Consider the following 72089-nt stretch of genomic DNA (forward strand, 5'->3'; position numbering starts at 1 on the left):
GTAGTGTGCAGAACTTATGGCATAAGGCATGCATACTGAAATTATAAATGCTAAAGAATTGAGAAAATATCCCTGATTTCTTGTGCTAGAATTAAAATTCATCAAATATAAGGTGGAAATAACTATGCTGATCTGATTTTATCAGATAATTTTAAAATTCTTTCTTAATGGAGAAATAGTCAAGATAGTTTAAGATAGTTCAAAATCTTATAGATGACTCATATTTTTTCAGACTATTGAATTACATTGTTAATAATTTTATTCAATACTCAGTGTTCATAATATCTGTCACGGAAATAAAATTGATATCAACATAAGATATTATAAAGACATGGGAGTGAAGACTTCTCTTCAAATCTAAGAAATCAGTTTTTTATTATTGGTCAATTGATACTTCATGTAACCACGGATGGGATTTATACATGAACATTTTATCCTCAAGATGAGAGATGACCTATGTGATTGAGATGATCAAGAATTGGAAGACTGCCTGCTCAATCATATATGTCCCAAGGACAAATCACTTTACCCTATTAGCCTCAGTCCCTCATCTGTAAAATGAGCCTGGAAAAGGAAATGGCAAACCACACCAGTATCTTTGCCAAGAAAACTCCAAATGGAGTCACAAAGAAATGAGTGAAATGTATTTATTTACCTGATTGTTGAGGGGAGAAGAGGGTAAATATATTCATTATTATCCATCCATGTAATTTTTACCACTGTAATTACTGTAACATCACATACTGTGTAGGATCCACCCCTAAGAGGAGAGGCCTCTTACTGAGAGGTGGGAAAATGATTAGATACCAGTCCGGGGGGGGGGGGGGGGGGTGTATGTTCTCATTGACTCTTCAGTGTGTTTGCCAGAATAATTTGGCTAATAGGAGCAAGAAAAGAGACGCAGCTAGGAGTACCAGTTTTCTTTTTTAAACCCTTACCTCCCCTATTAGAATCCATACTGTGTATGCTATGAAATGTGTAGGTCTCCAGGCCCTTGTGGCATTTGTAGATATAAAAACAGCCCAACAAAAGCACAATTAGCCAAACAGATGCAACTAGAGGATTTTGTCTGAAGCTGCTAGCCCAACTTAAGAACTTCCCACAGGGAAGTTCTTTATAACAAAAACCTCTGACAAGGGTCTAATTACTCAAATATATAAGGAGCTAAATCAATTGTACAAAAAAACCAAGCCATTCCCCAATCGATAAATGGGCAAGGGAAATGAATAAGTAGTTTTCAGTTAAAGAAATCAAAACTATTAATAAGCACATGAAGAAGTATTCTAAATCTCTTATCAGAGAAATGCAAATCAAAACAACTCTGAAGTATCACCTCACACCTAGCAGAGTGGCTAACATGACAGCAAAGGAAAATAATGAATGCTGGAGAGGGCGTGGCAAAGTTGTAACATTAATTTATTGCTGGTGGAGCTGTGAACTGATCCAACCATTCTGGAGGGCAATTTGGAACTATGCCCAAAGGGCGATAAAAGAATGTCTACCCTTTGATCCAGCCATAGCACTGCTGGGGTTGTACCTCAAAGAGGTAATAAGGGAAAAGACGTGTACAAGAATATTCATAGCTGCGCTCTTTGTGGTGGCCAAAAATTGGAAAATGAGGGGATGCCCATCAATTGGGGAATGGCTGAACAAACTGTGGTATATGTTGGTGATGGAATACTATTGTGCTCAAAGGAATAATAAAGTGGAGGAATTCCATGGAGATTGGAACAACCTCCAAGAAGTGATGCAGAGCAAAAGGAGCAGAACCAGGAAAACATTGTACACAGAGACTAATACACTGTGGTATAATCAATGTAATGGACTTCTCCATTGGTGGCAATGCAGTGATCCAGGACTATTCTGAGGGATTTATGAGAAAGATGTTATCCACATCCAGAGAAAGAACTGTGGAAGCAGAAACACAGAAGAAAAACAACTGCTTGATCACATAGGTCAATGGGGATATGATTGGGGTTATCAACCCTAGTGCAAATATCAATAATATGGAAATGGGTCTTGATCAATGACACATGTAAAACCCAGTGGCACTGCGTGTCAGCTTCAGGAGTGGGTAGGGGAAAGGAGGGAAAGAACATGAATCTTGTAACCATACAAAAATATTCTAAATTAAGTAAAATTATTCAAAAAAACTTCCCAAAGGGTGCAGGGAATAAAGGTTTCTGGGTAAGACTAAAGATAGCTTCAGTGGGAATAAAAGTTCTAAGGACTCTTTAAGGATAGCTTCAGTGGGAATAAAAGTTCTGAGGACTAAAAAAGGAAGAGTCCTTAGTTGCTGGCACTTTGGGAAAAAGGATAGTCTTTCCCAAGCCATAAAGTGGCTTAGAGTTGAAGTATCCTAAGCTGAGTGATTATAGGAGGAAAGTTCTTGCCTAAACTCTGCCACACCCCATAATTGAGAGGTAGAGAAACAAATTATAGAGGGCTTAGAGCAGTGTTGGCCAGCCAAGAAGGTTGTGACGGAGAAAGAGCCAAGTTAATAGCAAAGCCAAGACCAGGAAAGATAAAGTAGATAAGAGTAAATCAAGTAGAATTCAGGAGTTAACTAAGATAACATCTTGGCACTCAGGCTGAAGAAAAGGATTAACTGTAAGAATCTTTGTAATCTGTGAAACAGTAGCTGTTCCTTTTAACAACCATTGTACTGCTACTGCCTCCAAACATGTAGTACCTGTCTCACATAGTTGTGATAAGAATCAAGTGATACTATAAGTTGCTTTTCTGAGTGTAATGCTGTATATAAATGTCAGATAGTATGTTCTTCCTTACAGCACTTTCAGTAAATCCTCTTTTTAATCATATTCTGTTCTTGGAAAGGGAGAAATCAGCACAGAGAATGCTTATAGCCTGTCCTAAAGAGGCTGTCCAGGGTTCAAGAAATCCCAGAAAGCTAGTGGAAATGGCGGTAGCTATAATCATCAAATGAGAAACACCGAAGAGCTTAAGACCTGGACAAAAATAAGGGTCTTGGGATAGAGTATGCCTTTGCCCTAGTGACAACACAACTAGTTATCTTAAACAGTTGAAAATTAGTGAGAAAGGTGACTTCCTCTATCCAAGGGTCAGTATTTCTTTTAATCATTCTCCAAATGAATGTCTTACTTAAATACTTATGTTAATATTAGTTAATATTTATGTTTAGCTATTTTTACATTTTAAAAATATATAATTAAATGGAAAAGCAAGCTAAATTTTCTCCCTCAGCTTATGCCATAAGGAAAGCATCATCTACTTCCTCATATTTTATCTGCTGGCAAAATATAAAAAAATAACTAACCTGGCATCTACAAACTTGTTTTTAATAACTTGATAATTATATTCCAATATAATTTATTTCTTTTAAATCCTTATTTTATACATTAAAAAACATTATTTGAAATATACTATGGAATGAATAAACTAGGGAAATTTGGAAGAGGTATACAAAATGCACCAGGTCATAAACTCTCATTTCTGCAGCATCAGTGAGGAAAAATACTACTATGATCACAAGGAAAGAGAGATTGAGGTAATGATGCTGGGAAGTTATGAGGAATAAAGGGAGGAAAACTCACAAATATTGATGGCCTCAATCCTCTTGGTGAAATTGGAGGCTAAATTATTGTGAGTCTGGAAATGAGGAATAGTACAATTGTGGAAAAGCCACATTTTTGCTGACGTTCAGGAATCTAAAGTATTAAAAGCAAGAGTTTTAATAGTACTGAGAATACTCCAACAAATTTTACTACTTGTGAAAGTTTTCACAAATAGCCAGATTTCCAAATTACAGCCATCCCTTTTTCCATGCCTCCATGTTGTCTTTCAATTAATCCAACTGTAAAACATTTGGGTAAATAAACCGGTATCTCAGACCCTTTTCTTTGACTACTAAACTGTAATCCCTTTCCTTCTCTTTTCTCCCACAGGCACTTAGAAAAAAAGCTGCCCAAAAACAAAAACTGATTCATTATGATGACTTGCTCCATGTATGTGTGTATGTTGCCTTAAATGGAGTTGTTTTTCCCCTTTGCTCTCTTTGGGAAAGGCCACTGTAAGCTCCATTCAGGGGAGATCATCTTTCCCTGAGAAGACAAACATGTATACTGTACACGTAAAGAACTGTGGTTACTCTCTCTTTTGGGACATCCTTGAAGGAAACTCTTCTATGCTTTCTCCAAACTGGGTTGGAGCATCACATGCCTATGATTGCTTTAATGTTTTAACATAGATTACTCAAATAAGCAAAGGGGTTCCTTGAAGAGATTTGCATTAATGAAATTTCGATTTCTATACTGTCGAAATGAAAAGTAGTTAAGAAATACATTGTAATGGAAGATATTGCATTTAGGTGTAAGTGCATGTGTACCTTAACCAATCAGCAGCCACAGCATGGTAGCCAACAAAAGCCCAAGATCTGCCCGAGTCAACAATACAACTTATTTGCTAAGCAGAGAAATATGATATCCAAAAACAATGGAGAAAGACAGTGACAAATTTTAAGTAGTATCACTACATGAAATAATTGAGATACAAAGGAAGGAAAAATCAGAAAGTCTGATTTAAGAACCACCTAATAAGCAAAGCCATTCTAAGGGTATTTAAGGATGAAACTGTAAAGACAACAGATTAAATACGGAGTTCCAAAAAAAGATTGTTTGGGGTTTGTTTTATTGTGTTTTGTTTTTATTTAAACCCTTACCTTCTGTCTTGGAGTCAATACTGGGTATTGGACTAGGCAATGGGAGTTAAGTGACTTGTCCAGGGTCACACAGCTGGGAAGTGTCTGAGGTCATATTTGAACCCAGGACCTCCCATCTCTAGGCCTGACTCTCAATCCACTGAGTCACCCAGCTGCCCCCTTGGGGCTTTTTTTAAATAAGAAACTTTTTAGCAGTAAGGACAATAGAGCTACTATAAAACCAATCCTTGACATGACTATAGAGATAGAAATGGCACTAAAAAGAACAAAAATGGAAAAAGAAGCTAGACTAGACCAAGTGTACACAGAAGTCCTCATCCTTGCTAGAGGCAGCACAATTGTGAGTGTTAATTCATTTCCAAAAGATAAAACATGAGGGTGAGGTAAAAATTACATCACATGAATATAAAAATAAAACTCTACCACATTTTAAATTGTGGACATATATGGATATGAGATGTTTTGGTGTAAAGATAATTTGTTAGCAACAAACACAGTATACCTACAAGGTACTAAAAGCTAATAGCCAATCACCAGCAAAGGATTTAAAATTTAATCATTTTGATGAAGGATACATGGATCAAGAATATAAGTTCAAACATAATTTTAAAAAACCATACTTGGGTCTCAAACACAAATCAAAACAAGTTATAAATACTAATAAAATAAATCTTTTATTAAAATGAATGTCTAGAAATTTTTACATTAAAACTAAAATAAACAACTTCAAACAAATTTCCATAACATGATTTAATTTTTAAACTGTATATAAAGTTATAATACAAATGGGCTGGTACTCAAACATTTTAATAACTTAACATTTTGTCATCTAATAAAACTTAAGGATTATATAAAATAATGAAATTTCATTACAATAAAGTGTTTATTTTGGTCCTTTTGGAAAAACTAACTTGGCATTGGTTTTTTTGCATGGCTCCAGGTATGAAAGAGAATACAAGGTGATAACTGCAACATATATATAGAGTCATTGATCTTGTTTTTAAGCTCATTTTTTCTTGTAATTCTTTAAATGTCTCCAGTCATAATAGCAATGAACTCTTCCTGATTTACTGTGAAAGAGAGATAATACAATAGTCAGAAAAAAATGATGTTTTAAAAATTACTTTTTAACAGACTAACATTAGACAGGTAAGTAAAAAAGCTATATAATATGTAAATTTAAAATAGACAAAACCTTTTATTTTCATTACTGTTAGCAAATAAAACATGCCTATTACAAAAAATATCTTATGTAAAATTCAAACAAAAATTTTGAGAGAACACACTATAAAACCTCATAGATATGCTCTGCATAATATCAAGTATATTATGTTTATTCAATTCAACTGGGGATCATTTATAAAAAAAGACTGAATTATAAGCTATTATAAAAATAAATGAAGTTGAAAGTCATTTCATACACATAGAATTAAACAAATGTCCAGTAACTTACCTTCATATAATACTTAACAGATAGAGCACTAGGCCTGGAGCAAAGAATCATCATCTTCCTTAGTTCAATCTAGCCTCAGACATCTACTAGCTGAATGAACCTGGGACATGTCCACTTAACCTTGTCTGCTTCAGTTTCCTCATTTGTAAAATGAGGATATGGATAAGGAAATGGCAAACCATTCTAGTATCTTTGCCATGAAAACCCCAAATAGTCAACAAAGAATTGGACATGTCTAAAGGAAGTGAACAACAATTCATATATATATATATTATCTCAGATTATATCCTAATCATTTGGATTCGATCTTAGCATTCATCTATCTGAAACAGGAATTCTCTTTATGCAGTAGAGGATTGGGCTTAGATTCAGGAAGACCCAAGTTCAAATAGCCAGTGCGACCCTGGGCACATCACCACCTCTTTCAGCCTCAATGGGGATAATAACAGTACCTTCCTCTCAGGGTTCTTTTGAGGATCAAATGAGATATTTGTAAAATGTTCCAAACAGTGCCTAGCACCCAGCAGGCACTTAATAAATCCTTGCACCCTTCCCTTTCTCTTTACAATATCCCCAAGTTCCCAACAATCCAGCCTCTATCTGGATACCTCCAATGGAAATAGGAAAACTCTTGAGCTCATGATACAGTTCATTCCATTTTTGGCAGCCATACTTGTTAGGAATTTTCTCCTTATAATAGAAAGATTAGATTATAAACTATTATATTGTAAAACTCCTTAAAATCAGAAATGGGGTGATTTTTCACCTTTGTAGCTCTATTTCTTGGCATATAGTATTTTTGCACACAGTAGCTGCTTAATGAGTGTGCCTACCTGTAACTTTTCAAAAATAAAATCATTTTGATCTCTTTTTACCTAGATTTCCCAATGTTTCCCCCAGATGTCCTCTGTAAGAAAGGGAAAAATGTGGGAAAAAACATCCAAAATCAGCTAATACATAGCAAAAGTCTGACCATTTATTAAATGCAGTATTCCATACCAATAGTCCCCAATACTTGCAACAAAGAGAGTGGTGGTAGAAGAGGAAAAGATACTTCTATCTCTTCTTTGGGATTGTTTTGTCATTATAATTTCACAGTGTTCAGTTTTGATAAATTTGTTAGTAGTAGTTCTTCCTCTTTATATGGTTTTAAATCATTGTGTATATTTTCCTGGTACTACTTATCTCACCCTTGCATCAGTTCTTCTGATGACTTTTTGCATTCATAATAGCAATCTTTTTTATATCACAGTAATATCCCATTATATTCATGCACCACAATTTTTTTTAGTCCCTGCCCAATTAATGGGCATTCACTATTTCCAGTTCTGATACTATAAAAAGTAGAATAAGTAAAACAACTGCTTCAATACATGGGTTGAGGGGATATGGTTGGGGATGTAGACTCTAAATGAACATCCTAATGCAAAAACCAACAATATGGAAATGGCTTCTGATCAAGGACATGTGTAATACCCAATGAAACTGCGCATTGGCTATGGGAGGGGAGGGAGGGAAAGAGTATGATTTTTGTAACCAAGGAATAATGTTTAAAATTGACCAAATAAAAAAGTAGAATACTACCACCAAACATATTGGCAGGTACGGTGCTTTTCTTTTTAATCACCAACCACCTTTAGGGTATATTTCTAGTAACAGGATCTCCAAGTCAAAGGGTAGGAATATTTGCTTTTTTTCCCCCCACAAAATTCCAGATTGCTTCCTAGAACTGGTCCAATTCACAAGTCAGTGAACAGTGCATAATTGTGACCCTCTAACACTATCCCCCCCCATCTTTTATCTTTTCCAATTTGTTGGGTGTGAGGTTAGACCTCAGATATTTTTTTTTTAAATCAATTCTATGACAGAAGGCAGCAAGAGTTAGGCAATTGAGGCTAAATGACTTGTTCAGGATCACACAACTATGAAGTGTCTGAGGCCAGATTTGCCAGGCCCTATCAACTCCAGGTCTGGCACTCTGTCCACTGCTACCTCGCTGCCCCCTCAGATTTATTTTGATTTTCATTCCTCTTATTATTAATGAGGTAAACAAATAGAGAATTTCTTCATATGACTACTAGTTTGCAATTTTCTTCAGATCCTTTGACCACTCATCTATTAGGAAATTGTTTTTATTCTTATTTCTGTTGATCGCTTATATATTTAGTTTTCAGACTTCCGTCAGAGATATCCAATGCCAAAGTTTTCCTCCATCCACTTCCCATTTTATCTTTATTTTGTTCATCTTCTTTATCTTATCAATTATGTTCAACTTTTCACAATTTCATCTGATCAAAATTATCTAATTTTTATTTTGTAATCACCTATCCCTGTTTGGTTAGGAACTCACCTACAGCAAAGATAAGGCACCTGGATCTGGTTCTCTTCAAGGGCTGTTGTTGTCCTTGTTATTGTTTTTAATGGTACGTCTTACGAATCAGAGGTCAGATATCCATTTTGAATTTTGTGGGTATATGGCATGATATGTTGACCTACACCTAAGAATTAGATTATTTTGCAGTGTTCCCAGAAATTCTTGTTAAATATTGAGTTCTTCCCCTCAAGGGATTTCTGTTTTGGGGTATATTAAACACTATGTAATTAAGTTAGATTAAGGAAGAATAAAAAAATAATCGATTTTCCATCTTATTTATACTCAGGAATACCTAGCACACATAACAGATGTTTAACAATTATTATGCTTTGCTAAAATGAAAACTATAACTTTCAGCCATTTTCTTGATCTCTCATTCTTACTGTCATTCTATGAAGCAAGATATGCAGAGATTTTAAAATGAGGATCCAGTTGCATAGCCAAAGAAACTAAAATTAAGAGAAGTGATTTGATCCAAAGTTAGTAAGTGACAGCACTAGAACATGAAGCCAAAGCTAGTACTGTTTCCACTAAACTAAGTTCTACCAGTAGGGAAAAAATATACTAGATTTAATAACTAGATAAGAATTCATCTGTAATCAGCATATTATGTATATATGAATGTGCTGCTAAAAGTGCTACAAAAGTCTGATTTCTTAAGGAAGCTTAAGCATCAACTTATAATTTATGAATTATAAAATATGTTCAACATGGTCTTGGAATCTATCATGTATTTAGATTTGTGAAATCCTAATTAATGAGATTTTATTATATTTTATAATATCAGAGTATTATCATTTGACAGTGATAAAAACCAGTGTTTTAGTTAAACAACCCAAGCCTAACTAAAAACAGTTATAATATAACCTCGAGTTGAATGGAGAAAATAATTACAAAGTTTCTAGAATTAACATTCTACTTTTTTATCACAAAGATGCTAAAGAAAACAACATGGAAAAACTTCAGAACTCTGATCAATGCAGTGAGCAATCATAACATCAGAGAAGAGATAGTCTCCTGAGGCTCCCAACTCTTGCAAAGAGGAAGAAAAATAAAAGTGAGGAATGAAATACATGTTTTCAGACATCGCCAATGCATTACTGGTTTTGTCTGGTCAAATTCATTTGTTATATGGAAGGGTTCTCCTGAGAGAGGGTAAATGGGCAGTAACAGTGATTTTTTAAAAAAGGTACATCATAAACTTAAATAACTAATGAGAATCGCAAAGACAATATTATAATCATTAGTACATATAAGCGAACCTATTTGTAACTAAAAACAAGATGACAATCTAGGAAGAAGGTGAAAAGTTGCTTAATTGAAATATCTGTTATTAAAAGAAAAATTCTGAGACAACCAATTTTACAGGATTTCAGAGCTGAAAGAGACCTTAGAAAGTATCTTCATCCACTGAGCCTGACCAATAAAGTAACTTGCTCCAGATAACATAGAACAGTGGCAGAGCCAGAAATAGAACCTGAATCTTCTTTAAGATCAGTATTACTTCTAATATTCCACTATTAAAAAAAAAATTTTATGAAATGGAAACCTGTGAGAGTTGATGAACCCTTATTATTAGAATACCTGGTGTTTAACAGTCTCTAAAAAACAAGATTTCATCTTTAAGACATAGCTTGCCACATCACAAATTATACACAGCAATTTTGGTATACAGTAGAAAGAATACACGACAAGAGGTAAAAGAGTTCAGTCCTAATCCCAGGATGAAAGAGAGAAGTAAAAACATCTATAAGACATCATCCCTGACTTAAGGAGCTTACAACCTACTGGATGCCAGACTGAGTCATATCAATCTAAATAGGGCAAAACAGCAGACATTTAAGATGGTGAAGAACATGATGAAAGTATTGTTTTACTCAAATAGATGTATAATTTGTTTAGCAAATGAAAAGCAAAGTACAAATGCCTTCTTACTCAAAAAACAATCGCTTTAAATTTTCCATATTTGAGAAATCTTTAAATATTTGAATTTTAAATCAGGTTTGATATGAGAAGTTCTAAAATGATAAACATTTTTATAATGTGTTTTTAAATTTTTTAAAAATGAATTTAAACCATTTTACCATATTATGTGCACATAGGCAGCAAAGTGGTTTCATGGTTAGAGTTTCTGATTCAGGAAGATCTGAAATTGTGTCCTCCCTCAAACACTAGGTATATGACTGTGGGAAAGTTTCTAAACCTCTATCAACTTGAATTTCCTCATCTATAAAACCAAACAGTAGTTACCTCAAAGAGTTATTATAAAGAGCATTATAAAGATAATAAATGTAAAGAACTTTGCAAACTTTTAAAAAACTATATATATTTAGAGATTTTCAACCTTAGAGAAAACATAGTTATTTCAAAAAAAGGAAAGATTAAGGAAAAGTAACCAAAAAAGTAAAGAATTTGATTTCTACCAGAATCATGAATATTGTCTTTGGATACTTAATTTTAAAGGACTTTTATGTGAAAATCACTGGTGTGTTTTCAAATCTTCCTACTTTTGCTAATAATGTAAATATTTTCCTTTTATTCTTCCTTCACAAAATGTTATAAATTATATCACTGGTTAACTTAATAATGACTTATCAAAATACCATTTTTCAGTTACACAATGCTATACACACATTCTCATTTGATCCTTATGACAATAAGTAGAAAACTTATTTTCTCTATTTTGTAAATGATGAAGAAAGCCATAAAGTTTCAATGGCCTAGAGTTATCACAGAATTTTTGAACTGGACATACCCCTGAGATTCATTTAACCCAACTTTTTCATTTTACAGATAAGAAAATTTTATTATGCCACAATATAAGGCTGAAATAAATCATGCCTAACAAATATTTAATCATTTTACATCACAAGATAGGCAATTCATTTCAGCCTTTTTTTGTTGTTACTTTAGTTTTCGAAAGACTAATCTCCTCATGAAGAATGATGAAGAAGCTTGCTACCTACTCTCCTGACAAAGAGTGGATGACAGACTCAAAATGCAAAATTAAACATTAATTTTGGATGTGGCAAGTGTGTGGATTTGTTTTGCTTGACCATGCTTATTTATTACAACAGGTCTCTATTTGACAGGAGATGGGAGGTACCAATAAAGTTGCTTCCCCCCAAAAGAAGAAAAGATGATGAATGAAGCAGTTTTTTAATGCACAGAAGAGAAATAAAGGAAGTTCAAAAGGAAAACTGAGGCAAGGACAATTTTGAAAGTAACATTCATTGTATAATGTTTTTAAAGCAAGCTAAATTTAATAAATTTGTTTTTTCAAAAAATCTTTTTTCTATACTATTTTGCATATGGAAATGCTTTGGGGGATGTTAAATTCAAAATATTTAAGAGCAAATTTTTAAAAAAGAATGACCATTTAAAAAATTTTATATAACTTTGTTTTAATATAATTTTGAGGAGATAGATTCTGTGTCAGTATCACATTTATAATTGTAACTTGTTACTATGTGCTAAAAACAGATTTCTTACTTTACTAAACTTAACTCCTTATTCACTATCTTTTTTAACACCCTACAAGACAAAATAGGAAAAAATACACTATTTTTAAAATTCCCAATATGCTATATTATTTTAAGCATTTTTTAAAGAAGAAATTGGTAAATATATGGAAAAGCCAAAAACTATTTTAAGGATTAGAAAATAGAATGTATGAGAAAAAGTTAAATGAACTAAAATTTCATTTGCTTAGAATTGACTTTTATCAACTATGTAGATGAAAAATTATTTAAAAAGATAATGTTCAGATCATTCCATCTACAGAAAAAATTCACTAAATATAAAGTAAAAAAAAATTCAGATTAATATTAAAACTTGAAAGTAAATCAGATTCTTAAGTGATCATGAAATTTAATTCCCTAAAGATCTTTGAGAACAAGGAGGCATCCATATAGATACAATTATCCTTTTAAATTTAGATTCAGTGCATGTCCTTCAATCCAGCAATACCACTACTAGGTTTGTAGCCCTAAGAAATTTTTTAAAATGAGAAAGGTTCTATTGGTACAAAAATATTTATAGCTGCACTTTTTGTGGTGGCAAAAGATTGGAAAATGAGGGTTGCCCATCGATTAGGGAATGGCTAAACAAATTGTGGTATATGATGGTGATGGAATACTATTGTGCTCTAAGGAATGATGAACTGCTTGATTTTTATAAGAACTGGAAAGAACTCCATGAACTGATGCAGAGTGAAATGAGCAGAAGCAGGAGAACATTATACACAGTAACTGAACAATCATGGGACAATCAAATGTGATTGATTCTGCTATTAAAAGCAATGCAACCATCCAGGATATTTCTGAGGGACTTATGAGAAAGAATGCTATCCACATCTAGAGAAAGAACTGTGGGAGTAGAAATGCAGAAGAATTTATCCCTTGTTTATATGGGTATAGGGATTTGGGGTTTTGGTTTTTAAAAATTATTACAAAAAATGAATAATATGGAAATAGACAATATATGACAATATATGTATAACCCAGTGAAACTACTTGTCAACTCTAGGAGAGGGAAGGGAAATGGAGAAGGAGACAAGAATCATGTAACCACGGAAAAAAATTTTTTAGTGAAAATAAAAAATTTAGATTCAGGCTTATATGCAAGAAGAAAGGAGTAGACAAGTGTTGGTGAACTTTTTGGAGATCAAGTGCCCAAACTGCACCTTCAAGCTGCCTGTGAGCCCCCCACATTACCCCAGAGAGCAGAGGGAGGAAGTACTTGCAAGGGGCTGCTGGATGGAGTGGTGAGGCACATGAAAAATGTCCTCAGGCGCTATGAAGAGGGGAAGGGGAGTTGCCCCCTCCACCATGCCAGGCCATGCATTCCACATCTTCCCCAACATGCGACTAGACCATTCCAGTTTATGACGAGAATAAAGACATAAGAATCAATCTGTTAAACAATAAGTATATTTGCATTTTATGTGCAACTAATGATTTAGAAAAAATATAATTGATGCTATTTGTCTTCTAAGTCATATTACAAAGAGATTATAAGGGCCTATAGAAAACAACTGTTGGTAAATACCAAGATTAAATATGTTTAACATGTTCCTCACACTATAAATCATAGACAAGCTCAAACCTATTGAGGGGCAGTTGGTGGCTCAGTGGATTGCGAGACAAGAGTCACAGATACTTCTAGCTGTATGACCCTAGGCAAGTCACTTAGCCCCCATCGCCTAGCCCTTACTGCTCTTCTGCCTTAAAACCCAAACACAATATTAATTCTAAGACAGAAGGTAGGGTTTCAAAAAAAGAGTTAACATTGTCTTCTATTTTTTTCTAATTTTGTTGCAATCAGAGAATTCAAGTTGATACTTGAGGACATCTAGTCCAATCTGTATCTCATTAACAAGAACACTTGCTACAATATTCCTATTGGTGGTCATCCAGACTTCATTTGAAAACTCCAAGGAAGGAGACAGGAAGGAGTGAACAAGGAGACACCCCCAATTTCCAGAGGCAACCCCATTCTATAAGTGGACAACTCCAAATGTTAGAAAGTTTTCCTATCAAACAAAAATTGCCTCACTACAAATTCCATCTACTGTTCCTAGTCTACTGTCTGAGGCCAAGCAGAACAAACTCATCCACCTTGTACAACTAAATTCCAACATCCCAACCAGGTCTTCTTGACTTGAAATTCCTTTCACTGATCTTTGTATGATATAGCCTCAAATAAGTAAACATATAGTTATGTAGAAGGAAGAAAAAGCTCTAAATTAAGTTTAGGAAATTATATCTACTAAATATGTGGTTAGTTTTAGAATCCAATTAAAGTGAGTCAATACCATTATACTCAAGCCTTAAGTCATTATGTTTTCATTTAAAATTTAAGTTTTTAATTCCTTCAAGGAGTATAAGAATTGCATTTTATTTCTGTGGAGGAAAAAACAAAGTTTTAAGGCCTAAGTGCTCAGAACTGATATACTTTCAGAGGATAGTGGCATGTCTAATTTCCCAAGTCTTTTTAGAGACTTTAAGCATGCATATAAAAAAAAATTTTTTTTTAGAAATACATAGGAAATTTCAAAGTAAGGGAGTGAAGTGGTAGATGTAATTTCCAGATTTCTTTTCACCATAAGCATTATAGATGGCCTACAGAATAACCCCACTGAACATTAAGAAGCAAAGACAAGGTTACTAACAAAGCATACAGACTATTCCAAGGTTTAAAGCAATGCTCTTCATGACAGCTCAGTTGGGTTGGACCTAAGCAAATAATGGATGACAGCGGGATACCCAAGCAGCTGTTCTATGGTGAGCTGAAATGGGATAATCAGAAGCAGTGAGGGCAAAAGAAATGCTTTAAGGATGTACTGAGTCCAAGCTTTAAGCAAAGGGGCATAACTATGAACTACTGTGAAATGAGTAGGAGACTGTGACAGAGAGGCCTAGCATGCAGTTATAATATATAATGAAAGAAGTTGCTTTTCTTAAGCAAAGGCTTTAGATCAACTTGGAGTCTGAGGCAGTCTCCCAATCATCGGGCTCTTCAAAAAGCAACTGGAGCTACCAAGCAAAAATCATACTTCAAGTGTTCCTAGTGTGTAAGATACTATTTATTACACATTCATCTTTTCAGTCACTGTTAGAAGTGTCATCTCTGAAGATGCTTGTAGATGTCACTATTGCGTACCTCTTGGCTTAGTGATCAGGAGAGTAAAAAAAGAAGTTCCTCTTTTTTAAAAAAAATTGTTTAGTGCTAGAGACGGAGAATTACTACAATACAAAATATATTAAGAATGAGTATGTCTGTTTCATTGGTATTAATGGTTAGCTTTATCCTAATTTAAAAATTCTATCCAATCAAAAATATTTGTACTGAAAAATAATAAAATAATGCCAAATGAAGGATGGGAATAGAAATATAGTTCTCCTAAAACCTAGACTATTCCTAGAATTTCAAAACCTGAAGTTTTTAGTGAAAATCTTGTCCATATTTTATAAAGAAGAAAACTGAGGCCCAACAGCATTATATGAGTCAGCCAAGATCACAAAGCTACTTAATGGCAGAACCAGGAATGAAACCCAGACCTTCTGACTCCAAGCTCAGTGCTTCTTCTACTATGCCAAACTACCTTTCCTTGTATGGTATAATTTTTGAAGTCACCTACAAGCAATCTCAGCTCCCCCTCTAAGATACAACCCTCTTCCACCTACTATTCACATAAATAGTTCACATTTATATGGTACTTTCAAATGTGAAAAGCACTTTACATGCATTATTTCACTTGACTCTCCCAATCTTAGAATGATAATAATGTCATTCCATTTTATAGGTAAGGAAATGGAGGCAACTGAGAAGTTAATTTATTGGCCCAGGGTCAAATAACCTATAAAGATCTGAGGCAGGATTCAAACTCAGATTTGACTCTAAGACTAGCATTCATCTCCCTCTATGCCATACTGTCACTTGTGGTCCAATGCCTAAAATTCAGGTTCACAGACTTTATAAATCTTCTATTTCACATTGAATTAAAAGTCTGAAACATTCCTCAGAGAGGGAAAATAATAACTAAAATTCACTGAGATGTGACTGAAATTAGATCCTTTGGAAAACAGATTTCACAAAAAGACATTAAACTTCTACAGGAAGGGGATATTGCTTTGGAAGGCCAAATTTAGTCAAATTCATAATTTTGTCAAAAACCATAAATAACTAAGTAATAGTTAGACAAACAGCCATTTATAAAGTTATCAGCAACACAACACTAACAGGTTTTGTTCCAAACTTACTCTCTCCATCACCATCTTTATCAAATTCTTCTATCATGGCTCGAAGCTCTTCATCACTCATATTTTCACCCAACTCTCGGGCAACCCGTCGCAAGTTTCTCAAGCTTATTTTGCCTGAATCATCATCATCAAATAATTTAAATGCTTTCAGTATTTCTTCTTGTGGATCTCTGTCCAAAATCCAGTCTGTCACTAAAGTTAAAAAATAAATAAAAATTTAGAATTTTTAAAATAATGAATATATTCTACTATAGTATGTCATCAAATTTTACATTACAGATCTTTCTTTGTTCTTCATATAAATTAGTAACATCAATTATGTTCAATGTCTACCTATAGTGGGAGGATTAAAATTTTGATAGCTAATGTTCAAGTTCTATAACATATATGTATGCATATTTTTTCATAAAATAACCTATTACAAGAAACATGATAGATTTAATTTGTATGAACATGGTTGTCTCCCAGAGGATACCTTCTGTGATGCAGAAAGAGTGGCCAAGGGATAGAACAACTGTGGATAAATTGTATTAATTTAAAAATAGGAAAGGAAAGAAAAAGAAAAAATATAATGATTATTAAATTTTGTCAAAGTTTGAATATTTACTAATAATAACCATGATGTATATTTAGATGATTCCCATTTTTAAAATACATGAAGTTAAAAAAAAAAAAGCTGGCCCATCCTGACATATGGACTGATCTGATCTCTATGGATCAGTCCATCAATGAGTTGCTACCTTAATGTATTTTTTAATGAACTCCTTTAATTTCTTTTGAAAATAAACATATATGTATGTCATATTACAAAATTAGACAATAAAGTTGCTATGAGCGATGGGACTATTTATCAAGCACCCTGAAATCAATGCAATGAACACAATATAAGACATGCTTCCTGTCCTGAAGTAGTTTACACTCTAATTTTAAAAGTAAGACAACCACAAAACAATTAAAGAAAATTATATTAAAAGATTTTGGCTAAAGCTATTACTATTATCTTGACATGTTCATAATTAAAAGTACTATTTTATCTATTTAAATTGGTTTGACTAATTTTTTTAAACTACTACTATTTTTTCACTTTAAATAGGTGAAATTGAGAGAATCAACCAGTGTCAATAGATACACACACACACACACACACAGATAAGTTAGGCAACAGCAGGTGACTTCTTCCCATTCATATCACTTTTGGTCTTACAAGAGCCACATGCTTTAAGAGATAAGAAAGAACCCTGCCTCCCCTCGCCTTTAACCAAAAATGCGATTCTAAATCCAAAATGAAGAATGTAGTTATGCCAAAGGTTTGCAGGAAGCTGAGAAAATGAAGTATGTCTGTAGCACACCCAAGTTGCTCAGGAAGAGGTTCTACTAATTTATGCATATGCAAAACACCTAAGCTCATAAATTCTAAAACTATTTGTAAAATTGGATAAGTGGCTCATTCTAATTACTAAAGATAAGTATATGAATTTTGTTTAAGTTTTAATCATTTTCACAAATGCCAAATCTTTTATTATTTTTTAAACTGGACTTAGGATTTTGTTGGTATAGAAGTTCCCAATGAAGAAACTAAAGCAAAATAGCACCTGCTCTGCAATTACCATCTTAAAGAGTCACCTGGCATACCTTACAGTGCCTTGCAAGGGATCACTAACTATGTGTCATGAACCTAGGTCATTCTTAACCTGGGCATTCTCCCTTTTCTACTACATCCCACTGATTCTCATGCCAAATTATATTAATACAAAATTTAAACAAGAATTTTAGCTGTTGTTTTGAAAGGCAAATCATTATAACTTAAAATGAAGTTTATATTCTATTAGTTATTTTATTTTTCACATTTGTCACTATAAACCACATTTACCAGAACTGAGATAAATCTGTGACATGAAAATATTTTGCTTCATACATAAAATTTTGAAATTATCAAAACAAACATGTCTGTTTTCTACCTGCTAATCTACATGCTATACAGAGTATGTACTTGGGATTTTAATTGTGTCATTAAAAATAACTCACTCCTGGGAGAGTTTATAGAATTAATAAGAATGTGTAGCTATATAAGGAAAATACCATGATGCTTAGTGAACAAGAAAAATTGAAATGAGTGTTCTAGAAGCTCATTGTTGTTTTACTGATAATTTGTTTAGTTGGATAGGCTTTTTAAAAAAGCTTCTATTCATGTTAACATCTATCACTTAAGCATTTATTAAATAGTTTTCTTTTTCCATCAATTTTAAATCTTTTATCCAACATGCCTTCCAAAAAAACTAATTGAAGTATATTACTATAAATATGCAGAACACCAAAGCTCATAAATATTCAGTCAAAAAGAAGTTGGCATGTATACAACTAGAACATTAAAATAAAATTACACATTTAACTATGTGGCACATACTCAACTTTTTAAAAAAATTAATTCCAACAAAAAGCAGAACAGGAAGAAAAGGAATGCTCTTGCCCAATTAAATAATTTACATGACAGGTGAATCAAAAAAAGCAGCTTGCCAAAAGTAGTAATGTACTTAAGAAGCAACAGGGTGATTTTGGGAACAGATGGGGATCCAAGATGTAGAAATTCTTATCCCAATGGAACTTTAATGGTGTGACTCTTTAAATTATTTAAGACTTCTGTAACCATATAATCCTTTTACAAATTTTCTGTGTATAATCTTACTTGATAACTAAGAAATGATGCCTAAAAATATAAGTTTATTTTAAATGGTTAAGATTTTTAGGTGCATGATCCCAAGGGCAATGATTTATAACTTGGCCTCTTTGACCACTAAATACAATCTTAATTGGAACAATATAATTATCAATGAAAATAAGAAAATTACTACAAAGAACTAAATATTTCTTGAAGTAAAAGAGATTACTCCCTCAGGAATAATGCAATTTCAACAAGTTTATCAAAAATTTTAAAACAATAAGGTAAATTGCAACAATCTAGAAAACCATTCACCAGAAAAACAGTCCAGACTTTTTAAAGGCATTATTCAATTCCACAATCAATTACTCACTGCCTTTGGGAAGAGGACTTGGACACTGGAATATATAAAAAGTTTGGAACACACTCCAGTCCTCTGCCCTACTGGCACTTACAATTATTATTTTTATTTTTTTTCCATATTTGACAGTGCTACACTATGACAATTTAGACCAAAGCCTAAACAGAAAAGGATTTATCTAATAAAGAATAATCAGAAGGATCGTAGGAAGAGAGATAAGAGTCTCTAAATGCAACTGTTTTAAGATGGCATTATGCTGATTACAAGAACTATAATATCCTAAATAAGATCTATAATCTCTCAAGAGATTACTATCCACATAGGAAAAAAAAAAACAAGCAGAAAAGTCTACTTGCTGTCCAGATTATAATATATAGCTAGATGACATACATCTTGGAAAGACAGGGTAAAATTGACAATGAACAATCAAGAATTAGATAAGAGAATGGGTTCAATTTTCATTGTGCAAGGGCATAATTTTAACGGCTCCTATGCTTTTCCCTGAAACAGTGACCAATTTTGTTGAACACCAATATTCTGGTGGTAATATATGGATGTGAATCATGGTATAATACAGTGTTCCAAGTAAATTAAGGGGAGGATCACTCAAGAGTAATGGATACTTGCATAATGGATGTCATTAGACTTCAGCATGTGACATCATACAGAAGCCATGTAAGGGATGTCAGAGAATAACAACAGATAACATTTACATAATATTTTAAAATTCACAAAATTCTTTATATATTTTACTTCATTTGATTCTTCTAACAACTCTCTGAGGTAGGTGCTATTATACCATTTTATAAATAGGGAAACTGAAGCTGAAAGAGTTTAAATGACTTACCCAGGGCCACACAGACAGTAAGTATCTCAGGTAAAATTCAAACTCAAGTCTTCCTTACTCCTAAGTCCCGCTATTTATCCACTGAGCCACCAGTATAACCAGGAAAAAAAAAAGATGGACAAATCACATACCTATAGTGAGGGATGACCTATGGACAGCTCACATGCTACAGTCTTACAGGAAAACATAAAGGCCTTTTGCATACTGGATGAGCCATTGGTACTAAGTGAATGAAATGACACCAATAAAAAAAAAATCACATAGATTTGGCAGGCAAGGATCAGTTGCACTATATACATCACTGAAACACATGCCCCTATCAATGAGATCACAGATCCACTGGATTATTAGAAAATATTGTTGTTGCTATTAACAAATCTCAGTAAGTTTTACCAAGTACTTGATAATAAGACAATACAAAATCAGAGGAAAATAAAAACACTACTTGAGGTTGGAAAGGAAAGGTCATTACTAACTAGGGAGAGGAATTGTGAAAAAGCTTCCTAGAATTCTGAAGTGGTATTTCAGTTGGATTTTAAATGACAGCAATTCAATAGGTCAAATGGGCAAACAGTTTAGGAATAAGGTACAGAGGTGGTTAAATGTATGATGTGTACAGAGATTAATGGGTAGTACAATTTTTTCTAGTGCTTCAATAGTATAAAATAAGGATGGAATTATAGAACAGTGTAAGAAACACAGGTAATGTGTTGTAATGGAAAGAGGATTGGATTTAGAGAAAAAAAGGATCCAAATCCTCTATCTAAAATTTTCCTCATAAATGACTTAACTAACGTCAACTAACTCTTCTGAACAAGTATTCCTGATCTATGCTGGGAGAAAGATATCTCCCAGCAAAGTGAAGAACAAGAATAAAATGGGTGAGCTGAGAGTAGAGGTCAGAAAACCTACTAATAATATTGGCAGAATAAAATAATAAAGACCTATATTATGACAATAGTACAAAGAGGAATTGAGTTTTTTAAAGTACTTTTCTCACCACAACTTTGAGATAAATAATATCAATATTATTATTTGCACATTAGAAATTAATGCTATGTAAGGTTTCATTTCTTCTTAAGGGTCACAAAGCTAAGTGTGTGAGATGGAATCAGAAACCAAGACATTTGAATTCAAGTTCGGCACTTTATCCACTGGTCGACATGGCAGTAGTCAATAAATAGATATGAGATTAGAAAGAAAATTCAAAAATTTAAAACATTATGGACTAGATGAATACCAAAAATAGTGAAGACAGCTCAGAGAAGCAGGGTTTAGAAAAAATATAAGTTCATTTTAGGACATTTTAGGAGTTTGAGGCACTGATAAACCATACAAGTAAAGATGACTACTGATGATGATTTGTGGCATTTCATATAATGTTTTAAAATCTGCAAAGAGCTTTACTGGCACCATCTCATTTGAGCCTCACAAATATGAGTTTTTAAAAATAGTATTACTTTCTCCATTTTACAGAGAAATAAAGAGATTAGAAAGGTTAACTGACAGACTATTGTGTAGCTTGGGAGACAGATCAGGACTATAGGGATCGTTAGTCTGGATATGATAGTTGATGGAACTGGCAAAAGGAAGAATTCAGAGAAAAAAAGAAAGCAGCTGTGAGGACTGTGAAAAACAAAAAAGGAGTAAAATAACCAAGCAATATGCTTCTAGACTTAAGGGAGGATCTCCTTATAGAAGAGAGGAGACCCACAATGTCAAATGTTACTAAATTCAAAGACAATTTCAGTTCTAAAAGGACATTTTCTGTACAACAGGGACAAAAATCAGGTAGAGCAAGGGAAGGAACAAACAGTAGGTTGTTGAGGAATGAAGGTATCACAATTTAGTGCCTATGAAAAACAGGGGGAAAAAACTAGACTAGAAGGATAGACCTGAATAAACACAGGCAGAGAAGAGTATATATATATATATATATTCCAAGTAACAGTATTAAATCTCTAAATTTACATAAGAGAAAGTGACTCTACTAGATCAATCACTACCTAGATTTTTTTTTAATTGGGGCATCATAAAAAGGAAGTTGCAGACAGAAGGGACTCCCCTCTATCCCATCTCCCAACTCTAGTCACTCCCTTGAAATCTGTCTCCTTTGCAATTTCAATTCCCCAAGCATTAATCAGGAGACTGCCATGTGCCAGGAATTGTGTAAAGAAATAAAAAACCAAAAATCTAAGTATACCCAATCCTCAGAGAGGGTACATTCAAGGTAGGGGTGATGGGTGGAGGCAGGAAGAATGGGACAGGTATAAGATATTATACATGAAAATATAAAGTAAATTCTGAATGGAGAAAAACAACTAAGGAGATTCAAGTGTTCCTAAATTAGAGACACATTTCTCTGCAAGGTTTTCTCTTTTTCCTTCTATAATGACTTCATCCTTCATGTAACTCAAACATCTGCTCTTTGTCCACAAGGATTTAATTTCTATTTCTCACATAACATTTTCTCTTTTTTCCACCTCTCACTGTTCTGCTTCTTACTTACTGAATATGCTTAAAACAAGGGATGCCTGCATATACAACAAATTTGTTCCCTACTTTAGAAAATGTGTAAATCCAAAAATGACTAAATGAGTATGCTTAAAACAAGAGACATCTGTAGTGGTATGAAGTCACTTTAGAAAATGATCAATTTAATCTGAATAAAAGTGTTTAGATAAAGGATCCACAATGTAAAGAGTATATCGTGTCTACTCTCCCAAAAATCAATGTTGATATTGATATACATATTAAACAATCTGCTATGTGAATTAGAAGTACTTTACTTCTATAGTACATTATTGGAGAGGAACAATCTAATCTAGGGGAGAACTCTAATATTGCAGTTTCTCCACCTCTTTTCATATGTGGCATTATTCTTATCCAAGTCTTTCTGTAAAATCTTCACAGAAAACCTACCCAAAGCACTAGGATCCAATTACATCTCACTGCACTAACATGCCAGAGATAAAAGACAAAATGAAGTTTATTTAATATTTTGTGAAAACCAGTGTAGCACTTAGGCTATCTCTTATCCCTCACTCTTGGTACATGATAGGAATGCTTCCTTTTTCTACCCACAGGAGTTCTTGATATCTTTTATGCTATTTTAGGCATTGCTCTGTTGCTACTATACTGAAGCCTACTTATAACTGATCATGCAACTTTCCCTTGATCTTTGGGTCATATGTAATTCTGATTCTTCTGACATCACTGCTCAGCCGTGATTCACAGCTAAATAGCATTACTAGGACCATATCAGTGCTAAAAATATAGTCTTTGTGACAGCAAGTAAGCCAAAATCATTGAAAGCACTAAGAATTGATCTCAATCTTCTATTCAAAGCTATGTTGGGTTCACTGTCCATTTATAGCACATGATCAACACAAATCAAATATACAAAACCACACAGCCTAGTGCACTCCTTAGGAGTTGTAAACTTTTCTTCTCTTCAGTTGCTGTCTTCTATTCTCAACACAAAAAAATCATCCCAATGAAGCCATCCACTACACACTCCATTATAAAGGTTTGAGCTTCATTGCCAGTGACACCAAAACCATTATCCTTTTCCTTACACTAAAACCATCTCTGCAGGAAGTTATTTCTGGGAAGCTGTCTTGTGTCTCTTCTTCCAAAATACATTCTCAGGGTGAGGTACGATGAAGATGGCCTGGCATAGAATAAGGATCCATGTCTTACTGATGGAATTCTCTTTTGGATATTGACATAATTAGATCTGTTGATTTTAATTAAGCAAGGTAATAGGGGTGTTGAGACACAATTTTGAAAAATACAGAATTAAACTAATATAAGAACTAAAAGTTTTCTCCCCCTAGGTCTCAAAATGAAGACAATTATAACTGATTTCCCAATTTCCCAAACTAAACAATTAGATTTCCCAAACTAAACAATTGATAGATCAGTGGATAGAGCACCAAGCCTGGAGTAGGGAGGATCTGAGTTCAAATTTGGCCTCAAGGTCTCAAGACGCTTCCTAGTTATGTGACCCAGGGCAAGTCATTTAGCTCCAGTTGCCTCGCCCTTACTGCTCCTCACTTAAGATGTGAGAAAGAAGGCATATATTTTCAGATATGACCAATGTATATTTATTTGTTTTGCTAATTTTATTTGTTTCAAAGGAGAGTTCTATAGGAACTTGGGGAGTCCATAGGAAGTGATGTAAAATCTGGGAAGTGTTATTAAAAAAAAGCATCACTAAAGCATTAAGGAAATATATACAAAGATAGTATTTACATGCCAAATTTTTCCCTATGAAAAGGTTTTTCTGTCTCAAGACAAAATTTCCTCAACACTCTCTTATTCTCAGGGGAAAAGATAATCCACAGCACAACTTTCTGAAATAGCATTTATGAATTGTCAAAATATCTCAAGTTTGGAAGTATTTCAAGGTCAAATAGTCTAGCAAGTACAGCTCTATGTCAAGGTAAGATGTGAACATGTAAACACATCTTTTTTTTAGTCAATGGTCTATGTACAATGAAAACATAACTGTATCTGTACAAAAATATGAATTGAAAGTTAAAGTGCAAATAAATATCCTTCCACTACTATAATCTACAGTTCTATATAGTATCTTCCACAACAAGGGTTCATAACCTAGGATCTGTCAACTATTTTAAAAAATATTTTGATAACTTATTTCAATAATCATTTTGCTTTGTAAATTTATATGTGTGCCTCCAGTGCTTAACACGATACTTGACACAAAGTGTTTAATAAATGCATGGTAACTTATTTTATATATTTAAAAATATTATTCTGAGTAGCTTTACCAGCCTTCCAAAGGGGTGACAGAGGTTCATGATATTAAAAAAGGTTAAGAATTTCTCTCTCCTTTGCTGACTCTTCTATCTCATCCCAAACCATGACAATTGGACTGAGTTTTTTAATCAAGTCTAAAGGTCTTTATCTCTATTCTGTCCTCCTCAGAGTTGATATACTTTGCCCTCCCCAATCATCTTCTATGTAATCTCAAATATTGCTAGTTTTCTATCTCCAGATTTATACTGGACATATTTACTTCATAGTCTACTGATCTCTCAAATACAGCGTGTCCAAAGACAAACTCAGATAAGAATAGCAGCACTTGTTTTATGTAAGTAGGACTAGTCATTTTGTCATTTAAGAAGGAAGACATACAACCATGAGGCACCAACCTATGGAACTGTGTCCATATTGCTTCCTACATACATTATCAAGAGTGCTGCTTCTTTTGACAACCTGACTTTCTAAGATACACAGGCACATATTATCACTAATAAACAGTGTTTGGGTTTTGTTTTGTTGTTGTTGTTGTTGTTGTTGTTGCATTTTTAGGGTTAGTGCTAAGTTTTAGCAAAATTCCTTCTTCTATGACCTAGCTCACCATGGTGAATGCAAAGGCAGGAAAAAATAAGCCATTTTATCTGAATTGCTGTCTTTTTAACTTTAGGAACTATATCCTTTCCATTTCTTATTTTGAGTTAAATAAATTTGAGTTAAAAAATGTTGTAGTTCACTTGTTGTACTTGCATTTGAACCCAGAGCATGAATCAGTGTAACTGGCCTAACTTAGGCTTGGCCCAGAATATCCCCCAAACTTACTATTGCTGTTGTTATTTCTATTAATGACACCATTCTACCTATTATTCAAGAGCATGGCATTCATTGTGAACTCCCTTTTCTCATTTATTCTTCACCTGCTATTCAGGTGCTTTCTACCACTTTTTCTTCCTTCACTCATTTCACATGATAAAGTGACCTTATTCCCTACCAAGGCTAACCCTTCTTCTTCTCCAAGTGATCTCATTCTACCCTGTCTCCTCCAGCAGACTGCCCCCTCTGTCATCTCCACTTTCACTTATTTTTAATCTCTCTCTCTCTCTGCTGGCTCATTTCCTACTGTCTACAAATAAGCCCATATCTCCTGTCCTGAAAATACCTTCACTTGATCCTTGCACCCCTGCTAGCTTTTGTCCTATATATCTCTTTTGCACTTTGTAGTTAAACTCCTCAAAAAGGTCATTTACAATAGGTGTCTCCACTTTCTTTCCTCTCAATCTCTTCTTAACCCCTTCCACCAAAACTGAGCTAATTTTTAAAAGTTACTAATGGTTGACAAATTCAATGGCTATTTTTCACTCCTCCTTCTACTTGACCTTTCTTCAGTCTTTGGCCTTGGTGATCCCTCCTCACTGATCTTCTCCCTCTTCTCTCAGGTTTTAGGAATATACATCTCCCTAGTTCTCTTCTTACCTACCTGACTGCTCCTTCATCTCCTTTGCTAGATTCTCTTCCTGACCACCCTCTCTAACCAAGATACCCTTCAGGGTTCTGTCCTGGTTCCTCTTCTGTTCTCCCTCTGTACTACATTTCATGATTTCATCACCTCCCCCCATGCATTTATTCCCTAGTTTATGATTTTCAAATTTACCTTTCCTGGCCCAATCTCTCTGTTGACCTCCAGTCTTACATCTCAAACAGTCTTTCAGATGTCTTGAACTGGATGTCCAGAAGACACCTTATAAATGCAATATATCCAAGCCAGACTTCATTATCTTTCATCCAATACCTTCCCTTTTACCATTGAGGCATTATCATCCTCCCAGTTCTCCAGACTCTCAATCCAGGAATTATCTTGAATTCTTCACTATCTCATTCCTTCCTTCTCCCCCATCCAAGCTATTGCAAGGCTTGTGGATTTCAGCTTTGTAAAGTCTCTCCAAAACAAACTTCTGTCCCGACACTGCCACTATTCTAGCACAGGCCTTCAATTATTATAATAGCCTGCTGGTAGGGCTACCTGCCTCAGGTTTGTCCCCAACTCTAATCCATTGTTCATTCAGCCACTAAAATAATTTTCCCAAAATCCAGATCTGTTCATGACATTCTCCCTAGTCAATAGTAAACTCCAGTAGCTCCCTATTGCTCTCAGGAACAAATGCAAAAAGCTGTTTGGCATTCAAAGACCTTCATGACCTAGCCCTCTCCTACCCTTCCCTCTATCTAGCATGTACTCTTCCATCCAGTGATGTTAGCCTGCTGGCTGTACCACAAACAAAATATTCCATCTCTCAGCTCCAAGCATTCACTGGCTGTCCCCCATGCCTGGAATGTCCTATTGCTCTATCTCCTAAATTCCAACTAAAAATCTACCTTATACAGTAATTATACTGCTTTCTTTCAAGTACTTTCTACTTATCCTACATATGGCTTGTTTTTTTCCCATTTTGTCTCCCCCATTCCATTATAAGCTTCTTAAGAAAAGGAACTGCATTTTGCCTCTTTTTATATCCCTAATATTTAGCACAATGTCTGGCACATAGTAGGCACTTAATGCTTATTGAATGATTTGATTTTAACTTTTACTTCTCCTTCATGTCCTATGAAGCAATCAATCAGTCATGTAGTAATTAATTCTTTCAAAATGTCTTCTATTCGTTCCTACTTTTCTAGTTTCTCTAGGATCATGCTAGGTAGGATTTAGGATCAGGCCTTCATTCTTCCATGCTCAGATTGTTAGAATAATCTCTTACCCAGCTTTCTTGCCCCCAGTATCTTCCTCAGCAATCAAACCTATACCATTTTTAGGGTGTCTCTCTACTGTTCAAAACTCTCAGTGGCTCACATATACCTACTATATACCACAATCAGCAAAGGAAGGCAATTTTCTACTGGGCAGAAAGGTAACAACTTGCAGTCAAAAGGACTGAGAAAGGTGTTAGCTTCTCAGATGATAAAAACAAAGGTATCTCAGGATTCTGAACTCATGTCTCCAAAAATGGCTCTTATGCAGCAAGCTGTCTACTGAAAGGAAAGAGAACAAGGGAGCCAGATGGGATCTTTACAGCTGAACAGTTTAGCTCTGAGGTGTCTGATTACCTACGTGGTTTTCCTAGGGTGTCTATATTTGTATTTCCTTGTGTTGTATGTTTCCCTGGAGACAGTCTTGTGCAGTGAGCTGTACAGTAAGTTTCTAAATGTATTAAGGCACAGTATATATCACAAAGCTGGGTAGTGATAATGCTGTGTCACAAAATCATCACCAGTTACATCTTTTAACACTTTCCAAGCCCTTCCTGTAGATAGACCTGTATGCAAGAAGCCATGAAATTCTGCCAACTAAAAGACAAAGTTCAAAATCCTCAGTTTGGTTATCAAAGTCTGCTACCTTTCCAACTTTATCTCCCATTACTTTCTATTAGGAACCTTCTACTCCGGTTACTTTTTTTCCTCATTTGGATTTTCCAACCATGTCACTTAATCTTTCCTCTCCTCTACAGTTCATGTGCTCTTCTTTCCTTGGAAATACTACAGCCTCTCAGTTCATCAGCAACTCCCACGAGCTGCTCTATTTTTAGCTATCTACAGGCATGATAACATCTACAATCTCACATCAACATCTAAACCTATGCAACCTTCATGATCTTGAATTATGAAAGTCCTCTCTTTGATCATATCTTTGAACTCCATTATCATCCTTCATATTTTCATCTGTTCATCTCTTATAGTTTTTATCTTTGCAAAAGTTAAACCACCTACTCCTGCCCTGAATCCTATTCTATCCTGTCTCATCTTCAACCTCTCCTTATTCCTGGACTCTCTCCCAAGCTACTTAAAAACATGCCTAGGTTAGATCTACTTTTTAAAAAAGCCTTTTCTTAGTCCTGCTGTTCTTAAGTCATCATCTGATATTTATCTATCTTTTCTCACTTTCACAGCTAAACTCCAATAAAGAACCATTCATATTCTTTGCTTCTATGACCTCACTGCCAACCAACCTGATTTGCAAATCTGGCATGTAACCTCACTACTCCTCTACTGTTTTCTCATTTTTAAATTAAACTGCTTTTAACCCAATGGAATTACTTGTCAGCTCCAGGAGGGGGGAGGGAGAAAAAATAATCATGTAACCATGGCAAAATATTTTTAAAATAAAATTACATTAAACGGCTTTTGTTATTGCAAATTTAATAACCAAAAATAAAAATTCTCAAATCACCTTTTCTAAGGTTACCAAATCTCTCTTTGCTCAATTGTTTTATGGCCCTTTCTCATTCCTCATCCTAAATGATATCTTTGAATCTTCTGACAGTCAACCATCATCTCCCTCCTTCGGATTTCTCAAAGCTGTTATCTGCTGGTTCCATTCTTGTCTGATTGTTCCTTCTGCATCTACTCTGCTATATCATTCATCTCCAGCCTATAAATTTCAGAGTTCTCAGACACTGAATCAGGCCTTCTCTTCTGTCTATAGTCTCTCAGATGTTCTCTCTCTTCAGTTTTATCATCTCTATGCAAACGACTAGGTTTTTTTATAAATCTAGTTCTAATTTCTCTCCTGAACTCCAATCCCACATTACCAACTGCCTGATAGACATCATTTCCTGAATATGCAGCTGGCGTCTCAATTTCAACAGCCCAAAACAGAACTTCTAAACTCTCCATTCCCACCTCCTTAACTTCCCTATTTCTACCATTCTCTTGCTAGTCACCTTGGAGTAATTCCCATTTCCCTTCACTTCCTTTTCTATATCCAATTAGTTCTTATGTCATGTTTGCTGATTCTATCTTTATACCTCTTACAACTGTACTTTTTTCTATTCATTTGCTATCCGAGGCCAGTCCTTTATCACCTCTCATATTGACAACATGCAGCCCTTCCTAAATAGGCATCCCTATTTCCAGTCTATCTCCTCTCCAATTAATCCTCTATAAAGTTGTCTAACTAGATGAGAATTAGGTGGCAGAGCAGTTAGTATCCTAACCTTGGACCAAAAAAAAAGACCTGATTCAAATCCTACCTCAGACACTTACTGTGTGATCCTGGGCAGGTCACTTAACTTGTCAATCCCAATTTCCTCATTTGTAAAATGAGATATCACCTACTTCTCAAAGTGTTTTCAGGATCAAATAAGATAATAAAGCACTATGCAAGTCTTAAGTTTTATATAAATACTAGCTATTATTAGTAATTTCATATTACATTTATGATCATCATCAAAAACATAGATCTATCCATGCTACTCTCTTGCTTATTCCCATAGAAAAAATATTAGGTATGGTAGAAAAATCAACAATGCTTAATTTAATAAGAGGTAGAGAAAAGCAAAAAAAAATTTTTTCAAAAATAAAGCATTCAGTGGCTCTTTACTATCTCTAAAATAAAAGACCTCTGGAATTTAAAGTCCTCTATCACGTAGCTCCACCTACTTTCCAAGAATGAATTCAAATGTAACCCATTCATTTACTCTATATTTCAGCTAAAATGGCCTAATGGCCTGCTTGGCATATCACTTCTCACTTCAGGGTCTTTTGCTGTCTAGAATACACTCTCTCCTCACTTTTGCCTCTTATAATCCTGGGATCCTTCAAGACACAGTTTAGATGCCACCTCTGGTGAGAAACCTTTCTTAATCCCTTCAACTCCAGCAGTGAATGTTCGCTCAATCATCAAATTATCATATATTTATGTAACTGTGTAAATGCTTATCCTGTTTACTGTGTAAATGTTGGGAGGGAGTGATATAACATTTATAATATTTTATTTACATAATATTGAAATTTCCAGTAGAATATAAACTAATAAAGGGAAGGCAAATTTTGGATTTGTCTTTGTATTCCCAGCATCTGGAATAGTGCCTCATAACAGTAGGTATGTAATATGTGTGGCATTAATACTTTCCAAACTTCCCTCTACCTAGCCAAATCTTCAGTAATCAGTTAGTATTTTAGATCCCATTTCAACTATAACCTTTCCCTAATTAAGCCAGACCAAGATAGTCTTTGCCTTCTAAAAATTTCTATAGATTAATTATATATGTATACCATTCATTTTAACATGCAATCATATTCCATCATGACCTTTTACTGAACTATTGAGTGGGTAAAAGTCTTGTCTAATTACAGCATAAGTTAACAGTAGATTGTGACTTTTACTATTTCTTTACTCTCCTATAGGAATTTAGCAGAATGTTATACCTGATGTGAGTACAAATACTGGTTGATTAATATACTGATTACTTTTGTTTTCAATGCCATAATACATGTATTGAGGACCTACTAAATTAGGACACTTAACCAACTTTTTTTCTTTAAGCTTGTTGGGAAAAGTGCAATTACTAACAAAATTTCAAGGAAGTTAAAGAGTTTAAAGCAAACTAGCATTCATTATGAGGGAAAAAAACAAACAAAACTATTTCCAACAACTTTGGGATTCCATAACCAGAATCAAAGTAAACAGATTTAATTACTCTACGTTTTTAAAGAGGTTACTGTCAAGAGGCCTAATGCTAATTATTGTTGCTAGATGTCAAAAAGTATTGAGTGCCAACAACTAGCCACCAAACCACGTGGAACAATTTTAAAAGTCAAGTGTCTACCTTGAATTAGCACATTTAATCTAATATAATATGAAATAATCTTCTTTACTTTTGGAAAAAATGTCTTTGCTCTTTCTCTAAGTTATACTATACCTAAACTACTTTTAAGTATTATTGATTTTTCTACCACACCTAATACTTCAATGCAAAATCAACAGTGGGGATATCAACATTGCCCCTTTAAAAGAATAGGTTGGAAAAGATTCCTAAATTTTAATGGCAGGTCCCCTATCCTGTTATTTACTCCCCCCAACCCAAATATAAATGTAACAAAGCCTCAAAGGGGGGAGGGGAGGAGTTGGACAGTATTTCCATTTTTAAATGGATTCTAGAAATTCAATGTGCAAACTCCAAAAGCAAAAGAAAACAGTTTAAGATGTTTCTGTTATATAAATATACATTTAAAAATGCACTATAAAAAAGGATTTGTTCCAACACATTCTGAAGTTCCCTTATATATTAAGTTAATTACAACTGAGACTTTTCAGGGATGGCTAAGTTAATTTTGAGAGCCAGGTCTAAGACAGGAAGTCCTGAATTCAAATCTAGACTCAGACTCTGTGACCCTGAGCAAGTCACTTAACCCCCATTTACCACTCTTCTGCCTTGGAACCAATACATAGTATTGATTCTAAGCTAAAAGGTAAGGATATTTTTAAAAAATCTTTTTTCAAACTTTTCAGAATAAAACAGACCAAAAAAATATGACCCACAACAAAACTGCACACTGTCATTTCATGGGAAAAAGTGGAAATATCAATTCATCTCTCTATGAAACCCCTGGAATTAAAAAATATTGCAGTATAACAATAACAAAAAATTATCAGAGAAGAATAAAAAAAAGTTCCCTTTTCCTTTATTGTTCCAAACCAGGCTAATTTCCCAAACATTTCTGAATACAAAGAATTTAAATAACATACCAACTTCATTAAAATCTTCAAAGGTGATTTTGCCTGTGGATTCTCGGTCATAATCTTTAAGAATCTTTAGTACGTCTGCTTTTTTCACATCAAACCCCAGGGCTCTCATTGCCACCTTTTGGAATAAAACAGAAATACAAACTATAAGCTACGAAATGAAAGTATATATATTTTTTCTTATCTCTAATCTTAAAAAAAAATTCTAATTTTTAAAAGATCAAAAACAGCACATAGTATGCCATCAGACCAGTAAAACCAAAGATGACCATACTTTCCATTTCAAAAAAAAAAAATTAACTAATAAAATGTTGCTTCTACTAGTAAAGCCATTGACACATGCTAGGTGTCTAAATGAAAAAATACTTATTGCCTACCTATTGTGTTCAAAACAAGGCTAGACATAGATCTGCCCTCAAAGAGCTCTCAAATCAAAGGCAAACAAGAAAAATTTTAACGTAAATAATAACAACACATATACATGTATAACACCATTTATTCATTTACAAAGAATTTTCCTTACAAATATTTATCCCTATTTTGCAGATAATACTGAGGTTTACAAAAGCTAAGTAAACTGTCATAATGAGCATAAGAATCAGGATATACATTCCACAAAATTTACATGGAGGACAAACAAATTGAACAAGACTGGAATAAGGAGTAACAGTGAAGGCAGTTAAAATAAGGAGAAAACAAAACAATCAAAAACAAAACAAAACAAACAAAAAAAGACAGAAAAACACAAGGCTTATTTAAGGAATGAAAAGACAAACATTCCTAAAGAGGAAAGTTCGTATTGGAGGGATAAGTGAGGGGGAAAAAAAGCTGGAAAAGTAATTAGAAACCAAAATATAAAGGACTTTGAATTCAGGACTAAATAGTTAGAATACAGTCCACTGGGACTCACCGGAAATTATTTAGTGGCCTAGTTATACAACTACATATATATGTGTGTGTGTGTGTATATATGTATATATATATATACACATATATGTGTATATGTATATATGTATATATGTATATATATATATATAAAAAAAACATTTCAGAAAGACCAACCTGATGGCAGCAAACAGCAAAGCAGATTACTAAAGCATCCTCCTCATTATTAAGGAACCCCCCTCAAACTGAAGACCAGAAAGATTAAGGATAGATTCATCAAAGGTCACACAATGACAAAGCCAGGGCTGGAACTCACATACCCTATAGGATCCCCAACTCAAGGTTCACCCATACTTCATTCCAAATATCATAACTTTTCTCACTGAGAATATGTATAGTTCCCTAATCTACTCAAAAAATAACAATCCTAAAAAAAGTTTCTGCAATTATTTACAATTTAAAGTGATTATAGTAATTATACTTAAATACTGATATGCCTTTTTATTTTCCTATCCTATAAGGCCATGCAACAAATGCCATTTTTTCCATCTTTTCAAACACAGGATTCTCTCTCTCTCACACACACACACAAACATACTTTATATTTGTAAATTAAACTAATAATCTAACTAAGTTGGTATAGTAGATAATGCTGGGCTTGGATTCAGGAAGATATGAATTTAAATAGTACTTCAAAATCTTAGTAGCCATATGATCCTATACAAAACTCTTAGCCTGTCAAATGGGCAAAAACCCTACTCCAGGATTAAATAAAAATTATATAAAATGCTTTGCAATTTTAAAGTGCCATAAAAATATTAGCTATTATCAATTCATATTTAGACATTTCTTTCCATAAGCATCAACAACATTAGGCAGATATCACATGCATTCTTTAGAGTGATGTTGAAAACACACACATTCAAATGTACACTTTTACACACACAATACACATGTCCTGTGCAAGAGTAGCACAATATTCCAAAAGTCACTTTTGGAACCCCATATATACACGATATCACATTGGTATGTACCAATGCATTTCTGTAACACTTCCATCTTAATATCCAAGAGTTTGGGCCTAATAAGGACAAAAACGTTGAAAGTAAGAACTGTTAAACCTCCAAAAATTTAAATGCTAAATAAATGATCGTAGATTAGCTATTTTAAATCTTCTATTATTATTACTGAAAAGTATGTATCTTTCATAGTTAATCATCTTTCATAATTTAAATGCTGTTATTTGTATTTCCCCAAAGGCCTAGTATGCCTGGTACATAATAGGTATATCACTATATAAAAATTTTTTCCTAAAAAAGGATTTTGGGATATCTCCCATTCAATAACAAAGTGATACAATATTGAAAAAACTCTATCATAATAGTTGAGTTCCAAAAACAGAGATAAGTACAAAATTAATTAGAAAGTAATCAGGACCTTGCCAATAGACACAAACCAACTTTTTTAAAATTACCTTTACCTTCAATTCATGATAGTCTATTGCTTCATCTTTGTCTGTATCAAATAAATCAAAGGCATCTTTTATTTCTTGCTTCTGTTCTTCAGACAGTTCTCGTCTTTTTTTCCTTTTTGTTTTGTCTACTACAAGCTCATTTCTGACATGAAAATGAGAAAAAAAGAAAATCTTGTAGTTCACTTTTAATCTTCCTTTGCATTCATTAATGTTCGAAATAGGATTGGGGAATGAAGTGGAGCAAAGTAACCAAATAAATATCAGAATTACTTTCCAAATTTCTGAAAATATTTTGAGAACAAAGATAAATCAAATTGCCTTTTTAGGACTCAACTGTCCTGTCATCACCTTTAACATCCCTGCCATCAACTTATCCTTCCAAAATGAGAGCCAAAAAAATTGTAGCTCAAAGTGATACTATACCAAGATAAAATGTCATTTCCCTTCTTTAACACTGTTGCAAATAAAACATTGCCTGGGGTTCATATGATACAGTAGCTTTACTGAAGCAATATAAAAAACTGTCCAACCTTCAACTCTCCTCCATAGCTTTCTGGAGCATTTATAACAATATAAAATTAATTCTAAGGAAAATCAAAAGTAACGGTTGACCCACTTTTGATTGTGGTTAAAATTAATTTTTACCTTACCCAAATAGCATAAAATAATCCAAGGGGATTCATGAAATCAACTAACATTTTTTTGTGGCATAATCCTTTGTAAAGTTCTTTATGTATCTTAAACACTTGTTTTTCCCTGAATAATAAAAAACAACTAAAATATGTCCATGTTATGTGTTCAAAATGCACATAAAACCTGTGATATTCAACTGAAGGGCAGTGTCCTCTTCTAGAAAGGCTGAAAAAATAAACAGAAAATTGAATTTATCTTGTTATAGAAAAAATTGTCCAAAAGCCTAAACTGAGTTTTACAATACAAATCTTCCAGATATTTAAAACTTCTAAAGTTCCAAAGAAATTAGACTGTAATATTACTATAACAAGCGAATCTTTAGAGAGTAAATAATTTTCAATAAAAAATCTAATAAACTAGCATGGTTCCAAATTATATAGTAAGATAAATGGTATGACTTTGTAGGTGTGACTTCAATGAGATCTCCCAGGAAGATCAGTTTTAAGGAACTGAATGTAACCTTCAAAATTTTCTTAACTTAAAAGGTCATAGTTCTGCTTCATTACTGATTTCCCATGGAAGGGTATATGACTAGTTCATCGTAAAATCTGAAATCTTTTGATATATTTGGGGGAGGGGGGCAGAGCCAGATGGGAGATCAGAGATCATCTTTCTCTGAAGATATTAGGGGAATCTTTCTTTTAAATAAAGAAATAAAGTTTGTGGAGTAAATGATGTTAAAGGCTCTGCCATTTAAGAAAAACGACCTTTGTAAGGCTAGTAGTGTCAAGAATCCTGGTTTTGTAATAAAAGGACCAGAGTTTAAAATCCCCTTTGCTATATATACTAATGCACGCGTAATAATACACTGCACTCCCTCGGCCTATTTTTTCATCTTCAGAATGAAAGGATGAATTAGGTGATTGCTAATGTCCCTTTTAACACATCGGCTCTTAAGGGGGGTGGGGGGGGAGTTGGAACTTGCTAAGATTAACTAGTTCATTATTCTTTAGTTTCCTCTGCAAATTTCATGTATTTTTATGCCTTTGAAAACATTCTGAAGGGGTCCACAGGCTTCAAATAGCCAAGAGGCTATTTGCCTTCGGGGCACATAAAACACCTCTCAGCGTTACCTAACCTTTATGTAGCCACTTCATATTCCTAAGAACTGAATGGTGAAGGGGTAGGTGAGAAGAGGCCAAAGGAGAAAACAAAAACCGGTCAAGGGAAAAGGCCAAGGTGGAAATCGCCAGAAGTCGTCAGTTCAGCCCAAGTCAGACGCGGTTTTGTTGTGTGTTTTAAAGGGGATGGGGGGCATCTGTGCCGGGGGCGGTGAAAGATGAAGTGTTAGCAAAGCAACAGGGGAGGCCAGCGAGTGTAACAGCCCCGGGGCGAAGAGTTCTCGCGATACTTCGCTCCCCACCCAAGTTCGAGGTCCCAGCTTGGGCCTCGGTCCTGGGCGCTTCGCCCAGAAGCCAATGGGGCTCCTGCACTGCCTGCAGCCTCTCCTCACTCTGCTCAGGGAGATGAGGCCATCTAACCGCAGAGGGCCTGGCCTCAGGTTTCTCAGCTTTCTAGGGCGGCCGACTCCCTACCCCATCACTCCCGCCCTTCCTCCACCGCCCCCGCCCCAGCCCCACCGGTGGGACCCCGCTTCGGGGCGGATAGGGTGGAACATGGCCGCCCCCCTTTACCGACCTCAGAGCTAAACTCATTTTCTCCTCGGACAGAGGCTTTTGCCACGGACGAAATCACCCCCCGCCCCTGGCAGCGAGGTTTTCTTCAACCCTTGCACACAACACCAAGCGCCCTCCTCGAAACGCCACAGCCTCCCAGAGGTCGCCACAAACACTACCCCGGCCCCTGCTCTCGATTGGTCGAAAACCCTTTTTCTCGGGCCTACTTGGGCGGGAGTCAGGCTAAATTCTGGTCCTCGTTGGACAGGACCGTGTGTCAATCCGAAGGATTTCCCTACTTTCCTATCCGGACCCGCCTCCTCCCCTTTTAGATTGGTTGGATCACAGGCCGGATGTGTTTTCCCAAAACTCCTTGCGGGGGCGGTCAGAACGGGGAGGTGGGGGTTGATTAGGAGCAGTTACAGTTGGGAGCGGGAAGGTGTGGGGGAGGAGGATGCGGGTGCCCGCGACCACTCTTGAGAGTATGCGCAAGGTGGCTCTCGCGCTAGGTGTAGAACGTGCAGGATAAAAATACGTCTGATGTGTGAGTCCACCCGGCAAACTGATAAAGAGAAGAGAGAGCGCACTTAGCCCTTTGCTTCAGGCTCATAGTTTCTTTAGCATTCAACCTCTCAGGAATAGGGTCACAATCCAAGAGAACTTTCTGAGAAAAGACATCTTTTGAAAAAGAGTATGGCATTCAGCAAAGGGGCTCCCTTTCGGGGATGACATTTAGCAAAGGGAATCTGGTCGAAGATTCCTTTCAATTGAGGATCCTCGTGTCTTCTTTGCTTCACAATCCTTTGCCCCGGTGACATAGTCAACTGCTGCAGAGGGGTTTCATTTCACTTCAAATAGACAAGTTTTCAACCCATACTATATGCTGGCCTACAAGGAGAATAAACATTAAGTGGCTTTGTGCCAGGCATTGTGTGTGTTAAGCTTTGGGCTTATAAAAAGAGGCAGATGACAGACCCTGCTCTCAAGTAATTTACTTTGTGTGTACCTTGGCGATAAGAAGGGGGGGGGGGGGGGGGGAAGAGCCGGCACCTCCAACAGATATAATTGCTTACAAATTACATACAAGTACTGCTGTATTCCTAATTATATACACTATAAAATAGGCAGAAATAAAAAATTTAAAGGATGAGATAAGGATGATCCTAGAATCATTAGGAACCATTATAGCTTACTGAGTAGAGAAGTGACACGGGCTTTAGGAAAAAGCATTGACAGCTGTAGAAAAGATGGAGAACTGAGGCAAAAAAAAATTTTTTTTAAATAGAAGCCGATTACAAGAGTTTAAGTAAAAGTTGATGAAGATCTGAAGTAAAGTGATCTCAGATTTGAAAGAGAAGATCATGGAAAGGAGATTTGGAAGTAGGATAAAACTAAAGAATTGGGTAAAGACTTGGGAGGGAAGGAGGGTGATATGGTACTTATCTTCCCATATTTGAAGAGCTATCGTGTTTAGCAGAGGTTAGACTTTCTTTTTCATATTTGTATCTTCATCACTCAGCTCAGTGCCTAGCACATAGTAAGGATTTATTAAATGTTTATTGACTATAAACCACGACAACCTTGTTTGTAAGAAACTCCTAGGCTGACTTTTGCCCCAGAGCAAACAGTAAATTCTCAAGTACCTATCAATCCCCCAAGCCAGAACTCAGCTGAAGACAATCAAAAAACCTCAAGCATGTCTTCATTATTCAAACTCCAGTGAATTCAATTAACCAGATTCATGCCTTTACTTTCTATATAAATTTCTCGTTTTGTAGTTCATTGGGAGTCCCAGGATTGTAGTTCTGTGTGACTTCCCAGATTATAATCTGTCTGCTCTGATCAAAGACCTTTGTTATAACTACCTTGGTAGTTTTGATTAATTTAGTGGTTGACAGCCATAAATTCATTAACTTGCTCTATCCTCTGGACCTTCTCCAAGTTATCAATGTCCTTCTTAAACTGTGGAGTCCAGAATTTAACCTATTTATTCCAGATAATGTGTCAGGACAGAGTACAGAGAGTATATGTCCTGGAAGTGATATCTTTCTTAATGTAGCCCAAGCCAACATAAATTTTTAGGCAGTCATATCACAATGCTGAATCATATTGAGCTTTCAGTACACTAAAACTCCAAGATTTTTAAAAGAATACTGTCTGACTGTCTTTCCCTTCTTATAACTGAAGTTGATTTTTTATGCCTAAGAATAGGCTTTACATTTATCCTATTGAATTTCATCTTATTAGATTCAACCATGTTCTATTGGCTGTGAGGAGGGAAAGAAATATGAGATGGCAGCAATAGTCTAGCATAAATTTAAATTAACTTTTAAAAATTAGTTTCTAGAAATGAACTTTTAATTCTTAATGAGAATTCAAAAAAGAAAAATTATTTGATTCTTTGCAGTCTGCACTCTAGTGGCCAAAAGGTTTCAGTGCAGCATTTTCACCAATATTAAAAAAAAATTTTTGAACTTCATGAAACTGATCAAATAGTACAATTAATATAAAATTTTAAACCATAAGGTAAACTTCAGTGGGAATATTTATTAGTGGTTATCTGATAATGTATGTCATTATTGATGCTTAGTTAATTTTAAACAGAAAATAAATCTAACCTTTCCATCTAAACAGGTCTTATAATCTGTTATGGTCAAACAAGTTTTACAGCTATTATATCAGTTCCCAAAACAGCTTCACAGCATCTCCTTGAAATTCTAAAGTGTTTCTCCTACCAACAATCAGGAATAGAACATTTTTATTATTTTTTGATGAATTCTTATTAGTAATGAGTTACTAAACATGCTAGTGAATACAATATAGAAATGAATTTCAATAAAGTTATTTTTAGTAACCACCCACATACTATAGGCAGTTGAAATCAAGAGCAGGAGAGAAATAATTATTCTTTTAGTTTAATAAATCATAATGTGCTTTAAAATATTCTCACTCCTGCCAAAATTGTGGTCTCTAATTATCTAAAGTGATTACTATTACAACAGCTTAGACATGAAAAGGAAAGTTAAAAAGAAAAAGGAGGCCATGAAATAGAAAACATTAAAAGAAAAGTTATAATCTTAAATGCCAATGACAGAAAATATAAAATGAGGAGCAACATGAAATTATAGCTCAGTTCCCTTTCCCCTTTCACCAACATTTGTGGACCCACTGCTACCCAGAGTTCAAGGCATGCTTTGGGGTAACATCTTCTCAGAACTGAACTCCTACAGAACTTCTTTTACCAGACAATCTGGAAAACAATTTTGTATTTACTTTGTTTACTTGGAACTATAAAATCTAAATATGGGGTTCCACTGCTATTGATTAAAAAGAGTTTGTTTTAGAAAACTCTGTAGAACTTTGTTTTGCATATTATTTTTATTTAGTTAGTTTTCATTCACCACTTGGCAGTCAAAATAATCTTATGGCATAGGTCTGGTCATGGTATTCCTCCCTTCAAATTTATCAGTAGCCCCCTAATGCTTCTAGAATAAAATATAAACTCTTCTACCTAATGTTTAAGTCTCTCCACAGTCTGGTTCAAGCTTACTTCTCCACTCATTTCATATGATTCTCTTTACACAATCTATATTCAGACCAGACTGAAATATTAGCTGTTCCCTTCATTCAACATTTCATCATCTACCTCTGTGTAATTAATAAACTATCCTCCACAACAAGAATGCACTCTCTACTCATCCCTGACTTCCAAACTATACTAAGAATTTTATAAATATTATCTCATCTGAACCTCACAACAACCCTGGAAGTAGGTGTTGTTGTTATCACCATTTTATAATAGAGAAAACTGAGACAGGTTAGAGTTTAGTGATCACAAAGTAAGTATCTGAGAATATATTTGAAAATAGGTCTTCCTGATTCCAAGTTCTAGCCACTGTACCACCTAACTGCTTTAGTACAGGAGTTATTAAACTGGGTTTTGTGAACATGGGTTTTAAAATATTTTTAATTACTGTATTTCAGTATAATTAGTTTCCTTTATAGTCCCATGTATCTTTTTTTTATGCTTTTAAAATTATCCTAAGAGGTTCATATAGGTCACCAGACTTCCAGAGGCATCTAAGACAATAAAGGTGGAAAACTCAATAGGATGTAGTTCCCAGAAGGCAGGTACTTTTTTTGTCTTTATATCCTTAGCGCTTCCATAGTGCATGGTACACAAAGGGTTTAATTAATGTTTAATAAATTTTTTATTGAAGTCATAGTTAATCACTGAATTTAGAAAGTTCATTGGAAAATATCAAAGTATTGTTACAGAAAACAATACATATAATGACATCTATATAAAATTTTATCCATATTCAATAAATTGCAACATGAAAATTAAATGTTTATCTGAGGTATATAAGAGAGGAACTTGGAAAAGAGAGAAATCAGATCTAGTGGTGCAAGGTGCACATGGGGGAAGGGCAGAAGGAAAAAACTCAAGTTTGCAGTGAGAGAACAGAAGCTGAGAGAACTCAAAACTGCCAGCGCACCTCACTCCTCCAGCTGAGAGCCTGAAAAGAAGATCTCTGAGGCTGGGCATCCTTCTGGACATCAACTGCTTCCCCATGAACCCTGAAATCTTTCTCAGCATAAATATTGTAGATTGGGACTTTGTAGGAAGCCATCTACAGAGAAAACTCCTCTCCAAAGATTATTCTCCACCTCTCTTCCCAACTTGTCCTTAACTCCATTACTCTAACTAGATTAGACCAAAAATAGGGACCAAACCAGCAGCTGATCAGAAGAGGGGTCAAGGCTGAGAGCCTGGACCCCTGAGATTTGGGGGGGGATCAGTCTGCCAATCTATAGGGATTCCTGCTCACTTTCCTCACCCAAACCTTCATTCATTTCTCCCTTCCCTGAGTGATCCCAAATAAAGTGTTACTACTTAGATCAGGTATGCCTAGTTTCTGACATTGAAGAAGGGGACTAAAGATTTGGGGAGAACTATACCTCTCCCCAAAGAGGAAGGTTAGCTCAGAATCCTAAGGACCCAACAACTAGATCTAAAGAGGCTGAGACTAAAGAATAACATCAAGTCTTAAGTGGAAGAAGTGACAGTTGGGGTACTGAAAGGACTCAAGAGGCAGGAAAGCATATCCTGCATCTCAACAATAGCTGAGATTAAAAGGGGGCCAGTGAACCATAAAGCTCTTGTCTCTAAGTTAACCTCCACCTTTCAGAACTACTCTCTGAGGAGACTTACTCAGTCCCTTAAGGAGGCAAAGTCAGGTTACATTCCTCAAGGGGAAGAGAGGGGGAGGTCAACCTCTTCTCTCCCCCCCCCATTCCTTTAACCCTTTCTCTCCCTCTCTCCAGTTCCCCAGTGTATGTGTGAGTGACCTTCTTACTGGCCAATCTTTACAGGTACCACCTCAAACCCATCAGATCATGTATGATAGCAAAAAAAGAGAAAATAACATGCTGGAGAGGATATGAGAAAATTGATATGTTAATGCACTTAGTTAAGCTGTGAATTAGTACATCTATTTTGTAAAGCAATGTCCAAAAAGCTACAAAATTGTATATAACTTTTGACCCAATACCACTACTATGTCTATACCTCCAAAGAGGAAAATGGAAGACATATGTATTCAAAAATGTTTCTAGCACTTCTTTTTGTAGTGATGAAGAAGCAGAAACTGAGGGGATGGTGATCTATTGGGAAATGACTGAACAAGTTATAGTATATGAATGCAATGGAATACTATTATGCTATAAAGATGATGAAAGGAATAGTTTCAGAAGCATGTAGGTAGATATGTGTGAACTCAGACCAAATTACTCAGAGCCAAGAGAACAATTTATTCAGTAACTAGCATTATTTCAAAGATAATCAACTTCAAAAACTTAGTAACTCTGGTCAACCCAATAACCAATCACAATTCTGAAGTACTCTTGAGGAAATATAGTATTCATTATCAGTTAGAAAGCCAGTGGATTCAGAGTACAGATTAGAGCAGAGCCAAGCAGGTGGCTGACCAAGGGAGTAAAGGAATATCCATTGAAAAAGAATCAATTAGTCAATAAATATTTATTAAGCTCCTACAATCTCAGTCACTATGCTAAATTCTGGAGGGCACAAGTGGCTGAATCAGAGGATCTGATAAGGGAAATCCAGAGGCAGATTCCTGGAACTGTCATTCTCATAGGGGGTAAAAAGGAACAAAGCCTTTTAAGTTACAAAGGAAAACAACACCCCCCCCCCAAAAAAAAAACACCAAAATTCTAGAATTACTGACATGCCAGCTCTGAGGTTATAAGCAGTTGTGCTTCAAAGAAAAGTATTAACTTAATATTCAAGCAAGAAGAATTATAAGAAATCATACTTAAATCATCTGTTTAGGAAAAGAACCTCCCAAAATGAAAGTTATACTTGCCTTTTCAGTTTGCAATAAGTAATAATCAAGAACAATAATAGGCAGCACCATTGATAAAGTACTGGACCTGGAGTCAGGAAGATCTGAGTTCAAATCTGACTTCAGATACTTAATAGTTGTGTCATTCTGGCCCGGTTATTGCCCTTTATGCCTCAGTTTCCTCATCAGTAAAACCACAATAACACCTTTCTCACAAGATTATTATGAGGATAAAATAAGATAATATTTGCAAAGTGCTACATAAATACCAAGATGATGATGACTTTATTCATCACTTAGTCTTATATCTATAAGTAGAAATCAGTAGTACCCAAAGCTTAAAGGTCAGTCCCAACTATCAAAACAAGATACTGACTAATGAAAAAAGTTACCTTGAATACTTTTCTACTCATGTCACAACCATTTTAATTTAGACTTTTATCACCTTTGGCTTGGACTATCATGACAGAATCTCAATTTGTCTGATTTGTATCTAGCCTCTCCCATCCCCAACCAATCTTCCAAACAGCCCCCAAGTTATTATTCCTAAAGCAAAATTTAGGTAATTTCATTTCCTGCTTCAAGATGATTGTGTCCTTTTATTGCCTCTAAGATAAAATACAAACTCTTCTGTTTGGCATTTAAAGCTCTTCCTAATTTGGAATCTACCCATCATTCCAGGTTCACTACAAATGAATAGCTCTCACGGACTCCTCAGGTCAGCTAAACTTGTCTATTTGCTGTTTCCCATACATGTCTCCATCTCCTGTCTCTTTGTATTTGCACAAACTTTTTATTTTCTAGAATACCCTCTCTCCTTACTCTTCTACTTCTTGAAACTCCTAATTCTTGAATACTTAGCTCAGATGCCATTCAAATGTAGAAGGCACCACCATTCTTCTGCTTTCTCAAATTTCATCATTATCCTGGACTTCTCACTCCTTTCCCACATCACATAATAATTTTCCCAATTTGGCTGTTTCAACTTCACTCACACATCTACCACTTTAATTCAAACCTTCATCTCTTCTCACATAGATTGTTGTATTTGCCTCCTAATTTATGTCCCTGACTCAAATCTTTTACCTCTCCAGGCCATCCTACACACTGCTGCTAAAGTAATTTTTTTTGAAGTACAGATCTGACTGATATTCTGATATTCAACCAAATCTGCTAGCTTCCTATGGCCTGTAGGATAAAATAGAAATCCCTCTGTGTATCCTTTAAAGCAGTTCACAATATGATTCCAACCTACCTTTTTAGCCTCATTACACGTTCCTTCCACATATTGTCAGCAAAATTGATTGTCTGTTTTTCATAAATGGCATTCCATTGCCCATCTCCATGGCTTTACATCGGCTCTTCCACATACCTGAAATACATTTCCTTATTTCTTCCTCAAGAGTCCCTCTTTTCCTTTAGAAGCAGTTTGGGCATCACCCTCTACATAAAACCTTTTCTGATCTCCCCAGCTACTAGCACTGTTTCTCCCAAAGTTACATTGTGAAGTGATTTAAAAGTATCTCAAAAGACTGATTTTTCTTAATTTCAATGTAATTTATTAATTGACCAGTCAAGACATTCTAATTGTGGTCAAGTGACTCTCTTGATCATTATAAGACAAAGGGAAACTCCTGGCCCAGGTACCTATATACATTTTGGGGAGTTCTTGAATATCTGAAAACATCTTTAATTGGTGAGACCCTCAGCCCTTCTTCAAACTGACAGGTAAAATTTTACACATAGACAGAAAAAGTATTATTATAGAGCTTTTCCTGTTAGCCAGAGTCTGTGAAAGGATTACATTCCTCAGGACAAAAAGAATGCAAAAATCTATAGATTGAATGGAGCTAGGTCTGAGATCTGGCTCAGGAATTCTTCCAAATATAGCCTTATAATTCAGGACCCTGAAATAAAAATAATACAGCATATAAAAAATAAATCCTCACATTTGTATTTCATTGTATATATTTTTCATTAATTGTATATTTATGCCTCATTTACTTGTATATGTACTTGTCTTCTCCGTAAGAGTAGGGATTATTTCATTATTTATTACTTATACCCTCAGCACCTGGCATAATGCCTGGTACTATAGTAGGCACTTAAATATTTGTTGATTAATTGCTTTCCTTCATGAAGTGTTTCTTGAGTCCTCCAGTTTTTAGCCTTCCCCCATTTCCACAATACGTAACTTTATTCTTGTATTTTGTATTAATGTATCTGGTACCATGTCTCCACTCTCAAGCAGAATGAAAACTCCTTGAGTTCAAGATTACTTTCTTCAATACCTACTACAATGCTTGGCACAAAAGCAGGTGCTTGTGGAATAGAATCCAACTGAACATTAATGGGGGGTGTGGTGTGGAAAAACTTCTTAGTTGCTGGCAGAAGAACACAGCTGTTCTTAGTTGCCAGTTATTTAAGAAGTGTCAGCAGCTATTCTTGTCTCTGGTATTCAAGAGAGTAGAAATGAAATGTGTAGAAGAAGGTTCAAGAAATAGAATCTGTTCAAGAAAGGAAATAATGAGTAAAAAGTGAGTATGTTAATGAGAGAGAAGAAACTAAATTTTATACAGTACTTACTATGTGCCAGACTCTGTGCTAAACTTACCTCATATGATCCTTTTGATAACCCTTCAAGGTAGATATTATTATCCTGATTTTGCAGATAAGATTGTTTGGGACTTAGAAGTCCCAAGAATTTATAGGAGGAGTGTGAAAGTAACAAGACAAAGTAGGGGCAGGAGTGAGAGGTGCATTGTTGACCACAATAGAAACTCCTTGACCATAATACTACTAGCAAGGCAAACTTCCTTTAGCCTTGTTCCCTTGAAAAGGATAACAAGGACAGTAAAGAGCAAGGAGAGCAGAATTCTAAATATGTCAAAACTCGTGGAATAACAAAATTGACTGGTCAGATTGCCTACTTCCCTGCCCCCATAGCCCCAATTCATAGGCTCACCTGTATTCTTGAGAAGGTAGTATAAGATTCTGACATTTCACAGATGCTGCCATCTTTTATGTAGAACTATGCTCCATACTTTTGCCTAGAAGTGCAGAATTATATTAGATTATCCCATTAGTGGAAAAAGAGATCAATTTGCTAAGGAACTGCCAACCTTTTTTGAAAGAGAAATCACTAAAATATATGGCTATCCTCAAAGAACAAAGGACACTGCAGTCTCTAGACTGAACATTAACCACAGAAGAAGGTTCCTTCTAGATCCCTGCATGATTTTAAGCATTTAAATTCAATTAGTAGACACTCTTCTGACCTATTCCTATCTCAATTAATGATATCTATAAAGTTCTTCCTTGTTCACATGCTTCTCTGCCCTCTTATAGAATTCAAAGAAATTGGGCATAGTTACCTCTAGAATTTTTTCTCCCAAAATGTTATGTTTCCTTAATTATTCACTGATCTTTCCTTTTAATATGTAGATGTGGTGGATTAGTATAGCTCCTCATCAAATTAGAGAGTTTTTCTAATCAACTTAGTAATAGATTATAAAGGAGGTACATAGACAACTGAATGACATCTTAAGACTTTAGACATTAAATGAAGACAAATAGTGAAAAACAGGGAACTTCTAGTAACTGACTGATGGATGTGGCCTTTAAAAAAAAAAAACTGGACCCACTGCAGTCAGCTTAAGGAATCAGCTAGGAGGAATGATAACTCTTGAAAAAACTATGAGTACTGAAAGATTCATTTGTATTTCTTGCAGAGGACAGGAAGCAAGGAAAGGAATTTCTCGTTTCTCTCTTCCTCACTGGCAACGATATCTCTTTCTGGAGAAACAGTGTATAGGAAATGTGTAGGCATTAAAGGTAATTCTCTAAAAAAAAACTTATCAGGCTTACAGCTAGTGCTAGGGAACATGTTCTGGTTCTTACTGAAAAAACAAAAAACAGCTGTGCCATAACCAAGAACTTCATTTGATCCTAAAGCTAGAGGCAAAGCAGGATATTGAGTTCAGTAGAGTAACAAGCCCAACAAAGAGCAGGTCCATTGAGCACAGTGAAGTAACAAGTCCATCAGAGATCAGACCCATTGAGGCTCACAGAAAAACATGCCCAGATATTATTTCAAACAACAAGGAGCAGTTCAGTAATATCATGAGAGGATATTGGGACTACAGTAGCTCCACACTCTCTGATGTGTGATCTTCCCCCTTCTAAAACATTACTTGTATATTTCCCTATTCACCATCTCTCTGTACCATTTTCTTTGATAATCCTAAACCAAGGTTGGCAAAGTATTGGCATGCATGCTAAGCTGGGAGAAGGCTGGAGGAGGCGGGGAGCAGAATGCTCCATTCCCCTTCTTGTCAGCAGCTAAGGACATTTTTTGCATGTCCTGACACTCTGTCCAGCCACCCAAAGCAAGCACTTCCTCACTCCACTCTCTGGAGTAATTATGGGGCGGAGGGAGGCAGGTAGAGCTCACAAGCAGCTTGAAGTTGCAGATTGGGCATGCAAACTCAAAAACATTTGCCAGCACTGTCCTAGATGTACTTCTGGAGGAGTATGGATAGGTTTATGGTGGCATTTATTGCTACTTTTATTACCATGTGATTTCAACAAATGCCTTTACTTTGAGTTAATTATGTCCTTTAACTATTAAACCTTTCAGTATGGAAGGAGAAAATATGTAATCCTGTCAAAAGTATCATGGAGATAAGAGATTCCCCAGAATCTATCAACATTAACATTATGTAAAGGAGAGATTATGGAGCTTTACTCAGAAAATATAAAGAGTAAGATGCCATTAGGAGAAGTAGGAGGCAGGTTCAAAATTTGCCATCTTCTACCTTGGTGTTTATTATACATAGAGGCACCACCTAGGCGTTTTGCATTCTCCAATCTCCACCCAGATTTTCTCTTCAGAGATACTATGTCAAACAACTGAAATGCAACTACTATTGACAGTGTTTCTGTACTGTAAAATAATTGGTGAGATAACATTCTCTGAATTCTTCTTCTCTACCTCTGAGTCAGGAAATGGTGCTATCCCTCTAACTGAGAAATTCCTCAGAGGTCTATCTCTCCCTCCTAGGAGGTCTATCTCTCCTTCCTAGGGAAGCTATGTCAATAGAAGAACCATTGTTTGCTCCTGTGATCAGAAGTACCTGGTATTGTTCACTGTACATCCAATAAATTATATCCCTTTGCCCATCATTGTATACAGGGCCCTGACAAAGTAGGTATATAACCATACATACATGCACACATACCTTACAAATATGTATTAGATATAAATATATAATGAGTATATTAAAAATAGACACATCTGAATAACTTGGATATGAAAGAATTTTATAGGAGGTAGAAAGACAAGGTGGGTAGAAGGGGGAATACCCTTTTAAATTAAGGTTTAATAAGAGTACATCCTATACCCCTTAATGTATATTTATATATAATGTAAAACTGTCATATTTCGAGACAACTATCTTTGAAGCTGCTAGATGATTAGTAGATAGGGCGCTAAAGTGACAGCCAGGAAGACCAGAATTCAACTCTATTCTCAGACTTTTAATAGCTATGACCCTGAGCAAACACTTAAATCTCTGTCTGCCTCAATTTCCTCATCTGTAAAATGGGGATAAAAATCACATGTATTGTAAAGGTTTGTGGTGAGGATCAACTGTGATAATATTTGTAAAGTACTTTGCAAAACTTAAATTGCTGTGTAAATGTTAGTTGTTCATATTATTATTATGATGATGACATTTGTAAGCCTACATGCTTAAGGAAGCTATCATGGAGAAGAGGAAGTGCTGCCACATATTGCCATTCCTAATTTCCTACTAGGTAAGAGTAATGTGTCCTAGCAGGAGTAGATATCCCTGAAGTATAAACAGTGAGACCCTCTATGTGAGAAGACAGCTTCTAAGATGGGATTACATATAGACTTCACCAGCTTGCCTGATTTGAAAGTAAAAATCACTAGAAGGTAACTTTTAGCCTGTGAACACTTTTATTGAAATGTGTGTCACATTAACAATCTTATTTATGCTTGGCACAACAGTCACTTGTGATGACACACATTTTAGATAACATTTCACCTTTGAGGGGAGCTGGGGTAGTTCAGTGGATAGGAAACCAACCCTGGAAAAGAAAGGTCCTGGGTTCAAATCTGGCCTCAGACATTTCCTAGCTGTATAACCATGGGCAAGTTACTTAACTCCCACTCCCTAGACCTTATCTTTCTTCTGCTTTGGAACCAATACTTAGTATTGATGCTAAGACAAAAGGTAAGACTCTTTAAAAAATTCAACCTTAAATAACTTCAAAATGTTTGCATTCCATCTATTTCCAGTGATGTATCTTTAATAAGTTGAGTGTGCTATGCATTTTACCACTGTTTTATGTAATACCTCTGGTCTGCTTTTTGTTGGGATCCTTTAATCAGGTGAAATGACATGCAGAAGTTAACCCATAAGCCAATGCTTGGCACAAAGTAAGTGATTAATAAATGCTCATTGATGGACTTACTAACTGGAGGAGTCAACTTCTAATATAGCCTAATGCAATGATGGCAAACCTTTTAGAGACCTAGTACCCAAACTGCAATCCTAATGTTGCATGTGTGCCCCCCACCTTACCCCAGACAAGAGAGGGAAGAAGTGCTCCCACTGGGCTGCTGGGCATAAGGGTGAGTGATGGGAGAAATGTCCCCAGGCATGTGTGAAGAGGAGGAGGGGAGCAGCCCCCTTCTGGCACATGTGCCATAGGTTTACCAACATAAGCCTAGTGTGTAAGTCCTCTCCCTTTCCTCCCATTTCAAGACCTATTTTCTTATCTATAAATATGAACCATGGTGCTTTTCTAAGCCCTCCTGACTCTTCATGGAACTGATGGATAATGGAAAGAGAACTGGTCCTGAAATCACAGGGCCTCAGTTTGCTTTGAAGCTCCAACCCTAACTATATAGTTATGAACATATAAATAATTGGCCTCTTCTCACTTAAGTTTGTTCACCACTAAAATGGGAGAGTGCCTGGTTTAGGATCAGAGCATCTACATTCAGATCCTGGCTCTGACATTTACTCCCTATGTGACCTTGGGCAATTTACTGAAACCTCTCTGGGCCTCAGTTTCCTCAATTGCAAAATGAGGGGTTTAGCCTACACAATCTGAAAGGCCTGTCCAGGTATAGATCTATCATTTTATGATACTAAAACTTGTACTATCTACCTAAAATGATTATTGTGAGGAAAGGGCTTTGTAAGCCCCAAAGATCTCTAGAAACATCAGCAGTCATTATTATTACCATCTTGTATTCCTGAGTTTACCTCAGCAACCTGGCTGAAGTCTCCTGCTTTGCCTCCTGCCTCTGCTACAGATATAGATAATCTAATCCTGAAACTTCTTCTCTTACTGATCTGGTGTGAGCATCCTTCACCCTGGACTGTACCCAGCTATGATTAACTTGGCTCTTATGGCTTAGCAAGAGGGGCCTGAGCTGTCTCTTCTGAAAACCTATGTCAAAAGACTGTCTGGGAATAAGAATCTCTCTAACATCTTCCTCAGTGAAGCCCAGGACAAGTAATTTATTAAGCCTTTCTCTTCTATCCTTTCTATCCCTAAACACAGTACCTGGACCATGATCATAGAGTGGCTCCCACTGATTTTTTTTATCTCCTGCCTGCCTTCTTTTAAAAGACTTAAAGAAATTCTTTGTGCTAGTGTTAGAGCCTCTTAAAAAGCTTTTGCAGGGATCCGCTGAATGAACTGCGTAGAATTGAAACTTTATACATAGCCAGCCTGAAAAGATATTGGAATGGGATATAGAGCAAATAAAATGTTATCTGTACAAATAGAATAGAAACTTCTTTTTTCAGTTATCTCTATCAAGTCAGCTCTAGTAAAAATTCATTAAAAGTGTAAGGGAAACAGTATGGTTCAGAGAAAAGCATATTGACTCCAGAGTCAGAAAAACCTGATTTAACTCCTGATTCTGACTACCTGTGACTTTAGGCAAGTCACTTTACCTCCCTGAGTCTCAGTTTCAGCATCTGTAAAATGGACTCTATGGCCTCTGAGTGCCTTCTAGTTCAAGAGGTTCCAGCATTATTCTACATGTACGAGTACATCAAAAAGAAAGTACAAAGAGCATCATTCTGGCCTACAACTTACACTGGGTAGCTGCAAGACAAAGAATTGGAGGGAATCAGGTCTACTGGGCACTCCGTATCATGAATACATCTTTCCTCTATTCTTTACTCTCTTTCTTGAAGAAACAGCATAATGGAGCAGAGAGCTAGCCTAGAACACAGGAAGACCAGTGTTCAAAAACTGCCTCTGATACCTACTACAAGGTAGGGTGAGCTGGGCAAGTCACCCTAAAGACTGACCTGCAGTGTTAGAGGGAGCTTCCTCGCCTGGGAGCTCCCTGAACCAGTGAAACCATTTCTTATTTAGCCCTTTCCCCCATCTCTCAGCTAGAAATATTAGATAACCATTAATAATGTTGCATGCTACCAGTCAATGAAAGTGATTGTTCCTCTAACCCATCACTAGAAATAAAGTCGTCTGATATCGTGGACTAGTTTATTTTTTTGTAAGGCTGCCCTGGAAGCAGATGAAAAAGTATTGCAAAAACTATTGCAGAAAAGAACAATATTGGCACTGTTTGTTTTTCTAGTTTTTGCTCTCAATAATTTACATGCACTTATTTGTCAGTACTCAGATTTATGTTTTTGGTAACTGTTTTCTATAGGAATATATATCATTGTATTAAGGAAGTAGGTAGCAAAATACAAATTACTTGGCAGAAATTGGTTTTATGGCCAACTTAGCTGGGATACAGATATTTCTTGTTTTTTCTAATATAATGTTATCTTTTATTTTTATATTGTCTTCAATTCCAAATATATCTTTCTTTTCTCCTCTAACTAAAGAGCCATCCCTGATAGAATAAAAAGATGATGAGGTATAACATCAATTCAACAAAACTAAACAAAACAGCAACTAAATCTGATAGTATCAATCAACATGCCAGGAATTATGACAAGTGGTAGAAATACCGTTGTGTACAAATAGTGAAATAATATCTATTTACAAGGAGCTTATATTCTTTTTTCTTTTTTTCCAGATTACTCAGATACAATTTTAATAATCATGTTCTGATATTTTATGATCTTTGTTCTCTCCTCTTTCAGCCTTTCCTCCTTCCTAAGATGGCAAGTAATATGATATAGATTGTACATATGTTAGTATGTACAATATAATGTACAATTATAATAATATGTACAATAATAATGTACAATTATAATAACATACAATGTATAATGTACAAATAATGCTTATTTCATTATTCATCATGTTATGAAAGACACATATCACTTATTCAAGAAAAAACTCATGAAAGAGATAAAGTGAAAAATGGCATGCTTCAATCAGCATTCAGATGCCACCAATTCCTTCTTTGCTGATAGTAGTTGTCATTCACATTTGATCATGGTACATTCTTGCTGTTAATGTGTATAATAGTCAAAGAGCTTACATCCTAATGGAAGAGACAACAAGGGCATATAAAAATATATACAGCTTAAATATAAAGTTTAAAAATCAGAGTTGGGCTTCCTGCAATAAAATTTGAATGCTTGGCAGTTCAGATCTAGAGAGGAGCTCAGTGTCTGGTAGTTTATCTTACCAGGTAAGCTTCAGGATCTTCTTGAGACAATTAGAGGAGAGGTGAACTATTCAGCCACTCATGAACTGGATATACCTATAAATTTCTCTGTTATGATATCTATAACTTTGTTATAATCTATTATGATTTGATCTTCAATTTTAATAATAGTATTTTATTTGACCTATTAGTATATTTGGAGTTTTTCTTAGAAAAATTTTATATTTCATTATCATTTCTTCAATAATGAAAAGGCTGTTGCCTGTCCTAATTTGCATACCCCTAAGAATACTGGGAAGAAAAAAATAAACTGAAAAGGACAGGGATAGTGACACAGTGAGAAACATTTAATTGGAAATGATTACTTATAAAGTATTTCCCTTTTGAAAGGAGAGGTGGTGTGACTTTTATATCCAAATTCATATAAACTTAAAAGGACTTTTGGAGAAGTAACTGTATAGTTGATAATGATATACTCAGTTAAACCACCAGATGGCACTGTCTTTGTTAACTATGTTAATTAACTAGTCAAATGAAGGTTTAAATGCTTTTTGTTGAATTGACTATCTCCATGGCCACAGTTACTTGTCATTCCATGATTGTGGAAAAAGAAATCTAAAATAAAAAGAGATACAGAATTTTTTTTTACATTTCTGTTTTATTTGATAGAGAGCAAATAAATATACTCTATCTAAAGACACATGGACCATACCAGTTAGCAGTTGTTGGTTTTTTGGGGGGTGAGGGGTGGTTCCCCACTACTGGGGTTGGATACCTGATAAACAGAGAAGGCAGCCATCTATGAAGTAGAATTTGAGAAACACCAAGAAACTCTCCCCTCACCACAAACTTCTTCAAACCTATCACAAATGCCTGAAATTCTACTACTAGAGATTCAGAAGGCAACATAATATAAACAGACCAAAGTCAGAGCTGTTATTAGGGGAAAGGATACTCAGACAATCTCCAGTGTGAGATCCAGAGTTTCTGGTAGACTACAGCTAGACTTCTTGGGAGGCACAGTAGTCAGAAATTAGGCTGGAGCTCAGGTCAGGTGAGCCAATAGTGTCTGGCTCATAAAATTAGAATTGGGGAAAAAATATCTTCGTGAATCTTTTTGATTTTCAGAATTTCTATTTTGGAGTCTAGTTGGGATGTTTTTAAATTTTATTTCTCTTCTAGTTTTGTTGCCTTTGTTGAATGTCTAATTCATTGTTTTGATTTTTCTTTGATGAAAGTTTTAAAAATATATGTTTTTGGTGCATGATTAATTTAGATACAACCTAAAAGTTTGGATCTATTGTCTCATTGCTATTTTTTATGAAATTATCTACTGTTTCTATGATTTGTTCTTTGATCAATTATTTAGTTTGAGACATGTATCCAAATGTCCTGTAATGGCCATAAGTTTAATTGCATCAGTGTTAATAGAGAACAAGTTTAATATTTCTGCTTTTTTATGATTGCTTATATTATGAAATTTTTAATCTAATCTTTAGATTTGTAGATTTTTAACTAATCTTAAATCCTAATCCCTGATCAATTTTTATAAAAGAGACTTACACAGCTGAGAAAATTTTATATTCCTCATGAGTCTCATTCAATAATTGCCAGAGACATGCCACATCTAATTTTTATAAAGTTATATTCAGGATAAATGATTTTTTAAATTTAAAAAACCCTATCTTCTATCATGGAATGAATACTCTGTATTGATTTCAAGGCAAAAGAGTGGTAAGGGCTAGGCAATGGGGGTTAAGTGACTTGCCCAGGGTAACAGGCAGTTTCTAAGATCACATTTGAACCCAGGACATCCCTTCTCTAGGTCTGGGTTTCAATCAGCTGAGCCATCTAGCTGCCTAGAATAAATATTTTTTTAAATGAGAATATGGAGGTCATAAATAAGAACTCAGCCAGAATTACAAGAAGAAAAAAAACACATTAAATCAATAGGTCTCCTATTTCCACTGGTGCTCCTAGGACCAAGAGGGCATTTTTAACATCTGAGAACTTCATGGGCTGTCCAATCCTGAGATAAAACAATTTAGTCTTAAAGGGCCAAGACCCCTTCATTTCACAGATTAGAAAACTAAGGCCCAATGTCACATGAGTACTAAATGAAAGAGGTAGAATTTGAAGTCAGGTCCTCTGATTTCAAGTATTTTTAAAAATTCTTCATACTCTTTCTTTCTTTGTTTCTTTCTTTCTTTCTTTCTTTGGAGGGGTCAAGAATTCTAGGTCCTATTTATAGACAGAAAAGGGATGTATGAGAAAAGGCAAATGATTGCTGGAATGAGGCCCAGTATATATAGGAAGCTGTAAAAATTAAGAGAAGAATTATAATTAGCTTTAAGAACAAATAGAAAGGAAATTGTTTTCCTCTTTTTATCAAAAAATAATTTTGTAACATTATGAGGGAAAATAATGAAGCAGCCATTTTCCTAAATTATTTGATCATCCTCATTAAAATAATCCTTAATTTAATCCAGAGTCTGATGTTTTGACATTTAAAATATTCTGAATTTCCCTACTAGTTTGTCAGCTCCTTGAGGGGAGGAATCGTGTCTGTATTTCTTTTAGCCCCTATCAAAGTGAGCCTTGCACAATAGGTGCTTAATAGGGGGCAGCTGGGTAGCTTAGTGGATTGAGAGCCAGGCCTAAAGACAGGGGATCCTAAATTCAAATATGACCTCTGATACTTCCTAACTGTGAGACCCTGGCCAAGTCACTTAACCCCTGCCCCCTTGCCTAGCCCTTACCACTCTTCTACCTTGGAACCAATACAGAGTATTTATTCTAAACTGGAATATAAGGGATTAAGGGTGGGTGGGAAAGGTACTTAATAAAAGTTTGTGTAATGTATAAGCAAATTTAGTGATAATTAGTTTAACCTAGTAGCTACCTTCAATCCACACTCTACCTCATTGTGAAAAGCTGAAGACTGACACTTTGTGGGTTCTTAGACTATATCAAGACCATTGAAGGCATCATCATGTGTTTTCACAAAATAGGCATACAAGAGATGTTGCAAATTCAGTTGTTTACTCATCTATTACTGGATACTTCTGTGCCCTAAATTTCTCAATGACAAGTAATCAACATTTGATTGTCCTCTAGTAATGATTCATATTTTCATAAGAGCTTAAACGAAGTGGGGAAGCCATTTATTCATCAACTGCTGTTTGTCAAGGACTGTGTTACGTTCTGGGAATACAAGTAGAAAAAATGAAACAGTTCCTTCTCTCAAGGGCCTCACAATCTAATTGGAAGTGCGACACTTTCAGTTGAGCTGAAAGGCACGTGGTAATATCTCACTCTCTTCTCAGTGTCCTCTTCCCTGCTTTGTCCGGAGGGTGAAGATCGTACAGTTTACCCACAATATGGGTGCCATGAAGTGAGCTAGAAAAGAGGGGCCGGGGAAATGTCTCCCCACTTTCTTTCCTTTTAGGCCTCTCTAGCTTGGAATGTTTCTGTTCCTGTTCTGTTTCATCACAGATGGAGTCTGGGCAACTCATGGCTCAGAGATTTACTGAAAAGAAAAAACAAGGCACCCTAGTTTATCACTTACAGCCCAACTACTCCAGATGGGGTAAAAGTGCTTTCTTTACAACAATCCTTTAAGATATGTGTTATAAATATTCTTCTAATTTTATAGATGAATTTACTGAGGCTCTGAAATTCATATGATTTAACTGAATATCACATAGAGGAGTGTGCTGAAGTCGTTATGGACATTGACACCTTCAAAATCAGCAAACACCAAAAAATGGGGCTTACTTCATCATTCTGTTAATAGTCTAGATTTAAGAAAGTGATGGAAGAAAAGCTAACAGTGCAGATTAAACTTAAAACTGTCCCAAATATATTTTTCTCCCTGAGAGCTGGTTGTTAAACATCTCTCAGTCTACCCTGGCTAGTGGCAGGGATGAAATGCAAATCAATGTCTTCTGAATTCAACTGCAATATTTTTTCTACTGTAACATCCTCAAGTCTTTATTAATCATTAAGACAAGTACTGAATGAATAGTGCAGGACATTTTATTAGGTGTATATCATAGTCCCGCAGTCATTTTTCCTACTTAAAAATGAATAGCAACAAGAGTTCTTTTCCATCAATGTTTAAAAACAAAAACAGTGAGCTAAGAGGACAGCTGGCATACCCACAGAAGGCAAAGAATTTTTAGAGTACCCTGATAGCCTTGTGCTCCAAGCAGGTTCTCATCTTTCCTCTCTAGAAGAATACTTCCACTACATCAGGAAACTAAATATTCAGAAACACATGTCATTGTGACTCAGAAATGTAAGCTCCTTTTGAAAGGAGACGTACTGAGAACAGTTTGTTGTTTTCCTAAGTGTAATAATTTAAAAAATAATATTATTCTACCCAGATATATATTTTTAATAAAGTTTATTGGAAGGGTAGACAATGTTCCTATAATTAACCTGACCTCATGGTGCCTAGCCTGCCGGTCTCTTCCTCATTCCCCCTCACCTGCCTGCTCTGTCTCTTCTCCTCATGGTTCTCCCCTCGTTCTCTTGTCAGTCTCCCCCAATTCTGCCCCAAACCTTAACTTTTATTGACATACAGAGCATACACTGAGGAGCCCTGGCGCAACTGTGGTATGTCAGGAATGTTCGATAGACAGAGTTTATATCATTGGGCCAAGAGTTCAGTGAAATTTTGTGGCCTTTGTGGAGTTGGGACACATAAGAAAGAGCAAATAATCTAACTTCTGAATCTAGAGACAAAAATCAATAATGCAAAGAAAGATGAACTTGAAACCAGGAGATCTAAGTTTTAAATCTATCATTGAAACTTACTGATTATATGACTATGAATGATCTTGTAACCTCTTTGATCATCAGTGTATTCCTGTATAAAATGAATGATTAAAAGGGGGAAATAGGTAATCCAGGCCTGGAGTTAAGATATCCTGGGTTCAAATCTGACCTCAGACACTTCTTAGCTATGTGTTCCTGGGCAAGTTGCTTAACCCCAGTTACCTAGCCATTACCACTCTTCTACTTTGGAATAGATACTTAGACAAAAGGCAAGGCTTGTTTTTGTTTTTGAATGAATGAATAAAAAGCATTTATTAAGGTATTGTTTTCTTTTTGCATTGGATTCATTTCTTTTTCCCATTTTTCTTCAACCTGTCATTTGATTTTTTTAATTCCTTTTTGACTTCTTCCAGAGCCTGAGACCAATTTCCATTTTTCTTTGAAGTTTTGCATGTGGCTGTTACCTTTCCCTGTTGATTGTGTGCTTTGATTTTTGTTTCCATAGAAATTTTCTAGAGTTAGGTGTTTCTTTTGTTGTTTACTAATTTTCCTGGCCTTTTTTAAGCCTGTGGACCAGGAGTTTTGAAAGCTGTTGATTCTGTCTACTCTGTTAATGACTTGTAGGTCTCAGCAATCAGAGCTATTTTGCCCTGCTTCACCAAAGCACAGGCTAGAAAGGGCCCCATTTTTACTGCAGGCTAGTGCCAGGGCCTGGGATTTCAAGAGGATAGATCTGGGATCTGAAATGCTCTGTTTTGGTGGTATAGGCGGGGTCCCAGAATCCCAAAATTGGTCTATTCCCAGTCTTGGAACCTGGCTCAGTTGGGAGTGGAGGTGGGTCAGCACTCTTCTGTGTGCAATTTTGCTTCCAGTTCTCCATTATTATGTGAAAATTGATTCTCTCTGCCAACCTTTCAAGTATTCAATAGGAGAGACCCCTCATTCCATCTTGCTATTGGTTTTTGGCTCCTGTTGTTTTGAGGCACTTTTTTTTTTAAACCCTTACCTTCCGTCTTGGAGTCAATACTGTGTATTGGCTCCAAGGCAGAAGAGTAGTAAGGGCTAGGCAATGGGGGTCAAGTGACTTGCCCAGGGTCACACAGCTGGGAAGTGTCTGAGGCCAGATTTGAATCTAGGACCTCCCGTCTCTAGGGCTAGCTCTCAATCCACTGAGCTACCCAGCTGCCCCCTTGAGGCACTTTTTAAAGATTGGTTTGGAAGGATTGTGAGAGAGTATCAGTTTTTGCTGCTACTAAGCTGCCATCTTGGCTCCACCCCTCTTCAGTAAAAAGCATTTATAAAATGTATACTGTACAACAAGCATGGTGCTAAGCTCTAGGGATACATATTCAAATGCAAAAATAGCCCCTGCCCTCAAAAGAGCTTACATTCTGATATGGGAGACAACATATATAGGGAAATTGTGTCTGGGAAAGGAATTTTGGTCTGAGAAGTCAAAAGGTGGTGAGGAGAAAAATAAGGGACTCCATTAACACTCTTTTCAAAGACAAGGGTGATATGAATTTGTTTATATTTCTTAGAGCAAAATGTAGAAAGTTTGGGACTCAGAAGGGGAAGAGGAAAACGTGCAGTGACAGAACAGAAAATGGCCACTGTGAAGATGAGGATGTGTTGTCCCAGGAAGTGCAAAGGTAATAGGAGTGAAAATAGTTTAAAAATTTACTTAACAAAATGCTTGTGAGGGGAAAATATTTATACTTGAAAGTACTAGTTATTAGTCTTCTACTTAAATTGTGGTCATTTTTATGAGGTTGAAATAATCAATAGTTATGCAATTTTTGAGGTTAATTATACTAATAAGGTAGTTAATCTAAAAGAACTGTAATTCTATCCCAGCGCTAAGCACATTATAGACATTCTATAAACATTTGACTGCTTAATTCAATTGCTTTAAAAATGAAAGATAAAAGAAAGCACTCCCAACAGAATTGCCAAATAATTTACTAATCCTGAAGGACAAGGGTCTGCAAGCTTCTTGTTAGGAAGGACTACTTTTTATACCCCTGTTCTCCTTAGCTTTCCTTTTTTCAGTGTTGAAATCACTAGGGTTGAGTAGAGAAGTGCTGACATTTACCTCCTTGGTTCAGCTTCCCCTTCCTTCCCTCCTGGGAATCTCCCAAGACATTTGAAATAGGGACCACAAAAAAATGAAAAGATATTAGAGATGTCCCAAGGGAGCTCAGTTTGTTGGTCTGGGACCCTGTAGGCAGATACCTGGGTCACAAATGACCAGTGCTTTCTTCCACATGTAGAAAAACCTTACTCGGGTTGCTTGGAGGAAAATTTCAACTCCATGGAGAGGCAGAAACTTCATTTTCCTGATTTCAGCTGTGCTTACTGATGTCTCTACGGTGAATCTTGCAGCAGAATCTCGTATGGTTCTGATTAGCACTGTTGTGAAGCCTAAATTAAAATGTACCCAAAGAAACAAAACAGAATCCCAGTGACAAACTAAGTCTTCCTTTGCATTGTCAGGTCATTTTCCCACATGTTATATTTCTTTCCCTAATGCAGATGTTAGCTCTTTGATAGGAACTGGGTAGAGGTTAAACGAAAAAAAAATTTTTTTTCTTTTTTGCCCAAGTAAGTCATCATTCATATTCAAAAATCACTAACCATAAGGGTATCTAGGTGGCACAGTGGATAGAGCTATACTCATTTGAGACTTCTCTGGCTTCTCTACCATGTTTCCAGTAAACTCACCATTAGGAAATCTCATCTTCTTGCTTGGAAGATCCAATCAGCCTTGTTATTCTTTATCAGTATCTTCTGCCTCTTTGAAGATTACAGCCATAAACTCTTCCATTTAAGGAGAAGGGACATGGCAGATATCTTCTTAGACATCTATCTGGCAGCAAGTTTTTGAGACTTCTTTGGCTTGTTCACCTTACCCCAGGCCAGGTACCTCCCACCCTTTACCCCCAACCCTAGCTATGAATATAAATTTCTTGTTTTCTCTCATTAGATTGCAAGCTCAATGAGGGCAAGAAATGATTTTTCTTTTTTGGTATTTTTGTCTCCAGAGCTTAGCACAATACTTGACATATAGAAGGTTTATTGACTTTTGACAATATTCCTCCAGAGCCATTTTCATTCCCTTTAATTCAGTAATTTCTCTGTGAGGACAAGAAAGAAACAAAGAAACCAAGAAGTTTGTTCTAGAAAACAGCAAGGGCAAATAAAAAGCTGATCATCACATAGGAGAAGGTCATAGGATTATAGATTTAGAACTGGAAGGATGAAGGATGGCTGTGTATTGATTTCAAGACAGAAGAGCATTAAGGGCTAGGCAAAGGGGTTTAAGTGACTTGCCCAGGGTCACAGAGCTAGAAAGTATCTGAGGTAACATTTAAACCCAAGACCTCCCATCTTTAGTCCTGGCTTTCAATACACTGAGTCACCTAGTTACCCTTAGAAATAATTCTTTAATGCTATAAATTTCAGTCCCCATTAGTGTACTTCCCTCCACAATTATCAATTGAGAAGTCAGTAGGCATACTGTAGTAGACATAACTTTTGGAAAGAAATACTTACTAGGGTAGTGTGCTTTGAACAGTGGCACAAACAGCCCCCAAACCACTAGAGCATACTCTCCCACAAGCACATATATAGAGATCTAAGGGAAATGGGTTCAAGCTTAAAGATAACATGTAACAAAGGGTTATTGGAAGTCTTTTTCCCATTCATTGATGCTTAAAAAGTTCACATTAAGAATGGTTAATTTGTTTCCATATGTCCTTGGTTCTGTAAGATGAAAATTATTATCCAATAATTCCAAATATAATATTTTATAAGATTTATTAATAATCACTGGAAGTAGAAGAAATAAAAGAACAAAAGTAAAAGCCTGAGTAAAGCCACATGAGAAAAATTCTCCTGCCTGACACTCACCCAACTCCACAGCCACATTTTGAAAGAAAAGAGAGGACAGAGCTACACAAAACTTATATCTTCCCTACTTTACTATATTAGGTAGAATGAAAGTGTGGGCTATGGAAAGGGTGGGTGGAGGGGAGGGAGGGAAATAATGTGATTATTGTAACCAAGGAATAATGTTCTAAACTGACTAAATAAACTAATTCTAATGGAGAAAAATATATATTAGGTAGATACGTAAATGGGATGGTGGGAGAGTGAGTCTCTGGGGAGTGTGTAATTTGAATCTGTTACCTTAAAAACTATAATCCCCAGCAAAACTACTATTCTCAGCACCCTACTCACTTCCTGTCATTATGTGTTGATGTAGACAGCATATAAATTGGGTGGAGTTCTGTGTCTAGCTCTCTTTTCCTTCCTGTCAGCAGCTTTGGTGGAGCGGGTAGAAAACTTAGTCACAAGGTTCTATTTTGTCAGATAATAAACTTCATAAAAATAATACTTGAAGTATTGGATATTAATTTAACTCTTACAGGAGAGTATCCTAATTACATAATTCCCACTGTAGATAGTGTTGTTAGTAGATCCAGAAACACCAATAGGGTATTGATAGAAATATAGGAAGTCCAAAATCTCCCTGACTCTTTGAAGTTTGCAGGGTGACCAAAGGTAAAAGAGAAAGGAGGCCTGACCAAAGCCAAACTTGAGACATCTCCTTTCTTGAGAAGAAAGGCAATTCTTTCTCATATGTTCCATTAGAATTCCATAATCACTCTATTCTCTGGAATTCTATACTTTCTATAAAGATAATTTTAGCATTGTGACTTAAATCTAAATTTTAATGGTCACCAGGGAAAATCCCAAATAATAAAATACCCAAGTCAGCTGGAAATTTTATGGTGATTTAATTGATAGTGGAGGAGATTAAGGAGAAGGAAAAGGAGTAAGATTTTCTCCCACCTGGCTAGTACCGGGTGGGAAGATTAGAAGATCTAGAAAGTAAGGTTTTGGAGTGTGAAGGAGGAAGGAGTCAGCCTGAACTCCAAAAGGGGCTCAGCCAAGATGCCCGAACTTGAATCAGCTCAAGGGCAAACTCACCGCCAAACCCAGACAAATAAATGCCACCACCCCAAGATGTCAGAACGCCTAGCGCACTGCCAGCCAGAGTCGCCTCTCCAGGGAAAGAGAGTGAAGAGAGCCAGTGATGTGCCTTATATAGACGGTTTTACATCACTTTCCTGTGCCTCATCTGTACCAATTATAGCTTAGCTTGATTTAGGACAGCCCAGGGGTCTGTCTACTTTTTTTGCACATGTCTGTTGAAGGCCATTTTTCTCAGATACTTAATCCTTGAGTTTGGTGCAGACCTTCCTAATCTTGTTAAACTAAGGAGGGTAGAGAAATGTAGAGTTCCCAAGACCTGATTCTGTTAGTCCAAGTATCTCTATTGTTATTGATCAGGAAATAGTTAAATCATATCTTCTAAAGTATGGTCTGATTAGGGTGGAATAATTTTAAAATTCACACTTCTCAACCCCTCTGATTATTTATAGATGAAGTTTCTTAGTCCATCCAAACATGATTCTTGTGCAAACATTATTCCTGATAGATCTTTAAGCATTTAGATGACTGTGATGTATTCTCACCCATTTAAGGTATCAAGGTTAAAATAGAGTAGAGTAGTTTTGATGTTGCCATTATGCTTAAATGAAGATGAAAGGTTAGGATGAACTTTGAAATAGGTCATGAGGAAAAATCAAGGAAATAAAATCAATGCAGAAATAGAAATATCCCCCAAGTACACATCCAGCATAGGTTCTTGTTACATTGAAACTAAAGATATTATATATCAGCTAAATCTGATATATTAAACCTATTTTGTAGACAGTTGTTAGGGGGTTAAACTATTGTTCAGTCTTTGGATATAAGGTCAGAAGCAGTTTGGTACAACCCTTATTTATTTGGAAGAAAGTGTAGTAGATATGGCTATTAGGGGAATTATGGTAATAGGGAACTGTTAGAGCAGTAACACCAGGAAGCAAGCTAGGGGAAAGACTGAATCTTGGGCTCCTCCTCCTACACTACTTCCTGTTCCCTTTCAACTGTCTTGAAATGTTTTTCTCAAAAATGGTAAGCTTGAAGATTTCCCCTAATAACTAAGTCCCACAAATCAAATCTTTTAACTAAGAGGTCTTTTATTCTTTTAGGTAGAGGAGGTAAAGAGAGGGGAGAAGTGAGAGGAAAATAGGTCTCCCTATATTTTCTAAGTTATCCCTATTGATTGAAGGGTTCAAGATATATTAAAATTCAGGAAACAAAATTATCTTTCCCTAAGGGGAGATGTTGACAGCAAATGCTGACAGGTTTCTTCTGGGTTCAACCCAAGAGTCTTCTCAGTACTCAGTCTTAAGGATAAGCAATAACCAAAGGAAGAGTTTGTCTTCTACCTTCTCATCTAAGAGCTAGAGAAGGAAGTGAAGTTCAAGCAGCTAGACTTTCCTAATTGCTCCCTTCAAGATTCCATTGGAACATCATCTCTCCTCCTTCGCCCTTCCTCCAATGAGTGACATTCCAAGAGTTTTAAGCTTCTTGCTTTTTCTGCAGATCCATTTTGTATTGCCATATCTTCAATTACAAAAGGTAGGAAGAGGAAACAGGGTAAGAAATAGGAGTTTTATCTATTAATCTTATATTATGTCTAAAATTATAAAACTATACTAAAATATCTAATAAACCCCCCAAGATCTAACTGCTTTCTTTGTAGCTTCTTCTTGTCTGCCAAGGCAGACATATACTTATCTACTCTAACTGACTAAAGATAATAATTGCCATATAACTAAACTATTCTAATTAATAAAATCTTCTTTTAACCTCCTTAAAGGAATCAATGATCAAACTATCAAATATAACTGTCAGAATCTCTTGGCAGAGAGACACTGACACAAGCCTGCTCCCAAATCAGAGAGAGTGGACTGAGCCCCTCTGACAGCTCTTCCTACCTCTAGAAGAAAAGCTCTCCAGAATCAGACTTTAACTTAAATTCATAGGTGTAATCCCAGACTCTAAAAGTAACTCTCACAATAACTAACAGATCTTCATTGTCTGTGAGAATGATCCAGCAACCTGCTTCCAAAGCAGTGATGGAGGGCTAATGAGACAACTAAAGTGATGGAGGGCTAATGAGAGAACTTCTGCTCTTAAAGAGCCCAAGTAAAATAAATAAAATTCTTTATAACACTCTAGGATAACATCTTTTTATTGGGGTTCAGGTGGGGAGAAGCAGTCTGTACTTCTGTTCTTATTAAGCTCAACATCTTCCATTCTGTTTCATAAAGGACCAAAGCTTTCAGCTTTTTTTTTTTCAGTTTTTAAAACATTATTTTATTTGGTCATTTTCATACATTGTTCATTGGAAACAGATCATTTTCTTTTCCTTTCCCCCACCCCCACCCCCTCACCATCCCTTCCCTAGCCAATGGGCCATTCGTCTGGGTACCACATGTGTCCTTGCTCTGAACCCATTTCCTTGTTGTTGGTGTTTGCATTAGGGTGCTCATTTAGCATCTCTTCTCGATCATATCCCCTCAACCTCTGTAGTCAAACAGTTGCTTTTCCCCAGTGTTTTTACTCCCTCAGTTTGTCCTCTGCTTGAGGATAGTTGTTTTTTTTTTTCTCATAGATCATTGCAGGTTGTTCAGGGACATTGTAAAGCCATTACTGGAAAAGTCCATAACGTTCTCTTGTACCACAATGTGTCAGTCTCTGTGTACAATGTTCTCCTGGTTCTGCTCCTTTCCCTCTGCATCACTTCCTGGAGGTTGTTTCAGTCTCCATGGAATTCCTCCACTTTATTATTCCTTTTAGCACAATAGTATTCCATCACCAACATATACCATAATTTGTTCAGCCATTCTCCAATTGAAGGGCATCCCCTCATTTTTCAATTTTTGGCTACCAAAAAGAGCGCAGCTATGAATATTCTTGTACAAGTCTTTTTCCTTATTATCCCTTTGGGGTACAAACCCAGAAGTGCTATGGCTGGATCAAAGTGCAGATAGTCTTTTATCACCCTTTGGGCATAGTTCCAAATTGCCCTCCAGAATGGTTGGATCAATTCACAACTCCACCAGCAATGCATTAATGTCCCGACTTTGCCACACCCCCTCCAGCATTCATTACTTTCCTTTGCTGTCATGTTGAACAATCTGCTAGGTGTGAGGTGATACCTCAGAGTTGTTTTGATTTGCATCTCTCTGATTATAAGAGATCTAGAACACTTTTTCATGTGCTTATTAATAGTCTTGATTTCTTTAACTGAAAATTACCTATTCATCCCTTGCCCATTTTTCAATTGGAGAATGGCTTGATTTTTTGTACAACTGGTTTAGCTCTTTATAGATTTGAGTAATTAGACCTTTGTCAGAGGTTTTTATTATGAAGATTGTTTCCCAATTTGTTGCTTTCCTTCTAATTTTAGTTACATTGGTTTTGTTAAAGCTTTCAGCTTTTGATCCATAAATGTGACAGGATGAAAACAGAAAGTATTCTCTAATGTCATAGTGCATGAATTGGAACAGAGAGAGACTAGAAGATGACTTAGTTGGCCCTTATAACAGTCCAGGGTCTGAAAACCTAAATTGGATTGGAATTGGAATGAATTGGAAAGAGCAAGGAAAGAATAGATGTGATAGACCCTAAAGGAAGGAAGATTGAACAGGACTTAGCATTTTATTGGATGTGAAATGCTAGAAAGAAGATGAATCAGTGATAACTAAATTGTCAAGGAGGGATAAATGAGAGTACCATTAACAGAAACAGAAAAGTAAGGAGTAAGAGCTGCTTTTGGAGGGAAGATTATATGCTCACTTTGAATTAATAGAGTTATATCCAAGTGGATAAGCAGTTGGAAATACATGATTAGTACTTTGGAGATAAGTCATTCCTGAAGGCCTAAGAAAGTCACCTACATAGAATATTTCTAGCTGTAAGAGTAGGTGAATTTTTTTCCTGTCTATCTGAAGGTAGAGACTGCTTTAGGCCTCAGGGTAGTGAGAGACAACTATGGCCAGTATCTACTCTCCCCGTCCAGATTTTCTCTGTCCTCACTCAAGTTGACTTGAAGCCACAAGTACTTGGATCCATTGTTGTTTCTTCTGTCCCTGTTCAATCTATTATTTTTTACCTTAAGCAAAGGAGAGTTGGAGATAGAATAGACTAGGCTGCAACCTTGGGACCTTCAAAAGACTGAAAGAGTCACAAGAGGTCTAGGAACTAGAGTCCAATCAAGAGTTTGTAGTCCACCAGGTTAAGTGGCTATTGCTGGAAACCCAGCCCAGCAGTGAACTGAATTCAAAGCTGGGCCAAAATCATAAGTGAACATGGTGGCACAAATGTTTGGTTCCCCACTCCCCTAGGATCCAAAGTGATATAGGGGGAAAATGTGCTTCAAGGTGAAGGAGAATATTCTTACTATATCTTCTCAGGAATTACCCATTTGTAAAAGCAAAAAAATTTTTTTAAAAAGAGTGCTGGATTTCTTCAAGGCGTGTTTCTGTAGACAAACAAAAAGCCTAGGATTGACCTTGTACAATTTAGGAGAAAGGCAAAGAGAGAGGAACCAATGAAGAGAATAGAGTAAGAGAAATCTGAGAAGGTAGGATAAGAATGAGGAGGGTATAAATTCATGAAAGTTAAGGAAGAAAATACTTTGATGAAGGAGAGGCTGGTCAATAGTGTCAAATGACACTAAGGGGGGGAAAACGACAACAGGGACCAGATCATTGGTTTTGGCAAAAGGGAATTATAGGTGACCTAAGAGGAGCACAATTTATTTTCCTGATGCTATAATGGAAACTGTGAAAAAAAAATAAGGCATAAGGAAAATGGGCAGAGGATGCAGCTGCTTCAGCAATGATCAATTCACTAAATTGGACAAGACTGCAAGTTTCAGTTTCAGTAACTCCAAATGAAATAGTAGAGAGGCTAAAAACACACAGTAATTTATCATAAAACAAAAGGTGAGAGATGGATGTCTGAGTCATCACATAATCCAAATTGGTGAGTCTAAATGAGATTCTACTGTACTGGCAATTTTTAGCATAGGTCTAAAAGAACACAAGGCCCATTAGTCTTAGGGAGAAAGCAGAAAAGTTAAGAATCAATTCAGTTATTTACAGTAATGGATAGGAATACTAGTGCTGAAAATACAAAGTGAGATATGCTCCCCTCAGATATTCATATTCTGGCTCTTTTCCTGCCATCCATAAAAAGAGATGCTGGTCATGAGGACTACTTTCAGCTCTGGAAGACATGATTGTTTCAGTAGGAGATACGCCTAAACCTTAAGGATATCAGAAAGCCTTAACTTAAGAAAAGAGGGGTTAGGTAGATAGCAAATAAGGGGAGAAAATTTCTTTGGGAACCTCACCAGAAGATGTCACGCTGATTATGCCATCTACTCTTTGCTGCAATCATTCCATATATCTCCACCTGTAATCTTTACATTGATATATATATATATATATGTATATATGAATATATGAAACACAAATATTATGAACTGTTTACTTTTTTAAAACTACAAAACAAATTCAGTATACTCTTTTTAAAGCTGTCCCACTTGTCTGTTTTCATCTGAACTTCCTTGTTTTCTCTTCTGTGCATTTAAAAGAAATGTTGCAAGGATTTCTCTTCCTCCTCCTTCTCTATTTCTAACTCTTCTCACTTTCCAAAATCTGTCACCTAAACAAAAGAAAAACACAATCTTTGTAACAACAACAACAACAAAAAAAAAAGTCAAGCCAAACAAATTTCCATATTTGCCATGTCCAAAAATGCATGACTAATTCTGCACCTTGAGTTCATCACAGTTCTGTCAGGTAGTGGATCCCATGCTTCTTCATGAGTTCTCTAGTCATGGTTATTGCATTGATCAGAGTTTTTAGTTGTTTCTTTACAATGATGTCATTACTCTATAAATTGGCAGTTTAAAGTTATTAGTTATTACTCTATGCCTTCCCAGCTTTCTCTGACTCTTGCTTTCATCAATTCTTATGGTACTATAATATTCTATTACATTTGTATGTCATAATTAGTTCATCCATTCCATGATTGATGAGCATCTACTTTGCTTCCAGTTCATTTCTGCCATAAAAAGGCCACTATATTTTTAGAAATATGTATCTTCTTTCTTTAATTTATTTGGTGTAGAGGCCTAATAGTAATACTAGGTCAAAATATATGCATTTTGGGGACTTTGGGAACATAATACCAAGTTACTTTCCATAATAACTGGGTCAATTCACAGTTCTTCCAATGTCAATATGCTTGTCTGTATAGTTACTATAACAATTGTCATTATCTGGTTTTGTCATCCTTATTTATCAAGTATGCAATAAATATGTAATTACTTTAATTTGTAAATTTTTGTGTCCTTTGGAGTATTTTTAATATGGTTATTACTTGGATTTCTTCCTTTGAGAACTGCTTGTTCATGTTCTTTTTTTTTTTAACAATTATAGGTTTTTTTACATTATAAATATTTATAGATTTCCTCCCCCTTTTGAGTGATCTCTGGTAAAGAAGTAAGCAGAAGGGAGGGAATCAGAAAGTAATGATAAGAAATGGGGAAAATAAAAGACTGAAAGTGCCAAAAATTCCAGGAAGAAGAAATTTCAGTGACCTTGAACTTAAAACAGATAAATCAACAGGAAAACAGTAACAACAGAAGGAAATATGGCCTTTGAATCTAGCAAATAAGTAGCAAAAAATGAAGGAAAATGGTCCAATGCTTGACAAGACAGAGGACCCTGTAGAATTTGAAAACAGTGAATGACAACATTCTGTTTCTAAGTGGTTTAAAAGAGAAATGAAAACTATGAGAGCAAAATTTATAACCTGCCCAGCAAAAACAATGAACAGAATAGAAAATCTAGAATTTCAGCAAAGAAACAAAAAAAAACCAATAGACTCAGAATACAAACACACAGAATAGTATACCTATCAGATCTTTTGAAAAAGGAAATATTTTAAGACCAAGCAAGAGTTTAAAAAAATTACAAAATGTAAAAATAAATAATTTTTATTACATTAAATTAAAAAGGGTTTATACAAACAAAACCAATACAAGCAAAATTAGGAGGCAACAAAATGGAAACAATCTTTATAAGAAAAACCTCTGACAAAGGTCTAATCACTCAAATTTATAAGGAGCTAAATCAATTGTACAAAAAAATCAAGCCATTGCCCAATTGATAAATGGGCAAGAGACATGAATAGGCAACTTTCAGATAAAGAAATCAAAACTATTAATAAGCACATGAAAAAGTGTTGTAAATCTCTTATAATCAGAGAAATGCAAATCAAAACAACTCTGAGGTATCACCTCACACCTAGCAGATTGTCTAATATAACAGCAAAGGAAAGTAATGAATGCTAGAGAGGATGTGGCAAAGTTGAGGCATTAATGCACTGCTGGTGGAGTTGTGAATTGATCCAACCATTCTGGAAGGCAATTGGAAACTATACCCAAAGAGCACTAAAAGACTGTCTGCCCTTTGATCCAGCCATATCACTGCTGGGTTTGCACCCTAAAGAGATAATAAGGAAAAAGTCTTGTACAAGAATATTCATAGCTGCACTCTTCGTGGTGGCAAAAAAATGGAAAATGAAGGGATGCCCTCTAATTGAGGAATGGTTGAACAAATTGTGGTATATGCTGGTGATGGAATATTATTGTGCTAAAAGGAATAATGAACTGAAGGAATTCCATGTGAACTGGACCCAACCTCCAGGAACTGATGCAAAGTGAAAGAAGCAGAACCAAGAGAACAATGTACACAGAGACTGATGCACTGTGGTAAAATCGAATGTAATGGACTTCTCTACTAGTAGTAATGCAATGATCCAGAACTATTTGGAGGGACTTATAAGAAAGAAAGCTATCCATATCCAGAAGATGAACTGTTGGAAAAGAATCACAGAAGAAAAACAACTGCTTGGTCACATGAGTCGATGCAGATATGATTAGGGATGTAGACTCTACAAGATCACCCTAGTTCAAATATTAATAATATGGAAATAGGTCTTGATCAATGACACATATTAAACTCAGTGGAATTGTGCATCAGATATGGGAGGGAGGGGAATGGAAGGGAGGGAAAGAATATGAATCTTGTAACCATGGGAAAATATTCTAAATCATCTAATTAAATAAAATTTTCCAAAAAAAAATCCATAATGTTAAAAAAAAGGCCCAAACTATCAGAAAACTATATAGAGATATTAAATAATCCAAACTCAGAAAATAAATGATCTAGATATAAAGGAATCAGCAAACAAAATAACTCTGGGACCTGATGGATTCTCAGGAGAATTCTGTCAAACTTTTAAAGAAAGTTTAGTACCAGTGCTCCACAAATTATTTTCAAAATTAAGAAAAAAAGAACTCTACCAGAATTTTTATGAGACATAACTTCTCTAAGAATCATTCATTATGATCAAGTGAGATGTATAGCAGAGATAAAAGGATAGTTCAAAAATCAACATAATTAATTAAAAACCACAATACCCCAAACCACTGATCATCTCAATAGATATAGAAAGCCTTTGACAAAGTACAACAATCTTTTGTGCTAAAAACCCTACAAAACATATGCATGGATAGATTTCTCTATTATATAAAGCATCTCCCTAAAACCCAAAAGATATACACTAGAACCTTTTCAGATAAATATGGGAATGAGACAAGGATGCCTAATCTCCCCATTATTATTTAGCATTGTTCTGGAAGTGCTAGCAAAAGCAATAGAACAAGAGAAAGGAATAAAAAGAATAAAGATAGGTAAAGAGGAGACAAAAACTATTTCTGTTTGCTGAGGATATGATTTCTTTTTCCTTAGAAAAATCCAGGGAATCAACAAAGATACTAATTGGTACAATAGAGTCAGCAAGTTTCAGGCTACAAAATAGATGCTCAAAAATCAACAGCATTTCTATATAATAATAACAAAACACAAAAAGCAATTGTCAACATGGAATCTAGTAATCCCAAACTTGTGGCCTAGTGGGATCTGATGAACCCCCTGGGATTCCCTTAAGGGTAGATTCCCATGGGAACAGGGAACAAGTACAAACTTTGGGGTCTCCAACCTATAAGCTAGTCCTGAAACTTAGGGTTCATCAGATCCCACTAGGCCACAAGTTTGGGTTTCCTAAATTCCATGTTGACACAATAATAGAGAAAGAAATCCCATTCCAAATACCTACCTGGGAATCAG

At 35.6% G+C, this 72089-nt stretch overlaps 1 protein-coding gene across 2 annotated transcripts; it reads right to left on the bottom strand.

Moving 5' to 3' along the window:
• Positions 1 to 5354: 5354 nt before the first annotated feature.
• Positions 5355 to 37528, bottom strand: CETN3 (centrin 3). 2 transcript variants are annotated; one of them, XM_056824632.1, is made up of 5 exons: positions 37145 to 37528; positions 34814 to 34955; positions 32458 to 32572; positions 16290 to 16481; positions 5355 to 5769 (listed from the first exon to the last, which is right to left on the bottom strand). In XM_056824632.1, the coding sequence occupies exons 1-5, from the start codon at positions 37159 to 37161 to the stop codon at positions 5726 to 5728; spliced, it is 510 nt and encodes a 169-aa protein (XP_056680610.1). In that variant the 5' UTR covers positions 37162 to 37528; the 3' UTR covers positions 5355 to 5725. The 2 variants fall into 2 exon arrangements, with proteins under 2 accessions (XP_056680610.1, XP_001362870.4); XM_001362833.5 differs by having other exon boundaries at positions 34820 to 34955; positions 37145 to 37512.
• Positions 37529 to 72089: the final 34561 nt, after the last annotated feature.

This window comes from Monodelphis domestica, chromosome 3 (assembly GCF_027887165.1).
Source record: "Monodelphis domestica isolate mMonDom1 chromosome 3, mMonDom1.pri, whole genome shotgun sequence".
Taxonomy (NCBI): Eukaryota; Metazoa; Chordata; class Mammalia; order Didelphimorphia; family Didelphidae; genus Monodelphis; species Monodelphis domestica.

What these genes read in the sequence shown, in the direction of transcription:
- CETN3 (XM_056824632.1), bottom strand. An exon ending in TGAAGATTTTAATGAAGTTG is followed by an intron (nt 16,482 to 32,457) that starts GTATGTTATTTA and finishes TTTTAACTTTAG; the next exon opens with TGACAGACTGGATTTTGGAC. An exon ending in TAAAGATGGTGATGGAGAGA is followed by an intron (nt 5,770 to 16,289) that starts GTAAGTTTGGAA and finishes TCTCTTTCACAG; the next exon opens with TAAATCAGGAAGAGTTCATT.